This window comes from Odocoileus virginianus, chromosome 30, assembly GCF_023699985.2.
Source record: "Odocoileus virginianus isolate 20LAN1187 ecotype Illinois chromosome 30, Ovbor_1.2, whole genome shotgun sequence".
NCBI lineage: Eukaryota > Metazoa > Chordata > Mammalia > Artiodactyla > Cervidae > Odocoileus > Odocoileus virginianus.
Genome location: NC_069703.1, coordinates 21976527 through 22028170, shown reverse-complemented (window position 1 = coordinate 22028170; position 51644 = coordinate 21976527). Strand labels below are relative to the sequence as shown.

The 51644-nt window shown below is 47.0% G+C and overlaps 2 protein-coding genes across 3 annotated transcripts; both read right to left on the bottom strand.

Annotated features, from left to right (window-relative positions):
- Window positions 1-12463: 12463 nt before the first annotated feature.
- Window positions 12464-26192, bottom strand: CXCR2 (C-X-C motif chemokine receptor 2). 2 transcript variants are annotated; one of them, XM_020879369.2, is made up of 2 exons: window positions 20916-26192; window positions 12464-15157 (listed from the first exon to the last, which is right to left on the bottom strand). In XM_020879369.2, the coding sequence occupies exons 1-2, from the start codon at window positions 20916-20918 to the stop codon at window positions 14069-14071; spliced, it is 1092 nt and encodes a 363-aa protein (XP_020735028.1). In that variant the 5' UTR covers window positions 20919-26192; the 3' UTR covers window positions 12464-14068. The 2 variants fall into 2 exon arrangements, with proteins under 2 accessions (XP_020735028.1, XP_070314730.1); XM_070458629.1 differs by having other exon boundaries at window positions 12464-15048.
- A 3357-nt stretch (window positions 26193-29549) lies between these two features.
- On the bottom strand, window positions 29550-51341 carry RUFY4 (RUN and FYVE domain containing 4). Its single transcript, XM_070458628.1, has 12 exons — window positions 51248-51341; window positions 49096-49222; window positions 48883-48989; window positions 47169-47294; window positions 46749-46855; window positions 46325-46468; window positions 45530-45599; window positions 43693-44340; window positions 42856-42962; window positions 35560-35706; window positions 30595-30705; window positions 29550-30040 (listed from the first exon to the last, which is right to left on the bottom strand). Exons 2-12 carry the CDS (start codon window positions 49139-49141, stop codon window positions 29938-29940), a joined length of 1716 nt encoding a protein of 571 aa, XP_070314729.1. The 5' UTR covers window positions 49142-49222; window positions 51248-51341; the 3' UTR covers window positions 29550-29937.
- Window positions 51342-51644: the final 303 nt, after the last annotated feature.

Below are 51644 nucleotides of genomic sequence, written 5' to 3'. Positions count from 1 at the left end.
TCTTTTCCTGAAAGAGCTGGCCTTGCTCCAACTTTGAGAACACTGAAGGTGGAGGGAGACTAAGCAAGTAAGGTCTAAGGGCCAGAGAGTACAGGGTTCCTCTTTTTACCAGCATCCTTGTACACTCCGCACTCCTGTTAGCTGGGATCCTACTCTGTAGGCCCAGTGCCCATTCCCCAAGGTGTTGTAGAAAATGTGTGTTCATAAGTAAGAATCAGATAGCCAGTTAGCTGATTATGTATCAAACGCCTATTATGCACCCAACTTTGGGCTAGACCCTTAAAATAAGGGTAGGTACTACAGAAATGAAACTTAGGACACAAGGAAACTTGTGAATTGAGGATATGTGAAGAGTTCATGAAATTTCCTGTAGTGTCAAGGTGATCAGAACAAAAAGAATTATCTGGAGCTCCTAGAGAACCATAAACTTAATCTGAAAATTTGGGGAAAAAATGTTTCTAATTAAATAGAGAAAGAAAAGAAAAACTTAGTAGGTGTATGGCTTTGAATATTAATTTAAGCTTTCTGCTGGCACATAGGAGCTCAATAAATGTCTGGTCTTTTAGGGGTAAAAACAAACAAACAAAACAAAAAACCTTTCTGAATCTCAGTTTCCTCTTCCACAAAATGAGGTTGAATTTGGTAAGCTCCTTTTTTGTTTGAAGCGTAGATGTTCTTAATTGGAGAATCTATATGTTTAGTGAACTTGATATGAAACTTCCATCTTTGCTTAGAACATGAAGCTTAGTAATCAGGTGCTTCGTAGAAGACCATTTAGTGTGTGATTTCTGTGCAGCTGCTGCCCAGGACTGACATGAAAATTTCTAGAGAGACCTTCCTCCTTCCCCCTCTCTTTCCTCCTTCTTCCATCCACCCTCATTTCCCTCCAACACCTTCCTCCCTCAACTGTCAGCAGTTCATTCCTTTGGGGTAGGCAGGTCCTTTGGAAAAACAGCAAATACCCCTGGTGAGGGGACTACATTTCTTTCAGTCATTTAGGGTTTTTGAAATCATTCTCTTGAACAGAAGAATCTCTCTTTCTGCACCTTCAAGGTCATGAGCAAACCTGCACACTACAATCCAACACATCAGCTTAGCCTCTTACTAACATATGTGTCTGCTGGTAACTGCAGACCTAAGATGTGCCAGACCAGTGAAAAGCACTTTTTACGTGAGATTACTTCATTGAATGCTTACTAAGACCTTATGGTAGTAATTATTACTATCCTCATTTTATAGATGAGGAAAATAAGGTCCAAGGAGATTAAATACCTGGTTCAAGGAGATTAAGCATCTTGCCCACAGTAGCAGAGCAGCAGAGAAGCCATAAATCAGAGTTCGAATTAAGGAATCAATGCTTTCAGAGTCTTGGCTCTCAGTTCCTTTTTATACATGGAGAAGCCCCAGGGAGTGAGAGCCCCAGGCGGCTTTGAGTCAGGCTGAATCTTGGTCTGTTGCTGAACCTTTGCATGCACTATTCTCCTTTACTGTATGTCCTTCTCTGCATCTCCAGTTAGATAAGTTCTATTAATCTCTCAAAAGTTAGCTCAAGGTCTTTCTTGGAGGCGCAGTGGATAAGAAACTGCTTGCCAATGCAGGGGACAGGGGTTCCATCCCTGGTCCGGGAAGATCTCACATGCCACAGGGCAACGAAACCCATGTGCCAGAACTGCTGTACTGAGCCCTCAACTCTAGAGCCTGTGAGCTGCAACTGCTGAGTCCACGTGTCGCAACTACTGAAGCCCGCCCGCCTAGAGCCTGTGCACAAGAGAAGCCACCACAATGAGAAGCCCACACGCCACAACCAAGAGTAGCCCCTACTCATGGCAGCTAGAGAAAGCCCACGCACAGCAACAAAGTCAGTCATCAGTCAGTTCAGTCACTCAGTCGTGTCCGACTCTTTTCGACACCATGGACTGCAGCACGCCAGGCTTCTCTGTCCATCATCAACTCCCGGAGCTTGCTCAAACTCATGTCCATTGAGTCGGTGATGCCATCCAACCATCTCATCCTCTCTTGCCCCCTTCTCCTCCTGCCTTCAATCTTTCCCAGCATTAGGGTCTTTTCCAATGAGTCAGTTCTTCGCATCAGGTGGCCAAAGTATTGGAGTTTCAGCTTCAGTATCAGTCCTTCCAATGAATATTCATGACTGATTTCCTTTCGGATGACAAAGACTCAGCTCAACCAAAAAAAAAAAAAAGTTAGCTTAAGAATTAGAACTTCCAGAAAGCCTCCCCAGGCTGAGTTATGAGTCCCTCTCTACATGTTCACACAAGACCATTGCATGACTTATCTCTAATGCTTATCACATTTGGGTTGTTTAATTGATTACTGGTCTATCTCAAACTACATCATGAGGTTGCTAAATCTTTTCACTTCTCTCATTAGATTCGGAGGAAGAACTAGGTCTAAAATGAGGATAGATTCAGCTTTTAAATGAATGAATGGGACAGTCCATTATCCTTCATTTACCACCTGCCGGTAATTTGGTGGACTGGATTCAGGTGTAAGATGGGAAAAAGAAAATACCCCAGTTGGCTGATTCTGATGGCAGCATGTTTCTCACTGTTCATCGGAGTCCCATGAGTTACTTGCCCTCAGGAAACTGCGTAATTTAGGGTTAGCTTTCTGCAAGTTTACAGGGTTGTGACTTCCTAGATGTAAACTGCCTAACTTGACTGAGTAGCTGATGCAAATAAATGATGGCTAAAAGTGGAACCGATCAGATTTAGAACAGATTTGAAAAACATCACTACCTTTATACGACAGGCAAGTCAATGGTGCTGTGTATTTTATATAAATACCAGTTAGGAACTTATTTGGACTTTATATCAAAATTGTTGTACATAAAGTTCAGTCCAAATTACTACATCCACAAAGTGGAACAAAATTAAAGAGTTACATAAATATTAATAGCTAACTTGTTTTTTGGCCAAGCTGTGTGACTTGTGGGATCCTAGTTCCCTGACCAAGGATTGAACCCGTGCTCTCGGCAGTGAAACCGCTGAGTCCAAACCACTGGACAGCTAAGGAATTCCCTAATAGCTAACATTTATTGAAAGCTTACCATAGTCTATTACTGGGTTAAGTGCTTTATATGTATTGACTAGCTAATTTAATTACTAGACTATCCTATGAGGTTGCTTCTTATTAATTACTTTTTAGTCCATTTTACAGAGGAAAAAACTGAGGTACAGAGTTAAACTAGAATTGGAATGTACATTCAGGGATCTGACTCCAGGGCCTACACCCTCAACCACTCTGCTAAACCCCCTCAAGGTACGGTATGGTACCTTTCTTCCAATACTTATCTGTTAATGGTGGTTACTTAATTATGCCTTATTTCACCATGCTTTAGTAGAATTTTTCTTTTTTGTTTTTTAGAATTTTTCTTTTAAAATATCGTTTGTGTTTATTCTTTTAGGTAAAAAAACTCTCTGTGCCTTACAAAAATCATGTTTGGAAATAAATTTCCTGCTTTTCTTACTAACATCGGCATAATAAAAAAAAATTAACCTTTTGTAATCTGCTGGGTTAAAAAATGTATCCCAAAGATGAATTACTTACAGAGATTTGCTGTAAAAAACAGTACCTAGAGGGCTTCCCCAGTGGCTCAGAGGTAAAAAATCCGCCTGCATTGCAGGAGACATGGATTCAATCCCTGGGTCTGGAAGATCCCTGGGAGGAGGACACAGCAACCCACTCCAGCATTTTTGCCTGGAGAATCCCAGGGACAGAAAAACCTGCTGGGCTACAGTCCATGGGGTTGCAAAGAGTTGGACACGACTGGGCACATGGTGCCTATAATAAGCCATACGATATCATGCACTTAAATTTTTTTTTAAGAGGGTAGATCTCAAATGTGTTCTCATCACAAACAGCAACAACAAAACCTCTGAAAACATTCAAAAAAAGCAAGCCAAAGCAAAACAACAAAAAAGCAAAAGCACAAAGGGATGCAAGGAAACTTATGGAGGGGATGGATATGTTCAGTACCTTGATTATAAACACCTGCAGTTTTTTTTTTTTTTGAATATGTCAATTACACTTCAGCTAAATTGTTAAAAAAGTGAAAAAACAAAACAAGAAAAAAAACCTTCTCTGTGTGAGTGTAAGTCTTCTTGGCATTCAAATCTCTTGCAAGAAGCTTTAATCATGTTAATGTTTACCACTGAATAAGTTCCAAATGTTTACCTGCTTCACATGATAGATGGAAATAAGTGAATAAGTGACAGAGGAACTTTGAAACTGCCCTCTGAATCTTTCTGAAGAAAAAAAAAAAAAATTTCTTTCTCCCTGAATCTTTATCTACAGGTTTGGAAGTAAAAGTCATAGCACAGTCTTGAGTCCTGCCGTTCATCCTGTGGGAATTAGGTTTCCCAGCAACTTGTGGGGAGGACTTCCCTGGTGGCTCAGATGGTAAAGTGTCTGCCTACAATGCGGGAGACCCGGGTTTGATCCCTGGGTTGGGAAGATTCATTGAAGAAGGAAATGGCAACCCACTCCAGTATTCTGGCCTGGAGAATCCCATGGACGGAGGGGCCTGGTGGCCTACAGTCCACGGGGTCGCAAAGAGCCGGACATGACTGAGCAACTTCACTTTTCCCAGTATGGCAAAGAGGAGAATGAATGGGGACTTTGGAGATCAGGGCCGAGCACTGCCTCTGTCACTCACAGTTCAAGACCTTTGGCAAGTGTTCACCTATTCTGGGCAACAAGGAGCTCATCTGAAAAAAGGGGAGGTCAGTATAGAAGTGAATCTTCTAAGCTCCCTTCCATCCTGACAGTCTAGATTTAGGCAAAGCAGTTCAAGGCCACCACTGATAGATGGGCAGGTTTGACACTGCACAGCCCTAAAGGAGTGCCAATTGCAGAGAGTACAATGTGACTAACACACTTATTGCATGTATATCTTAAGTGGAATTAGTAGAATCTTCCCATAAACTGATGGATTTTGTACAACCTTGACCCTGTTCCCTGGGAATTGCTGACACTGAGACCCTGGAAGCATTTCAAAGCTCCCTGGGAGTCATGCTTTTCATTTTTGGCAGTTGAGCTGGATCCTTGGGCAAGGGAGTTAGGCAGGGGGCATGTGTGTGTGTGTGTGTGTGTGTGTGTGTGTGTGTGTGTGTGTGTATGTCTGTGCTCAGTCACTCAATCGTGTCTGACTCTTTGTGATCCCATGGACTATAATCTGCCAGGCTCCTTTCTCCATGGGATTTTCCAGGTAAGAATACTGGAGCGTGTTATATTTCCTTCTCCAAGGGATCTTTCCAACCCAGGGATTGAACTTGTGTCTCCTGCATTGCAGGCGGATTCTTTATCATTGAGTCACCTGGGAAGCAGGAGGTATCCAAGTGCCATAGCCAACTGCATACTCTAGAAGGAAATCTCTTAGCACCATGCTGGATCTCCAAGCCAGTCCTCTAGAAATGCTAGCTGGTGGGAATTATTGCTCTGGTGGGAATAGAAAACAAACATGGGGCAGGACACCTTGGGAGAATCAAGAGTTTGACTGAACTTCTGGGTAGCTTGGCACAGAGCCAGCTTTGCTAGGAAACCAACCCCATTGTTATGACCAAGGGGACGTGTCTGACATCACACTTTGCAAGGCTCTGTTGAGAAATCAGTGACGCATCTGTCTTTTCTGGGAAGATGCTCATGGTTATGAAGCTGCTGAAGGAGGGGCCTTAGGTTGGGGCAGTGATGTCTGCACCTCCCTGCACCCCCTCCCCACCCCTACATCTGTCCCACCTTGGGCTGATGAAATGGTCAGGAGGAGACTCCCTGCAAGGCCACCTTGATTTTGGCTAGAGGCCAGCTAAGCGGAGTTGTGGGGGTCTTAGAGACCAGAAGTGTACAAGGAGAGAGAGAGGAAGGAGAACACATATCTGGAAGGGAAAGAATCATCCTCACAGACAGTTTTCATTCCAACGGATTCATCCTCACAGACAGTTTTAATTCCAACAGGACATGTCTCATCTCCAGTTTGAGCAGATTTGCCCCATGGATTCTGGGTCAATGGGTTTTAAACTTGAATCTTTTTCTTAATAGCATGAATTTAATAAAATTTATTTTTTATTGAAGTAGTGATTATGTACAAGGTTGTGTTAATTTCTGCTATACAGCAAAGTGACTCAGCTACACACACATATCTTTTAAAATATTTTTTTCCATTAAGATTTATCACAGGATATTGAATATAGTACCTTGTGTCCAGTAGGAACTTGTGGTTTATCTGCTGTAAATGTAATAGTTTCCATCTACTAACCTCAAACTCCCAGTCCTTCCCTCCCCCACAGTCTCTCCTTTTTCGTAACCACAAGTCTGTGAGTTTTTTTGGTTTTGTAGATAGGTTTATTTTCACCCAACTTTTAGGTCCCACATATAAGTGATATCATATAGTATTTGTCTTTCTCTTTCTGACTTACTTCACTAGGTATGATAATCTCTAGGTGCATCGACATTGCTGAAAATGGCTTTACTTCATTCTTTTCCTATGTCTGAATAGTATTACACTGCATATATCACCACAACTTCTTTACCCACTCATCTGTTGATAGGTTGTTTCTGTGTCTCAGCTATTGTGAATAGCACTGTTATGAACATGGTAGCACCTGTATCTTTTTCAATTATAGTTTTGTGCCCAGGAGTGGGATTGCTGGATCATATGGTAACTCTATTTTTGGTTTTCTGAGGAACCTTCATACTGTTCTTCATAGTGGCGGCATCAATTTCCATTCTCATAGACATAAACTTGAGTCTTGATCAGACTTACCTTAGCTCCAGATTCCCAGGGACCCACCTTCACATTCCTTAGGCCTGGGACTGTCACCTTACCTTAACCATAAGCTGAATACCTTCTGTTTGTGCTTTCAGATCCACTCTCTGCCTTTTTCTACCACACTCTATGCCCTGGGATACTGACTTTAGTGGGTTCCCCATACTCTGATTTCTGAGCTTGTCTAACGGGAGCCCTGGTTGGAGATCTGTGGGCAAAACTACAAGTCAGGGCATTTATTCTCCTAGCTTTGTTTCTTGGATAATGGGATTGACTCTTGTCAGACAGGCCTTATCATACAGCTTTCCTTCTGGGCTCCTGCAATAGCTCCCCTACCTACTCCTTAGGCTTAGGGATAGTAAGAGCTCCCGGTAGTTGGCCTTGGGGTGCTGCATCATTGCTCATTACTTTCCCCAAATCCTTCCCCCACTTTTGTTAAAGCTCTTTGTATTGAGTTCTCACAAGTTTGATGAAACTCTATCTCTTTGCCCAGTCCACTATGCCATCAGGTTCCTGCCAGGATGTTGATCCAGTCTGGGCTTGTCCATAAAGCTGCATTTTAAGCAAAGAGCCCATTTTAAACATGGAGATGGAAATTAGAAATACTGCTCCACTGGACTATAATGCTCCTTAGTTCTTTTTTGGTCCCTTAGTGTTTAACTTATTTGAGATGATAACTTTATCTCAAATGAAATCATCAACTTAAGGTGATGTTTTTCAAAAAGCAGCTTTATCAGGAAATGAAGTTAAAAAAAAAAAAAGACTAATAGTGCTCAATGAGAAAATATAAAGGGACAGAAACAGGCACATCGACAAAGTTCAGCTTCTTTGTCCATAAGGAGGCCTATATCCGTGCTAGCCCATGGGTCTCATCCATAAACACCAAGCCTCCATTCCTTCGTCTCTGCAAAAACTCTGATCCAATTAAAGAAATTAGACAATGCAAAGCTGTATGAATTAATCATGAATACAACTAAAGAGAATAAAATTCTCTTTAACAAGAACTCCTTTGAACAGCTTGGTGTATTTCCTCCCAGATGTTTTTCTGAACACTTATAAAGCCATATAATTATAATGTTTTTACACAAATGGATAAACTGTTTACTACACATGCTGTTCTACTTTCCTTTTTCATTCAATATGGTTTTTTGAAGACCTTTCCATGTCCATTCATATACAACCAACACTTAGCATCACAGGGTATTGGTTCTAGGAACCCATCCCCTACTTTTGGGTACCAAAATTCATAGATGTTTGAGTTCTTATATGAAACTTAATTAAATAGCATTGTCTTTGCATATAATCTCTGTCCATACTTTTGTATACTTTAAATTATCTCCAGACTCCTTGTAATACTTAACACAATGTAAATGCTATGAAAATATTTGTTAATGCATGGGAAATTCATTTTTGGCTTTTTGGAATTTTCTGGAATATTTTTTTCAAATGTTTTCAATCCATGGTTGTTTGAATCCACAGATGCAGGACTTGTGAACGTGGAGGGCTGACTGTAACTACCTCATTATTTTTTAAGGTTTTTAAAAATAGTTTTATTGAAGTATAATTTGTTTAATATAAAATTCAGCTGCTTTAAGTACACAATATAATTATTTTTAGTAAATTAACAGAGTTATACAACTATTACCACAATCCAGACTTAGAATATTTCCATTGCCCCTAACAGAACCACAGTGCCTATTTGCAATCATGCCCTGCTCCCACTCCCAGCCCCAGGCAATCGCTCATCTGCTTTCTTCCTCTGTAGATTTACCTTTTCCAGACATTTTATGTCAATGGATTCGTACAATATGTGATTTTTTTGTTCTGGTTTCTACCACTTAACATCATGTTTGTGGCCTTATGTTTAAACAACTGCCATCAATACAGCCCATGGTATGGATGGACCTTCACAGTTGAACTAGTCACTTCCCCTCTGATAGACATTTAGGTTGTTTCTAAGCTTTGAATTTTATAAACAAAGCTGTAACAAATAGCTTGCATACTTTTGTCCACTTATGTGGGTATTTCTATAGGGTGCATTTCTGGAAGTGTCATTCCTGGATCACAGGGTATGTACACTGAAGTAGGTTTGATCAAATTACCTTCTCTAAAGGTTTCACCTCTTTACTCTCCTAGAAGTAGAGGATGATGATACTGTCTTCTACTCTGCTGAATCTGGACCCCAGAGCAATAGACACCTCCGCCCAACACCCTGTAGGGGCTTCTTGAAATGACTGGAGGTGTCCGCTTGTGGTTTTGATAACTTTCTTCATAGTCTTTTCTTTTATTTTAATGATTGAAAGTATTTTTATTGTGAACAGTTTGCAGAAAACTTATGTTTATAGTTTAAAGGATGAGAGTATAATGAACCCTAGGTGCCCAAGATCTAGGTAAAGAAAATTTGATCAGGACCCACAAATACCCCAGTGTGCTCCTCTCTGATGGACTGAAACTTGAAAAAGCATAATCCAACCCTTTGTGGTAACTATTCCTTTTTCTCTAGAGTTCTATTCATAGGTAACATATATTCATGCAAAAGATTTGAATGGAATCCACCTGCAATGTGGGAGACCTGGGTTTGATCTCTGAGGCTGGGAAGATCCCCTGGAGAAGGGAACACTAGTATTCTCACCTGGAGAATTCCATGGGCAGAGGAGCCTAGTGGGCTGCAGTCCATGGGGGTCACAAAGAGTCCAACATGATTGAGTGACTTTCACTTTTCACTTTCCTTTTAGTTCAGCTGGAACTACAATTTCCTTCCTTGAATCATTCCAAGTTAGTGTTGGCCAGAAGCTGCGTATTTCATGTGCTGGAAAGTCAGCGCTGCTGTGACATCACTGGCACTTATCTTCTGGCTGCTCTTGCTTTCGTGGTTGGCAGTGGGTCTGCAGCTCTGAGTGCTCCTGAGTGGAGTATGCTGACCTTTGTCACGCTGTTGTTATTCTGTCACTAAGTTGTGTCTGACTCTTTCTGACCCCATGACTGTAGCTTGCCAGATTCCTCTGTCTATGGGTTTCTTCAGGCAAGAATACTGGAGTGGGTTGCCATTTCCTTCTCCAGGGGATCTTCCTGGACTAGGGATCCAACCTGTGTCTCCTGCATTGGCAGGAGTTCTTTACCACTGAGTCACCTGGGAGGCGACCTTTGTGGTGCAGACACCAACAGACATCCAGCAGGCGGGCCATCCACAGCCAGAGCTTGCCACTCATCTTTCAGTCTGTCCTTGCTCCTCGCCCCTTTTCATGCATCTTTCCTTCTCACCTGCCTGTCCTGTCACTTTCACGTCCCAGCACCAGAAGCAAAGTCAACAGCTACTCTAGACTACTGAACCAGCTCCCAAGTGCTACAGTCAGATCCCTGTAACAAATCCCTTCTCCTTTTCAGAAATTGAGTTCTGCTGTTCTAAGTGAATCTTGTGTGACAGAGCATGTGTCTCAATAGAAGGTTTAGTTTGGCCTGTCTTTGAACTTCGTATTTGTCTATGATTACCTCTTAACTGTCCTGCTTGCCAGCACAGAATAGGGTAACCCCAGCTGAATCTGCTTTCACACCTGTGCCCCAAGCCTCAGGTGGCCCTTACCTCTATCACAGGGTGGAGATTCCAAAGCCCAGTGCCAACAGGAATGAGTCCAGGCACTGAAGTTGTAGACTGGCCCTGCGGCGTGACTCGAATGCTCTCAGAAGTTCAGTGTATTTATTTCCTGTTCCTTTGTAAGATGTTTTAAAATTCACCGTTAGAAAAGTGAAATATCTGAAAAAATGAAGTGAACTAGGAATGTTTTTATTCCAATTCCATTACTATTCAGCCATGAGATTTCGGTCAATATGCTTTGCTTGGGCTTCAGGTTCCTCGTTTATGTACTGAAAGATTCAGCCTCTCCATAGGGAGGGGCGTCTCTAGGTCTCCCCTGTCTTTGGTATTGTGTGATGGTGTGGTTTTCCATGTGGGCCTACACTTGATATGTTTCAACGTGATTTGCAAACTGGAGGTGCTTCTTTGTTTCACCCAAGAGAGGCTGGTGTCTGTCCTGATGTCATGAACGAGGGGATCCCATCTTGCAGAATCTGGGGCGGGATGGTGGTGGAGGAAGACATCATAAACATTGGGGACAGAGGAAAAAGACAGATGGTGTTAGTGTAAGTAGAGGAACATATATCTCTGGAAGCAAGAGGGCCAGCTTAGACTGAGCGGGCAGATCTAGGCAGAAAGCTACTGGGCCCTGACTCAAACCTGGAAACATCAGATGGAAGAAAGAAATCATCTGGCCTTGGATTTGCCCTGTGCTAGTGATGGCTTGGCGGGTTGATTATTTACGCCAAGAGAGTCTTTACTTGTGTGTGAGAGTGTGAGTAAAAGTCAGGGCTAAGTATTAACAGTTCACGTAAGTCCAACTCAGTTTCCACTTCATTGCTTCTGGGCTTATTTCATCCTCTTGTTTTCCTTGGAGAACCATGTTTCTTCCAGCCCTGGTTCCAGGAGGAAAGAGCAGAGTTCCTGGAACCAGGGTGGCCTCCTCCCACCAACAGTCATCGCAAGGAGCTGCCCACTTAGTCCGCCTTGTCTAGGACACCACTGGTTAGGACACCACTGGTTCCTCCAGTAACTCGGGGCTTTGGTAAAAACACATTCCCTTGCCTTTCCCTCTTGCTGAATCAGAAGCTATTCTGAAGGCTCAGCCAGAACAGCTAAGTTGTGCTTGATCCTGAGTTCAGCCCAGTACCTGGCAGAGTGAGCTTGGAACGGAGGGGTTATTGTTGGTGAATTAATCCTGCTTGCTGACTGTGAAAGGAAAAGCACGTTCCTGAGTTAGGAGTGGTGGTTACCTGTCCCTTGAGCACTTCAGCTCAGAGGTTTGTTTCTGCCTTGCTGGAGAGGCCTTGTGCCATAACCAAGGCCACTCTCTCCTCCGTTTAATGGTCAGAGAGTTGTTAACGTGAAAGGGATCGGAACCTGGTAAAAGTGTGGTTTAGTTCCCCTTGCTTCCTTACTGGTTTAGCAGGCTGCTTGGAGCCAGAGCCCCTCCCACCCAAGACCTTTCCGAGTCAAGCCGTGTGAATAGGGGCTTTGGCAGTGTGAGGCTCAGTCTGTTTTGATTGTTGCTTTACCCAAAGCTCTGGAACAGTAGGCTCTTAATACCGTTGAAGAAATGAGTTCAATTGTTTGTTTTGTCTGGGTGACACAGTCATTTTCCCATTCTGCATGAGTGTGGTGTTTTGTCAAACCTGAATGATGGGTGTGTACTTGTGTGTTTTGGGTGGGAGAGAGGAGAGGGTGAAGGGGGACTCAAAGTGGGAGTCGATGGCTAACCTCAGGAGAGCCCTCTGACTTTCGGCTACCCAATCCAGCTGATTTGGTAGACTTTCTAGGCAGTTCTAAGTCCCACCCTTGACACTCTTGACTACTGTTTCACCCAAGGAAACAAGACACACAAGAAGATCCCAGGATACGTTTCCTTCTGTAATATGTGTTCAGCAGCAGGAGGCTTGGGCTGGGTAAGAAGAAGGAGGAAGTACCAGCCTCCATCTTGATTTTAGACCTTCTCTCTATGTACCCCATAAACAGCAAAAGGATTTATTTATTATAAAGACCCTCATTGAGGACTTCTGCTTACCCTTGCCAGACCACTCTGTAGCACTTGGGATGCTTTTTGTTGCAAGTAATGAAATACCCAACTAAAAGTAATTTACACAAAATATACATTTAATTATCTCACTTGAGAAGTTATAGGTAGGTGGTTCCAGTGGCTCAAGTTTGCTTTGTAGAACTAGCTTTTTGTTTGTTTGTTTTTGATTGTGGCAAAATACACTAACATAAAATTTACCATTTTACCCTTTTTAAAATGTACAGCTTAGTGGCATTAAGTACATTCATGTTGTTTTTCAATTATCACCATTGTCCATCTCCAGAACCTTTACATCATCCCAAACTGAATCCTGGACCCATTAAAGAATAATTCCCCACATTTCCCTTTTCCCTAGCCTCTGGTATCTATGAAAGTCACTATTTTAGGTACTTCACATAACGGGAAACATAATATTTGTGTATGGCTTTGACATACAAAAGTTTTAAACTTCGATGCAGTCCAATTAAACTATTTTTTCTTTGGTTAATTGTGCTTTTGGCATCATATCCAAGAAATCATTGCCAAATTCAATGACATGAAGCTTTCCCTCTATGGTTTCTTCTAAGAGTTTTATAGTTGTGGCTCTCATTTGAGGTCTTCAATCCATTTTGAGTTAATTTTTGTGCATGATGTAAGGTAAAGGTCCATTTCCATTCCGTGCATGTGGATATCTAATTTTCTCAACACAGTTTGTTGAAGGACTATCCTTTTCCCATTGAATAGTCTTGGCATCCTTATTAAAAATCATTTGACTATTTATGATGGGTTTACTTTGGGCTCTTTATTATCAGGTTCTTTTTATTGTTTGACTCCATCAGCCTAGTGTGTTGGGTATAATTTTTGCCTCATTGTTACAAAGTGGCTGCGTCAACAGACCATATCCTACAACCATATTCAAAGTCAAGAACCAAGGATATGTCACTCTCTCTCTTTCTCAAATCAGGAACACTTTCCAGGTATCTCCCGGTCCCAGCAGACTTCCTCTTAGATAATGATGCACTGAAACCAGTTTGTACCAGATGGTGAAAGTTGATTATTACATTTTCTAGATTTTGTGAGCTCATTGCTAAATACCATCACCCTTGAAATTGGTTATGGTGGGAGCATTTATATACACCATGGCACATGGCAAATGCTACAAATCAAGATTTTTCCCCCCAGGAGAGTGGTTTACCAGCACACTATTGCTTTTAAGTTTTACAAATCAGAACAAGATGATATGGCCACTCCTCTCTTAAGAGAATCTTGGAAAGAGAGTGTCTGTCATTTGCAGCCTCTCTCAAGGGAAGGGAACTTTGCTGGCCAACAAGGAAAGGGAGAGCTAGGCAAGTAACCAATGGTGTTTTACATTAATGGTTCTCATTAACGGGAACTTTTTGTAATCACTGAAAAGAATATCTTCAAAGGATGTCTGCCAGAAGATAGAGCACTGTGGGCTCAGTGGTAGGATGCACCAAGCTCTATCAGTTGACATGGCAATTACAGCAAGAGGTGGGGCCCAGGACAGGCTGTCTAATCCATGTGATGGGGGCTAAGAGGGACGTGGCCTCAGCAACTTCCTACAGCCACAGTGGGGAGCTGCCTTGACACGGGACTGTGCCTGGCCAGAGGACATGGGGCTTGGGATGATGCTGAGGGGAAGCGAGGAGCCCGCTGAGGGGTCTCAGAGGGTAGTAGACGTGTTCCCTGAAGAAGAGCCAACAAAGGAAGGCCTGCCGTCCTTGGCCAAGAACTCCTTGCTGATCAGGCCATGGATGGCCATGATCTTGAGGAGTCCGTGGCGAAACTTCTGGCCAATGAAGACATAGATGAGAGGGTTGAGGCAGCTGTGCAGGAAGCCCAGGATCTCGGTGGCATCCAGGGCCCGGCCAATGTCGTTGCGGCGCTGACAGGTCTCAGGGATCACATGGAGCCTCATGAGGGTGTCCATGACCAGGACCAGGTTGTAGGGCAGCCAGCAGAGCAGGAAGACGAGCACAACTGCAAAGATGACCCGCATGGCCCGGTGCTTCTGCCCCATTTGGGCTGAAAAGAGCGTGCGCAGGGTGAGTCCGTAGCAGAACAGCATGACCAGCAGGGGCAGGAGGAAGCCAAAGGTCTGGGGCAGGACCCTCATCCACATTCGCCATTTTGTTGTATTGGCACCCAGGTCCTCGTAGCAGACTGCACTGGAATAGGGTGGGTGGATGGTCCTGCGGAAGATGAAGATGGGCAGAGCCAGGATCACAGACAGGGCCCAGATGCCTATACATATGAACTTGACCCAGTGGCGCTTCTGGGTCAGTGTGCGTGTGGCATGGACAATGGCCAGGTAGCGGTCCATGCTGATGCAGGCCAGCAGTAGAATACCACTGTAGAAGTTGACTTCCTTCAGAAGTGAGACCACCTTGCACAGGGGTGTGCCAAAGATCCAGCCCTTTGCCTTGGAGGCGGCCCAGATAGGCAAGGTCATGGCGAAGAGCAGGTCAGCCATGGCCAGGTTCAGCAGGTAGACATCAGTGACAGAGCGACCGACCCGGCTGTATAAGATGACCAGCATCACCAGGGAGTTTCCCAGGAGGCTTAGCAGGAAGACCAGGGCATAGATGACGACCACAGCATGCTTATTGATATCCAGAGATTCTGGTCGACATGGGGCAGAGTCTGGTAGAATAGAAGGCAGGTCAGTATTGTAACTGTAATTGCCAAAATCTTCATCGCTGTAATTATCCCAGTTAAATCCTTCCATATTTGAAGTATATTTTGTTTCAGCCTAAAGAAGAGAGATCAGGGTTACTGCACAGTAAAATCTCCCCAGATTCAAGCCCAACAGCTTGTACATTTCAGATGGAATTCTTTGTGTTAGCTTGTATATTACACGGAAGTAACTTTCACTTAGAGGAGTCACTAAAGTTCTAAGGTTTTGGAGACACATTTAGAAAGAATGATTTCACAAAAAGCATGTAGTTTCTTTCAGTGTCAGAGAGGTTCTCATCACTTTCCATGACATTGCCCAAACCAATGTTGAAACTTCCCCCTGTAATCCCTTCAGAACATGCTGTCTTGGATCCTTTGTGGTGAGCATTTGACTGTTGAAGCTGATTTTATTTTATTTTATTTTCCATTTATTTTTATTAGTTGGAGGCTAATTACTTTACAATATTGTAGTGGTTTTTGCCATACTTTGACATGAATCAGCCATGGATTTCCATGTATTCCCCATCCCAATCCCCTCTCTCACCTCCCTCTCCAACCCATCCCTCTGGGTCTTCCAAGTGCACCAGCCCTGAGCACTTGTCTCATGCATCCAACCTGGGCTGGTGGTCTGTTTCACCCTTGATAGTATACTTGTTTCAATGCTGTTCTCTCAGAACATCTCACCCTTGCCTTCTCCCACAGAGTCTAAAAGCCTATTCTGTACATCTATGTCTCTTTCTCTGTTTTGCATATAAGGTTATCGTTACCATCTTCCTAAATTCCATATATGTGCATTAGTATACTGTATTGGTCTTTATCTTTCTGGCTTACTTCACTTTGTATAATGGGCTCCAGTTTCATCCATCTCATTAGAACTGATTCAAATGAGTTCTTTTTAATGGCTGAGTACTATTCCATGGTGTATCTGTACCGCAGCTTGAAGCTGATTTTAATGTCAGAAACAGGAGGTACTACACATTTCTCAATCTGGGGAATTAAGCAGGCAATCTAAATGGGTTAGATCCCTAGAAAAAGATCAAAACTTGACTATAAAGCTAAGAGATGAATTCTTTTGTCCAACTTTCTGAAAGTTACTTTGGAAGAACTGCTCTGGTTGTTGGTGTGAATGTAAATTGGTATAGCCACTATGGAGAACAGTATGCAGGTTCCTTAAAAAGCTAAAAATGGAGCTACCATATGACCCTGAAATCCCACTCCTGGGCATGTATCTGGAGAAAAACATGATCTGAAAGGATACACGCACCCCAGCGTTCATTGTGGGACAGTTTATAATTGCTAAGACATGGAAGCAACCTAAATGTCCACCCACAGAGGAATGGATAAAGAAGTTGTGGTACATATATACAATGGAATATTACCTAAAGCCATTAAAAAGAATGAAATAATGCCATTTTCAAGAACATGAATGGACCTAGAGAGTGTCATACTGAGTGAAACAAGTCAGAGAAGGAAAAATATATGATATCCCTTATATGTGGAAACAATAATAAATGATACAAATGAACTTACTTACAAAACAGAAAAAGACTCACAGACTTAGAAAATGAACTTATGGTTGCTGGGGTGGCGGGGAAGGGATAGTTAGGGACTTTCAGAAGGTCATATACACACACTGCTATATTTAAAATGGATAACCAACAAGGACCTACTGTATAACACATGGAACTCTGCTCAATGTGGCAGCCTGGATGGGAGGGGAGTTTGGGGGAGAATGTATACACATGTATGTATGGCTGAGTTTCTTCTCTATTCACCTGAAACTATCAGACATTGTTAATCAGCTATTACCCCAACACAACGTAAAAAGTTTAAAGTTTGGAAGAAAATAAAATGAAGTGTTCTGGAAAAACAATCTGAGTGATAGCAGCATAGGCTTTCAGCATGCTCAAGCTAAAAGGAAATTGTACCACCCAGAGTTTTTCTTTTGATGTGGGAGGCTTCCTCTGGGAACACTGTGTAGTTTGAAAAAATATATTAAAAATCATAAGCAGGTGGATGACTGATTTTCCCACATGGGTGGAAATGTAATGGATTGTCTTTGGAGCTCTGAGCAGGCATATTCTGCCATGCAGAAGGTGAGCAGCGGAAGGTAGTATGTTCCCAGCATAAGGAGGAGGGCCAGCAGGAAGCAGAGAAGGCAGGTGGAGACACATGATCCTTGTTTGGGTGGCTTTCCAGCCCTGATGGAGATCCTTCCTGTGTTGCTCAGGGTGCCTTTGTCCAAACCTGACTCTCCAGCAACCCCCAACCCCACCGCAGACTATTCCTAGCTAACTTCTGTGGGCTCTGCCCTTGTTATGGGGGTAGCAGAAAACCTGCTGCTGGGGGAAGCTGCAGCCACTCTGAAATATTATCCCAGTTTTCCAAAAGGAAATAAACTAAAGTGACCAGCTACTGAATTAGCTTCCTTTTGAACCACAAACTGTATTACTATCATGTCATTTCTTTGTAACAAGATATGGCCATCCTGTGTCTCTATGCCAGTCTATAACCCACCTCAACATGGCACCCAGTGTTAAAGAGACAAACATAAAATAAGAAGGCTCAGGCACTACCTTATACTCACTAGCATGATCATAATAATAAAGTAAGGACTATAATGATGGTCATGGGATGTGGAGAAATTGGACCCTTTATATACTGCTGGTGGAAATATAAAATGGTACAGTTGCTTTGGAAAACAGCTGTTAAGAAAGCTAAACACAGAGTTACCATATGATCCAGCAATTCCACTCCTAGTATACTCAAGAGAATTGAAAGCATATATCCCCACAAAAACTTGTATGTGAATCTTCTCAGCAGCATGAGGCCAAAGAGTGGAAATAATTCAAATGTTGATCAACTGATAAATGGATATGCAAATGGTGGTATACACATACAAGGAATATTAATCAATCATAAAAAGTAATGAAGAACTGATACAGGCTACAACATGGGTGAACCTTGAAAACGTTATTCTAAGTGAAAACAGCTGAGACAAAAGACTTCATGAATTTATTCTCATGACTGCATGGCCGCTGCCTAGCATCATGAGAGAGTATCTTATTGTACATTGCATGCTTGGGAAAAGATCAAAATTCAAAATTCAAAGAACAGTTTCTAGCTAAGGTGTATCACTTTTGCAGTATTGCAAAGATGAAAAATTATTAGTTGAACCATTGTAAGCTGGGGACCGTCTGTATACAAAACCCTGCTGAATTGCATACTGTAAATGGGTGACTTTTATCACATGTCGATTATATCTCAATTATAACAGATGAATCAAAGGTGCATAGAAAAGAATGTGTATGTGTGTGTAACAGAGTCACTTTGCTGAACAGCAGAGATTGGCATGTATTATAAATCAATTATACTTCAATAAAAAAGAAAAAAGGTATATTGGGCTTCCCTGGTGGCTCAGTGATAAAGGATCTGCCTGCCAATGCAGGAGATGTGGGTTCAGTCCCTGGGTTGGGAAGATCTCCTGGAGAAGGAAATGGCAACCCACTCCAGTATTCTTGCCTGGGAAATCCCATGGACAGAGGAGTCTGGCGGGCTACAGTCCATGGGGGTCTCAAGAGTCGGACATGACTTAGCTAATAAACAACAACAACAACATAGGTGTAAAAGAAATACAAATATTAAATAGTAATATCATCCTCCTCCTCATCAACATGAAAGTCCTAGGAAGCTTTCCTCCTTAGCAGAAGAAACTGTTACTGTCAAGCATACACAGCAAAGAAAAAGGAAGAATGAGGTTAGGAGAAAGTAGAAAAACAATGCCTCTTTCCTCTAGAGTGAAAGAATTCTTAACTTTCACTTTCCTGAGATGGTATCCCTCTGCTAAGTGATTGGGGCCAGATAAATTGCCTTCTCAGAACACAGAGATCACAAATAGAGCAGATTAAGTCAGTTCATGAACCTAAAAGATGTGGTGATAAAGATGGAGCCCTGCCTGGCCAGGAGACAGGGACAGTAGTGAGAGAGGTGACTAGTACAGCTGGCTCAGCCAGTGTTGCTTGCAAAACCTGCGAGAAACCACTGACTCTGCCATCCCAAGGTCAAGACCAAGTTTTCTCAGAAGCCCAGAGTAATGAAATCACAAAGTGGGTCACTTCTGGGAGCTGATGATCAGAGATACTCTTCAGGGAACACATGACCTAAGAGAAGACCCACCTTTGAGAGTGGCGATGGATGCAGAGATGCAGATGTGCCCTTAGAGGGGAGAACCCAACATTTACAAGCAACAGCTGAGAGAAGGCAGAGGTGGGGCAGCCACAGAAACTGCCTCTCTCAGAAGCAGCATCAACAGCCAAGCATGTGTCACAGTCAAGTCCTCATTCCGGATAATCCAGTGTTCAACTATGCAGGAGATGGGCTGGAGGTGTATGGGCGAACTCCCATTCCTAGACACGAAAGCTCAGCCTCAGGGACCAGGGGGTGACCACGCAAGTCAGGACAGAAGGTAGAGAACTCAGAAATGGGAACCAGGCCAGGGCAATGACCTCCAGCCACAGGAGGCTGGGGGAGGGAAATGTTTTGTTGTTGTTTGTTTGTTTTTTAGTTTACTGGTCTCTGGTGAGGCTGTTTGACAGTTGGAGGGAGAAGCATATTTGAGATCTGATTTGTGCCTTGCAGGTACATGGTCTTGCTCGGTTGTTACAAACAGACAGGTACACAAGGCTCAGAAACCAGCTTTTGGTCACAGAGCCTCTCAGTGCTGCGGCCAGAATTGCAACTAGGTGTGAATGACTTCACATGCTATTTTCAGTCCACAGATCTGCTTCTTAAAAAAAAAAAAAAAATCACAACTCAACGTATCAAATACAGCTGTGGACTTCTCTGGGGGTCCAGTGGTTAAGAACCCACCAGCCAATGCAGGGAACACAGGTTCGATCCCTAGTCCAGGAAGACCCCACATGCCCTACAGCAACTAAGCCTATGCGCCACAACTACTGAAGCCCGTAAGCCTACAGCCCATGCTCTGCACCAAGAGCAGTCACCGCAATGAAAAGCTCCTGCAACTAGAGAACAGCCCCCACTCGCTACAACCCAGTGCAGCCAACAATGAAAATAAATAAATGAATTTGCAAAAAACCAGTTGTAAAATGATTTCTTGAGATATCCTGAGTTTAACCTGGCTATAGTTCCCTCCGATTGTTTGATGTTTCGTGCATTGCTTTCTTTGCTATTCCTTAGACCCAGGATGAAAAAAAAAAACCTTCACAGGAAATAATAAACCAAATGTCCTTGAATTGACTGGCTTCCTGCTGGTAGCCACCCAATTATGTCCTTGGTAACCAAACAGGACAGTCCCTCACTGAGTGAAACTGCCAGCCCGCTAGTGACTCCATGGAAAGCATGATTCTAATTTATTTCACAAAAGTTTTATACTTAGAAAAGCCCAAATACTTAACACAATCTTTTAAACAGCAGCAACACAATAATAATGCAACAAAGTCCAGGTTGTTTGAACACAATTCCAGTATTCTTTCTCTCTAGAAATAGAATCCACACATATTTGGGTTTAATATGGGGAAGGAGGGCCTCACTAGGACCTGGCTCAGACTCAATTCTAGCCAAGGCAGGGAGAGCTGGCTGGGAGCGGGAAGAGAAGAGGGTGGGCAGTGAGTTGCCCTAGGTGCTTGTTGGAGAGAGGGGTATGGAAGAGGAGCAGAGGCTCTCCCTTTCAGGACAGTGTGGTCTAAAGAGAGAATGGAGAGACTGAGAGGTGTGGGGATAGATGGAGAGGGCAAATGGAGCCTGGGTGTCAAGGGGGACAGAGAACAGAGAGGTGTCTGGAAGGTGGGAGGGGTGGGTGTTTCAAGACTTACCATGATTCTGGGCTTGTCACCTGTGGGACACCTCCAGGAAAGGCAGATGTGTCTGACTGAAGAAAGGGCGGCGGTGCTGAGAACACAGTGAGGAAGTAAGTGGTGGATTATATTGCTCAATTCTGGGGTGGAGCCCCTGAGGGTGCGGGATGCTTCTGATAGTTTGAATAATTAATTCCCAGGTCAGCTCTTTGACAACTAGTCGTCATTTTATAAACTGGCAGAGTTCATTTTGGGAAGGGGTTTCCTAGCCAATCTTTCCATTTCCCAGATGAGGAAACTGAGGCCCACCCAAAGGAAGTAGTTGGCCCGGCATGGCACAGATTTCTTGTCTTTGCCTTGAGCTCAGCAGCCCGGAACTCTTTCAGCTGCTCCGCCTGTTTCTCCCTGCATTCCAGCTGTGTCGAGCTTCCCGTGCTTCCCACCCAGCAGTTCTATGGCTCTTCAACCTTTTTCCCATCTCAAAGGGAACAGCTCTTTAAGGCCCCAGGAATGGAGCTTTAGCCTTTGGCACGTCTGGTGATTTTGTTCCCTGACCTCTCATCTCCACCCCACACACCCCCGGTGTTCTTAAATCCTCATAAATTCCTTCTCCACGCCACGCCCCTTTGAGAACTTCCACCCTCACATGGGTGCCCCATTCACCTCTTCTTGTCTTTCACCTCACTCCCCAATCATCCTCTCTGACCATGCTCCTGTCTTAGAGCATTGCTAGTTTTTCTTGGTTTGTCCACTTGGAATTGGGTCAGTAGTAGCTACTAACTTTGGAACCGAGACCGTCTCATTTGGAAAGAAAGACATTTGGTAAGGGTTAAAATCCCACCCAAGTTCAAACACATTTTTGAAAACAGATGACACCAAGCATATGTTTTGTCACATTTGCTATTGAAAACAATTGGAAGGATAAATTCAGGTGGAGCTGTGAACGTTAGTTCACCGCACCCTCCCAAGTCCTTACCCTTACAGTGATTGATACCCCAGGCCCTCTGGTACTTGTTATCCTGGCCTCTTGCCCCAGGCATCCCAGGGCCCATAGGGTACTCAGAGCCTGTGGAAAACTCATCTTAACTGCCTACCCCTAGGAAAGAACCTTTGAGTATTTCAACCGTTCAGCAAACATTCTCTGTCACCTTTAATTTACTATGCTGGAGAACCCAGAGACTCCTGGTCAGGCGATGGTAAACCCAGACAGAGACCCAGGACCTGTGGAGAGAGGCCGTGAGTGCAGCAGTGAAGAACTCTGCTAGGCTAGCTGCTCTGCACAAGCAACTTTTCCTTTCAGATTTTCAGTTTGCTCATCTGTAAAATGAGACTCATTTTAGGCTCAGTGGTAGACTCTGACTCACCAGGTTGAGCTGAGGTTGAAAGGAGGCATTCATTACCTGTAAAACACTTAAGACACATATAAAGCACAAGGCTAGCGTTTACTATTGGTATTATTATTACTGAAATAGTTGATCAGCTAAAAGCATGGGGTCTTTCCCAGTACATTGCCAAGCAAGAGAAGGCAGAGGGTCTGCTTTCCGGGCTGACTTCCAGGTAGATCTTAATCTGTTTTAATCCGAAATAACAGTTGTCACTTTAGCTCTAATGATGAGTGCCTGTGAGGGCCTAGCATCGAAGAAAAGTGCTTTTCAGAATCTGTATAATTTAATCTTCACAACAGCTGCGTGAGATGTGCATTTTCTGAATGAGGAAACCGAGACTGTGAAGTTAGGCAACTTACCTAGAGTGACGCAGATGAACTGAGTTTTAAGCAGTTTTTAAGACATTTTTTTTTAACCTGACCTCAAATCTGACATTCTGTCCACCGCAATGAGGGAGTGGAGCCCAGCCTTAGGTTTCTGAGCTCCTGTAAGCACCTCTCTGTTCCAGACAACTGGATGTAGAAAGGAGAGTCCAGGTCTGACATTTCCCAACCAGTCTACTTTCTTTTTTTTCTTTTTGCCATACTGTGAGATTGTGGAATTTTAGTTTCCTGACCAGGAATTGAACCCAGGCCCTCAGCAATGAGAGCCTGGAGTGCTAACCACTGAGCTGCCAGGGAATTCCCAAGCAGCCTACTTCTCAATTTTCATTAGACTGATTTCATTTCCACTGAGCCCACTGCAGGCCTACAGATGGTGGGGTGAATTCAGAACTGTTTTCCAGTCCTGGTTCTGCTGTTAATGATCAGGGTGAGCTTGGACAAGTCATTTCTCTCTGGGCCTCCATGTGGTCCCCTGGAAAACGAGGAGGTTAGTCACATATGGCTACTTAAAATTAAATTAATTAAAATAAATAAAAACTTTAGTTTTTCATTTCAAGTGTTCAGTGGCCACATGTGACTCAGTTCAATCGCTCAGTTGTGTCCGACTCTTTGCAACACCATGAACCGCAGCACGCCAGGCCTCCTTGTCTATCAACAACTCCCAGAGTCCACCCAAACCCACGTCCATTGAGTCGGTGATGCCATCCAACCATCTCATCCTCTGTCATCCCTTTTCCTCCTGCCCTTAATCTTTCCCAGCATCAGGGTCTTTTCAAGTGAGTCAGCTCTTTGCATCAGGTGCCCAAAGTATTGGAATTTCAGCTTCAACATCAGTCCTTCCAATGAACACCCAGGACTGATCTCCTTTAGGATGGACTGGTTGGATCTCCTTGCAGTCCAGGGGACTCCCAAGAATCTTCTCCAACACCACAGTTCAAAAGCATCAATTCTCCGGCGTTCAGCTTTCTTTATAGTCCAACTCTCACATCCATACATGACCACTGGAAAAACCATAATCTTGACTAGACGGATCTCTGTTGACAAAGTGATGTCTCTGCTTTTTGCTACTATATTGGATTGTGCAGATGTCCTGTAGGGCATTTCTATTACTATAGGAGGTTCATTTGTACTGAGCTGCCTTAGTGAAGACTTAAATATTTTGTTTCTGCAATTCATCACTTCAGTTCCCAGGGGACTCACAGGAAGAGACTGAAGTTTCCAAGTTCTTTCTATGAGAACATGTCCCTAGCTGCCCGAAGGCCAAACTGCTCACCCACCTGATGTCGCTACTGCTGCTGTTATTGGAATAGCCACCGAGGCCTCCATGGTGACCCAAGGCTTGGTAGCTGTCAGGGATGTTAGACAGGAGAAAGAAGCTTCTGTGTGGAAACTTCTGACCCAGGGCTGCTGAGGGGGAAGTTGAGGAGGCCTACCAGGGGAGGTGTCCCCAGAGAGGATCAACGAGGTCTGTCCTGGGACTCTGACTGCAGGTCAATGCTCTATCCGGCAATTCTGTAATAGCACTGGGACTTTTCACACCTTCCTGGCTAATGGTTTCTAGAGGAGTCTGAAGGTGGTGGTTTGCCTAGTCCATCCTTGTCTCATTTTCAAAATATGCCTTCTTCTTTACAAGGGAGATGCAAGCAACACCAGCGCCCAGCTGACACATGTGCTGAACTTATGTGTACACTTTCTTCCTTCCTTTTAGGGGCAGGATGAGAAGTATCCTTTCTTCTCCTTTTTTTTTTTTGAATTCCTGCACCTGCCCATGGGATCCACTGCCTCTCATAACCTTCAGGGTCTTGCCTCCTGTTCCCTCTGCCTCTCTTTCCTGGAACCACCTCTTTCCCTGAACTTGCATATGTCTTTCTCTCCCTTTCTGAGTTCTAGGACTCCTTCAGCTACTTCTCCCCTTGGGAGAAGTATTTGCCTCCATTTCAAAGGCAAACTTCTTGAAAACACAGCAAGCAGTTGTTGTATCCACTTCACCAACTTCTTGTTCACTGCTCAACCTACTGCAACCAGCTTCCTTCCCACTGTGCTGCGGAAACAGCTTTTGCCAAGGTTCCCAATAACCTAGAGTTGCTAAACCCAGTAAACCCTTCTCTTAGATAAAGCTGTTTTAATATTATAAAAATAAAATGGGCATATTGTTACAAATACAGGTGATGCAAGAGCATGTACAGTGAGATTGGATTCCTTTCCATCCCTCTGTTCACCTGTATCTTGTGTAAAGGTGTATCACCTGTATCTTTCTGGACTTTTCCCCAGGCATAGTTAAAATACTGTTAAACTAGTTATATTGTTTTTCACTTTAACAAAGTATCATGTTCCTATTTCACAACAGTCCGTATAGATCCATCTTATTCTTTTCAGTGATGACATCATGGTCCATGGCAAGGATGTAAAATGATTTATTTGGTAATTACCTTATAGACGAATGAAGCCCTCGTGACACAGTGGTAAAAAAAATCTGCCTGCAATGCAGGAGACCTGGGTTCGATCCCTGGGTCAGGAAGATCTCCTGGAGAAGGAAATGGAAACCCACTCCAGGATTCTTTCCTGGAGAATTCCATGGACAGAGGAGCCTGTCAGGGGTTGCAGAGTCAGATATGACTGAGCTACTAACACTTATAGGTGAATATTTAGGTTCATTATTATGAGCATCTTTGGATGTAGGTCTTTGGGAATTTGTATGTTTCAGTAGCTTAAGTACAATTTTGCTGGGTCATAACTGTGCATGTTTAAATGTTCATAAATCCTGCTCATCGTTCTTCAAAAGACTATTCCAGTGTGCTCTCCTATTATCATGCACTCTCCTATTACCTAGTAACAGTTCCTATTAAGGACCTTTTACCCTATCCACTCATACTGTCTCATAATTGTCAATTATGGTAAAATATTTTCTCCCAACCTGCTGTATGCTTTTAAACTTTATTTATGGTGAAATGGATACTGTTCAAGTCTTATCTGATCTCTGCAACATTTCACCCCACCGACTCCATTCTTCTTTTATTTCTCTGAGAAACTCTTTTGGTCTCATTTGTTGCTTTGTTTCTTGATTCATCCTCAAACATGGATGTTCCTTGGACTCTGCCTTGGTCCCCGTCTCTCCCTGCTCTCCCTAAACCAGCCCACTTGCCTCCTTGGTTTCAGCCCCTATCCAGCCTGGGTCAGTGTCTCCCACACCTATAGTTCTCAGCTTCTCTGCTAAGCTTCTCTCTAAGCTCAAATTCTTACATGCAACCACTTCCTGAAATCTACCCTGAGGTCCCACAGATGCTGCTAACTCAACATGTAGAAAACTGGTCTCTGGAGAAGGAAATGGCAACCCACTCCAGTATTCTTGCCTGAGAAATCTCATGGACAGAGGAGCCTTGTGGGCTATGCAGTCCATGGCATCGCATAGTCGGACACAACTTAGCAACTGAACAATACCACACAAGCAGGCACATTGTAATTTAGGGAAATAGTTTTTGATGGAAATATGGCATAAAATGGAGAGTGAAGTGACCTAGCAATATGGAATACAGTTTTGGAAGAAATTAACAGGTGTGTATAGAATAATAGTTGCAAATATTCAAACAATAAAGTCTGTGGCCAAAGGAAAAAATAAACAACTGGTCTCATGAATTCCCTGACATGGGTGCCCCTGCTCCTTAACGTGGGAAAGGCATGCCCCTCAGGCTCACCTTGCTCCTCCTCTCTACCAAGGCCATCTCTCTAACATCCTTCTGTATTATCTCCTCCTCAAGGTCTTCATTGATGATGTTAGGCCCCACTTTATTCTCTCGCCTAAGCTACTGAATTCATTGTGGGATGCCTCTGAATTTCAGAGCAAATTTGTCTGAGTTAGGATCCCAGCAATGTCAGTGGCTGTAGACCTTGGGCAAGTTATTGTGTCTTACTGGCCTCAGTTTCATCATCTGTGAAATGGGGATAATTAGAGCACTCACCACATAGGGTTTTCATGTGAATTAAATGAGTCTATATTTACAACAGTTAGAATGGTGCTTGGCACTGTTGGTTCCTGCTGCTGCTGCTACCACCATGACCAAATCACTAGTTTCCTAAATGTTCTCTGCCTTAAGTCTTCCCCCTTCAATCCATCCTCCACTCTCTCTCAGAGCCATTTGCCTCAAATGTGAGTTTGATCACCTTCTTTCCCTCTTACAACCTTTCAAGGACCCCCATTGCCCTCAGTCAGTTTCAAATTCCTGATCTGGGCCTCTGGTGCCCCTGCCTCTGATGCTTCTCCTGCCTTATTTCTAGCCATGTCCTCTGGAATACTTAACTCTGGCCACAGGGAACAACTCGCAGTTCCCCCACTACGGCTGCTCTGGTTCCTCTTGGGCTTTGGCACACAGTTCCTGTTCCCTCTTCCCCACCTTCCTGGGCCGGCCAGCCTTCTCTCCTTTCCAGTTCAGCCCTGATGTCACCTCCACGCTCTGCCACCCCTCTCTGCGCTTCTCTGCATCCCCGGGCTTACCTCTATGATGGCATCAATTTCAGGGATTTATAATCATCAGTTTGACTGCTTCCTCCTCCATGCTGCGAGGTTCTTGAAAGAAGGATTTATATGTATATGAAATTTTGTCTCCCCAAAGCTATCCCACACAGTTTGGCACATCTAGGTGCTTGATATCATTTTGTTGAGCACCGAATAAACTGACAGAGCGCGAAAACTGATGTATGTTGGTGCATTCGAGTGATATCTGATTTAAAGAAATAATTATGTCACCCAAATTTCCCAAGGCACCCCCAGCCTGTGAGCACAAATGAAGTCACATCAACAGCGATAACCCAGATTGCACTGGCTCAGACCTGTGTGTTCCTGCAGGGCTTGTTCCCAGGAGACTGCTCCCCAGGAATATGGGGGAATCTGTTGGAGGCATCCCCTAGGTATGCCTCTGGTGCTACTGGGCTAGACCTGTGCCCTGGGCTCTTTTCTGGTGGACTGGTGCCCTCACAATGCCATGCCCTGGGATGGACTATGGTGACCCTTGCGGAATCTTTGGCTGGAGGGTCCCCGGGGTCTAACAAGCTTCCCAACATCTTTGTGGAGCTTCTGTGTTCTCTCTTGGACTTGGTGGGGACTCTTTGGGGGGCAGTGTTGAGCTAGAGGCTGGTCTTCAGCATTGCCCTTCCATCTCTCCCAAATAAGGGAAGGCAATCAAGCTCCCCCATACCTGGCCCCTGATTTCCTCCTGAGTTCTCTTCCCAGAGCATCTTGCCTCCTCTTAGAACATAGGCTTCTGCTGGGTTCCCTCTCCCCCACCAGTTCATCAGGTAGGTCTGAGCTCCTCCCTAGAGGTCCTACTAGAATATGATGTCTTCTGCTATAATAAGAACTGGCCGTAATAAAAGTATCTGAGCAAGTCTAGCCTCCAGGAAGGGACCACTGTCCTTTAGGGCAGGGCTGATCCTATTGCCCTGTTTGCTCCTGTAGCCCCAGCTCTGCCCCTCACTCCCTCCATTCCCTGCCCGCCCGCCCCCCCTCCATGCCAACCTCGCTGGTGCCCCTGTTAAGGAGAAGTTCTCACCAGCTCTCCAGGGCAGGAACTGCTGTTGCAAAATTCTTCCTCCCTGAGATGGTAATGGGATGCAATCTGGGCGGCCCTGAGCCCGAGAGGCGGTCCGCAGGCTCTGGTCAGAGCCACAGGGTTGCTCAACCACCGCAGAGGCTTTGGCAGTCTGCTTGAGGCAGAGGGGCCAGGAGTAGCACGCCTCTTTGAGATTGTCAAGTCTGCCCTACAGCCCAAGTAGGGCAGCTAATCACCTAGCCACAGAACGGGGTCCACACCTCTTCTGAAACAGCGTTCTCAGGACTACCATAACTGGATGACCGCTGTGTGTAGGCCTAGTCGCTCAGTCATGTCAGACTCTTTGCGACCTCGTGGACTGTAGCCCACCAGGCTCCTCTGTCCATTGGGTTCTCTAGGCAAAAAGGCTGAGTGTGTTGCCATCCCCTTCTCCAGGGGATCTTCCTGACCCAGGGGTCGAAGCTGGGTCTCCTGCATTGCAGATGGGTTCTTTACTGTTTGAGGCACCAGGGAACTCCTACTGAGTAACCATAATTCGGGTAAGACTTCTTGAGCAGGCAAGGGACACAATCTCATACCATGGAGCTACAAGTGTCCTCATCAACTGTCTTTAGTATTGAAGTCTAGCTGCAGAAGCACTGCAGAGAGAGTCACCTAGACTCAGCCCTTCTTCTGAAATGCTCAGAACTTGGACCCACCAAGTCACCGCAGTGGTTGGAAGGAAAGGGCAGAGAGCCTCAAGCCTCCCCTCAAGCCCACCAAACCAGATGCCCTGGGGAGTAACTGGTACTCCTGCACCCTGTCGGTGAGAAGGTATGACATATTAATATAATCTCTTTGGGAAGTAACTCTGCCATTTCTTAAAACTTAAACATATACTTACCATACCTTGTCATTTCATGCCTAGGTATTTACCCAAGAGGAGTAAAGGTATATCTCTACACAACTATATGTACACATGTGATGAGAAGAAACTTACTTGTAATAACCTTAAATTGGAAACAACCCAAGTATCAACAACAGCTGAATGTGTAAACCAATTCAGTATATCCATGCAGTGGAATTACTACTCAACAGTATTTTATGATAAAATAATTATGCCAAGTGAAAGAAGGCAGATAATAAAAAGTGCATACTGTATGATTCTTTTTGTACAAAATTCTAGAAAGTGCAAACTAGTCTCTGATGACAGAAAGCAAGTAAATAGTTGCCTGGGGATGGAGAGAGGTTGGGGGTAGAGATGACAAAGGGTACAAGGAAACTGGGGCTGAGGATGATGTGTCTGTTATTTTGAATACAGTGATGGCTTCAGGGTGTATATGAAAGTCAGAACGCATCAGATTTTATGTAAAGTGTATTATATGTTTATAGTACCTGAAGAAAGCTATTAGAAATAAAATACAACATAGACCCCCAAAGCAGACTCCAGACAGGAAGCTCCCCCGTGTCGTGAAGGGTGGGCTGACTAAGGAATGAGGGTGGAGGGGAAACACCTGGACCACCGAAAAGCCTGACAGCTCTGCCAAAGTCACCCAGCTCATCAGTGGGAGATGCAGGGTTAGAACCTCTTTCCTGACTGCCACCCCGGCTCCTTCCACCTTCCACACCACGGTCTGTCCACTCAAGCACTGTCTGCCTTAGACGGCAGGACTGATCAGACCAGAGGGCTGGCAAGGGCCAAGGGGAGGAGTCAGGTGGGATGGAGCAGCCAGTCCCGGATGGGTCTCGATCAGAGAACCTGGGCGTCTCTCCTCTGGGAGCAGGGTGGGCAGTGGCGCTCTCTCTTCTTGTAGTCCACAGAGCAGGCATGGCAAACCAGGCCTCCGCAGAGCCTGGGGAGCAGATGCAGAAGCGTGGGTGCACATGCGTGCATACGTGGGGTGGGTCATGAAGTTCGCGCATCTTTGTGTCTGTCTCTGCATTTCTCATCTTCTGGCTGAATGGCCCTGGGTCTACCTCAGGAGGCCTTCTCTTTCCTAAAAGGTGTCCTGATGCCCCACCCTTCCCGGGTCCTCCAGGTGGCAGGTTCTCCTGATGGCCCACTGTCCTTTCTCTTGCTGTCTGCCCTCTCACCATGTTCCCAGGGCAAGGTGAGGACAGCAGCTTCCTTTGGACAAGAACTCTCTTCCCAGATGAGATTAGCTGGTCGATTAAGCAGTCAGCTCCTGGAAGGGTCACCCTGTCCCGTCTTGCTCAAGTCCATCCCTTTCTACAGTTCTTGCTCATGTCTCTGCTAAGTATTGGGTAAAATGAGTGGCCAGCTTCAAGAGGCCTTTCACCAAATGCCTAGTTCCTGTGTCTTTCCCTTCTCTGGAGTGGGCACGGGGCTGTGGGCTGGTGGAAACTGGGCTGTCCCAGAGGAAGGATTCTGTACCCCACCCATTACCTGCATGGGTACCGCCGAGACAACCGGCCAAAGATCTTGCTGCAGACGACACAGCATCCAGGGGCCACAGAAGAGAGATGCTGGACTTTCTGCCACAGGATATCCTTCTCCCTGATGGGCAAGTAGAGGTGGGGACACACACAGACAGAGAGAGGAAGAAGATGATAGAGGAAGAGAGAAAGATGGAGATGCACAGATGGAGAAATAGAAACAGGCACACAGAGACAAGAGGGAGAGACAGAGAAAAACAGAGGAAGTCACACAGAGATAGACACAGAGAGACAGAAGGAGATGCGGAACGGCGGAGCAGAAAGACAGAGACCCAGAAATGAAGAGGGAGACAGGGAGGGAAAGAGATACAGGCACTCAGAGAGAGAGAGAGAGAGAAAGGAAGTCAGGGAGTTGGAGATGGAGACAGACACACAGAGGAGACAGGGAGATCGTTGTGGAGGGAGAGAGAAAGAACAGGGGAAAATGCAGAGACAGGACAGAGCCACAGAGACAGAGACATACGGAGCAAGACGGAGAGACCAAGAAAGAGGCGTAGTGAGGGAGAAACGCAGACAAGTGAAGGGACAGTGAGACACACACACCGGAGAGATCCGTGAGTCTCCAGTTTTTCTGGGGAGGTGGGCGATGACACTCAGGCTGCCTTCACCCAACATAATCTTGACCCATTATTTAAGAATCTGTTCATATCCCGCCTCCTCCAAGAAATGCTCCCTGATCCCGAAAGGCCTCAGGGGGCACACAGGCATGATTTAAACACTGAACAGTCCAGAAGGAATTATATCAAAAAGAAATAGATATACCTCCTTCCCATTCTCAGTGGCAAACCACTTCTTACATCTTTTAGGTTTTTTCCCTTGATATTACTTCCATATTTAAGTAATGCACTCATACTCCTCCACCTTGATTTATCAAGAGAGAGTATCTTTCATAGAGCTCCTTGATATCACAGGATACAGCCTATTTATTACCATCCTTACTAACTCCTCCTTCCTCTCAATGCAGTTATATCCCCATTTTTGGTTCCTTTTTTGGTTACTACTGGAATTTTATAGAATATACCCAAAGATTTATTTCTCTCTCATTAACTGTTGTTGTCTATTAACTATAGACAGCATCATACAACTGCCATTCTGTAACAAGATGGTGTCAGCATCCCTTCTCTTCAGCGCTCCTCCTTCTCCACCTCCTAATTTGTCATCTACTCTTGCAACATCCAATATGGTAGCCATTAGCCATATGTGGATATTTAGGTATATGTTTAACTTTTTGTCTTATTATTATTTTTATTGAATGAAAGATTCTTTAAATTCTACAGTACTTTACAATTTTCAAAAGTTTCACATACACGATAATGCCATAATAACTTCCTTTAAAACAGTCCCCTACCCCTATATTGCCCCTCCCTCCTCTCTTTTTCTCACTGGAAACCACTAGTTTGTTCTCTATATCTGTGTCTGCTTCTTTTTGTTTTATTCACTGGTTTGTTGTATTTTTTAGATTCCACATATAAGTGATAAAGTTAAATAAACTTAAAATTTCAGTTTCTCAGTTGCACCAGTCACTTTTGAGGTACTCAGTTGCTACCAGAGACTCAGTTCAGTTCAGTTCAGCTCAGTTCAGTTGCTCAGTCGTGTCCAACTCTTTGTGACCCCATGGACTGCAGCATGCCAGGCCTCCCTGTCCATCGCCAACTCCCGGAATTTACTAAAACTCATGTCCATTGAGTCAGTGATGCCATCCAACCATCTCATCCTCTGTCATCCCCTTCTCCTCCTAGCCTCCTAGTAGCTACCATATTGGACATGGCAAATGCAAAACATTTCCATCTTCACAGGAATTCCTGTTGGATCCTATTATATACTTGACACTGTTTAGGTAGTAACAGTTAGGTTTGTTCTATAATTATAACTGTTTTCTGTGCTTTACCTTTAGATTGATTCTAATATTGAAAATAATCAATGAACAGTATTTACATTACTAGACAATATATAAATACATTGCGTCACCTGGAGCTATGTTCTGTGATATTTCCTTTCTTGGAAATTTTTATTTTTCTGGAACTTTCTAATGACTTTTCTTTGCTCCTTGCATGACTTGCATTTAACATAGCCTCATCTGCACCCACCCCCTTCTTCATCATCTCAGATATTCTACTGAAGCTTTTTCTCTCCTGAGAACTCCCTCCTGGGCACTCCATACTTCTGTTGTAGTCTGAACTGACTACTTCCTGGGCTTGCTGTTCACTTGTCATCATGGGAATTCCCTTTCCATTCCTCATGGGCTAGAGCTACTATTCCTGAGTTCCACATCTTCTCCTTTCTTGGCTTACTTCCTTGTTTCTCTGGAGCACATCCTTAATTAACTTCCGAAGAAAGTCTGTGTGGGATGTGAATTTTATGCAACCTATCTATCTGAAAAATGTCTTTCCTCCACCACCTCCCCACTTGCTTCATAGTTTGGCTGGATGTAGAATTCAAGGGCAAAAGCCAGTTTTTCTGAGAACTTGAAAGCATTACACCATTGCATCTTAACCATTGAAACCTATGTCTCTGAACCCTTAGAATTTGTTGAGTTCTATTTCTTTTATAAGTGGACCTGTCTTTTAGGATATTCTCCTTATCTTTGTTTTAATGAAATATCACAATGATGTATCTAAACGTGGTTTACCCTGCGCCTTTCCTTTATTGTGCTGGTTACTCAGTGAAATCTCTAAATCTGAAAAACAACTCCCATAAGAACTGGAAACGTATCTCGTATTTTTATTGGATAATCACCTCCTTTTTATTCTCTCCTTTTTTGGAACTCCTGTCAGTTGGAGAAGTTATTAGAACTCCTGGATTGATTCTCTGTGTTTCTATTTCTCTCATGTCTTCATTTATCTGTGCTTTCATTATACATTCTGAGAGACTGCCTCATCTTTTCCAATCTGAGTGAATTCAAACATTTCAGTAATCATATTTTTAATTTCCAAGAATGTTTCTCATCTTTTGATGGTTGCTTTTCATAGCATCATGGAAGATGGATCTTTTTTGTTTGTTTATCTTTGTCACTCCCCTCTGTTTTCTAGGCTCTCCTCACATGTCTGGGAATCCTCGGTTGTCATTTCATGTTTAATAAAGAGGTGATAAAAGCCGTTAGAGCTCCAAGGCGTAGATGAGGATGGCTGCCTAGTAGCCTCACTTTAGGGCAGATTGGGCAGGGTGCTACCTGCCACATCAACTTTTAATTATTTGCCTGATGATAGACCCCTCACTCTTAGATGTTCTGTAGTTGGGGAGGCAGGCAGAAGGTACTGTACATTGTACACTCCACAGCTGTATAGAGCAGGATGTACACTGCTCTTTCTAATGACTTTATCAGTGAATTTTCCCAGTTTCTGCCCCACATCCCTTCTGCCATCTGTGTTCTTGGTGTCTCTGGGCCCTGGAGTACTAACTTGGGCTAAATTCAGTATCCGCTTCTCCATCTATTTTCTGGCTTCTGGAAATTAGCTATTATCTCTCATTCGTGGTTGGCTCCTCCAACTTTCTCTCCGTTTTATTCCTTTACAATCATTCTAGTGAGATCTCAGGAGAGAGGCTGGATAATGTGTGGTCACCTGATGTGAAGAACTGACTCATTTGAAAAGACCCTGATGCTGGGAAAAGATTGAAGGCGGGAGAAGAAGGGGATGACAGAGGATGAGATGGTTAGATGGCATCACTGACTCAATGGACAGGAGTTTGAGTAAACTCCGGGAGTTGGTGATGGACAGGGAGGCCTGGTGTGCTGCAGTCCATGGGGTTTCAGAGTCGGACATGACTGAGCGACTGAACTAAGTAACTAACATGTGGCCAGTCTACCATCTTGACACAGAAGTCAACCTTCTTGCTCCACCCTCCTTTTTTTTTTTTGTGGCTTAGGGCCATGTCTTCCATAATGCTTCTGGGAGGGACATTGTACAGTGTGGCTTGTGACCTTGTGATTAATTTCTTTAGCACGAGGAAAAACATTTGTCTCTCTTGGTGAACTGCTATTGCTCCTTTGAATGGATGGTGAAACTTTCTGCATTTCTCTTTTTCATCCTGCTACCAAGATGTTCAGAGTTAAGTTTTAAACCTGATACTTCAGGAGTATCTTTTTCATCTTTCAGGAAACCTTCTATTTTTCTTTAACAATATACATATATATATGTCTCCCTCCGTCTATATGTCTTATTGTTAGCCACCTTAAATTCTTTTGTGAGATAAATAGCTAATTTTTTATTAGCTTCTTCCCAGTTGACAGCTCCTCAGGGGAGATTATTCCTTAAATTCTTCTTTCTTTCCTGGCTGATCTCTCCCTTGTCTCACCTTTAATCACTTGGATTTTGTGCAAGAGGATTTATTTCTAGGTGATCCCTCAGTAGCCTTCCAGTTCTAAGGGAACCTGAGTCCAACAGTCTCTTTTTTTTCTGAATGAAATGAGAGAACACTGTGTATCTGGGAACTATCTCCTCACTGGACCAAAGGGTAGAAAGCAGGTTTTACGCATTTCTTCCTACCCTTCAGCGAGTTTAGTGGTTTGGGATGAATCCTGGTGAGCTCAGCCTCTGGAACTCAGGACAGCTGATCCAGGACAGGCCACAGGCCCAGTGGTCTGAGGAAGTCCAGCAGGCAGGCAGGTATAAGACACGAGATTACCTCCCAGCTAACCTCTGGGCTCCTTTCCCTTTTCCTAACCTTGGTTGGTGCGTGTGTTTGTGGGGGTTGGAGGGGGGCTTGCCTTAGAGGCAGAGGACTCTATGCAAATTTGTATGCTGTGTGTCCTTGGTGGCCAAGTCAACCTCTCTGATCCTCAGTTTTCTCATGTGTGACATGGGGATAACAGCAGAGGTGGCTGAAAGAAGAAAATGAGTTGGTATACACAAAGGTCCAGGGGGCATGCCTGACACCATGCCCTCTCCTGCACCCCACCCCTGGGTCCCGCCCTTACTGAATCAGCTCCAGCACCCGACTCTTCATGGCTTGGACCAGGTCCCGCTGCCCGCCAAGCTCCTTCTCGTACACGGCGTCCTTCCTCTCAGCCTCCCGTTGCTTCTGCTCCAGCTCCGCCTGCAGCAGGGCCCTCTCCTCCTGACACCTGGGCACAGAGGAGGGCTGAGTTCTGGGGGGACGGTGCAGCATGTGTGCCTGAGCCGGGCTGAGTGACAGGAGCCCCACTCAGGAAGCTGCTGGTGCCCCTGCAGCTGAAGTGCACACACACACCTTACAATCACAGTACTGCACACACACACCACATATAACACACAACCACAACACACACAGGCACACACACTACACTAGACACTGCACACACAACATAGCACACACACACTACACACTATACACACATGCCACATAACACCCCACATACCATACAATCACAACACAGCATACACACGCCACATACAACACACATTTGCAACACATACAGGGACACGCGCCGCACTAGACATCACATGCACTACACACACTCAGAACACAGCACACATACACTGCACACTACATACACCCCACACACCATACATTCACAACACAGTATGCATATACCACATATAACACACAATTGCAACACATATAGGCACACACACCACACTAGACACTACACACACATACACTGAACACACAACATAGCACACACACACTACACACTATACACACATGCCATATAATACCCCACACCCCTCATACCACACATTCACGGCACAGCACACCCACACCACATAGAACAGAAATTCACAACATATACAGGCACACACACCACACTAGATGCCACACACACGTACACCACACACAGTCACTACACAGCAGACACACTACACACACCCCACACACCATACATTCATAACACAGCACACACACAGCACATATAACACACAATCGCAGTGCATACAGGCACACACACCACACTAGACACCACACACATACACTGAACACACAACATAGTGGGCACACACTACACACTGTATACACACACCACATAACACACCACACACCATACATTCACAATGGCGCACACACACACTACATATAACACACATTCACAACACATATAGGTACACACCCTACACTAGATACCACACACACATACACCCCATACACAACATCCCACACACCTCACCTTCACAACACAGCACACACACCACATACAACACACATTCACAACACATACAGGCGTGCACACACCACACTAGATGCCGTACACACATACCACCAACACTCATAACACAGCACACACACACTACACACATACCACACACATCACATATGCCTATGCCACACCCCCACTAGACATACACACTCACAATATAACACATCACACACACACAACTCACACATAACACACACCACACACATGCACATAACATGTACACCACACACACCACACATGCACATACTTCACACGTACTCACAACACATCACACACCAATAACTCCTACGACACACCACATACACTCACCACCCAACACACACATCACACCAAACAAAACACTGTGTGACCTGACACCTACAGACTGACTCATCAATCAATTAGAGCAATGAAAACAGGGTCTAGCCTTGCATGTACCTTTAGAAAGAACAAGCCAGTATTTTCAATTGTTTTCCTTCTCTCTCTTTAACATTTTCATTTTAAAGTATAATTTTCTGGAAAGGCATGCTCATAATCCTGGCTGATCTCTGGGGGGAAGTGGGTGTCTGGGAACACAGGCTGAATGGGCAGCGCCAGCTGAAAACAGCTGTGGTGTTTGAGGAAAGCTGTAAGTGATGTAGGATTTGAAGTGACTTTTTGGCTTTAAAATATTTTGAAAAATTGCATTACATTGTCTTTTCAGCTAAAAAAAATCATATTAAACGTATGGCTTTCTTAAATTTCTGTTTCAGTTTGGGCTTGGAAACTCCTCAGTTCTGTTCTTGCCTTTTCCTTTTGTCTTAGTGGCTTCCTAGAAGTTTCTAAGAAATCTAATGGACTAGAAATAAAAAGGTCCTAGCTCCAGGCCCTCACCTCTTACTCCATTGTTCAGACAGGTGGGTGTTGTAATGGTGGTGTCTGTTCTGTGACCTCTGGATGTGTGTGTGTGTGTGTATGTTTGTGTGTGTATACCCACGCCCCTAGGGGAAGAGGCTTGACAATGAATTGAATTATTAATTTAAGAATTTCTGCCATAGCATGCTGCAGGGAGGAAAACTGGGTGGGCCATGACATCAGATGAACAACAGCTAGCCACCAAAATTCAGAAAGGCCAGTCCCTGCAGCCGTAGGGAAGAGTGACTTAACAAACATTTGAGCCCTCAGCCTCTTCGTTTCTTAGTATTAGGATGTCATATTCCTAAGCTAAGCTACTTGCCCAGTGATCCCAGGGCCTCTGGTGTGGGCAGCGCAGGCCCTAATGTGACCACTGCAGTTAGTCAGTGTCTTTGCGGTTAGAGGGAAGATTTATTAAGCACCTGTTATTAAGTCACTTCAGTTGTGTCTGACTCTTTGTGACCCTATAGACTGTAGCCCGCCAGGCTCCTCTGACCATGGGATTCTCCAGGCAAGAAATTAAGCACCTACTGTGTGCCAGTGACTTTGTTAGGTGCTGGAAATTATAGCAATGCCTAAGGTTCTTGGTAGAGCTTATAGCACATTTGGGGCAGTGGTCAAAATGAGTGATGGACCAATAAGATAATTAAGTGTGTGACAACGACAAAGGAGGGGCAGAGACACAGAGCTGAGGGAGCACTCAGGAGGTCTTAGACAGGGTGACCTTTAAGCAGATCTGAAAGACAAGGAAGCAGCCTTGCAGAGCCAGCGAAAGGGACATGCCAAGTTCTGCAAGTTGGGAAGAACTTGGCTTGTTTGAGGAAATGAAAGAAGGACACGCGAAACTATTGGGTTGGCCAAAAAGTTTGTTTAGTTTTTTTATAAGCTTTAAGGGAAAACCTGTATGAGCTTTTTGGCCAATGCTATACAGGGGTTGAGGTGGGGTGGGGAGGCAGAAGGCGAGGCGGGAGGTAGGCAGCAGTCCTCAGTGCTCCAGGAGGAGTGGACTTTGATCTCAGTGCCATGGAAACTACTGAAGCATTTTAAGTATTTAAGGGCTTCCCTCCATAGCTCAGTCTGTAAAGAATCTGCCTGCAATGCAGGAGAATCGAGTTCCAGTCCTGGGTCGGGAAGATCCCCCGGAGAAGGAAATGGCAACCCACTCCAGTATTCTTGCCTGGAAAATCCTATGGACAGAGGAGCCTGGCAGGCTACAGTCCGTGGAGTCTCAAGAGCCGAACATGACTTACAGACTAAACCACCACCACCACCACAGACACTCCTAGGGCAAGAGGTGTGGTCTCTTAACACGGAGGGAATTAAAGTCTATTGAGAATCTACTATGTGCCTGGCACTGAGCTTGGTGCTTTATGGCCTTGTTTCATTGAACTTTCACAAATTTATGTGACAGGTGATATGATCATCACTTTATAGGAAAGAAAACAGACCTTTAGAGGGGGAGTAACACTTGCCCAAGGTCACATAACTTGATAAGTGGAGGGAGCAGAAATCTGAGAGCAGGCCTGCCCAGCTCTAATCTCTTGCCTCCCCACACTTGCATGCATGCAGGACCCTGGCCACCAGTGGTTTGTGGTACCAGGGTTGAGTGGACAGCAGGTAGGAGAGTGGGATGGATCCTTACGGTCCTGCAGCAGCCTCTGGGGAGCTCAGTGCTGCCACCCAAGACGAGGGGAAGAAGGGATGTTTACCTAGTTCCCCATCTGAATACCTTCCACTCGTACCTGTCTTAATACCATCTGCTTTGAGGTTAACCCAGGGGGCAGATCTGCTTGGAAAGAAGATCTCACAGAGCATCTGAGCTGGCAGAGAGTCAACCATCTCCTTTTGCAGATCAGGGACCTAAGGCTGAAGAGGGACCCAGGGCCACACAGTCAGAAAGCCAGGAAGCGGGTATGGAAAGGCCCAGGTATAATTTTATAGCCCTGGGTTGGTCTGCTCTGGGGCCTGCTGCATCTCCCCTGAGGGTCTAGCCTGGGGCTCTGCACCCTGCCCATCCTGAGTCCATTCTCCCCATCAGAGCCATCCTTCAGAAACCCAAGTCAGACCCTGAGACCCTTCTGTTCACGACCCTGCTTCTAGAGCACGTGGAGGTCTCTGCTCCAGCCACATGCCTGCTTGTCCCCAAGCTCACACCTCCTGGGCCTTTGCCTCTGCCAGTTCTCCTGCTTGCAGGACTCCTCTCGAGATACCTGCCTGGTCCAGCTTTGCCTGTGGTTGGAATTTCTGCTCAAATGTCACCTCCTCAGAGAGCGCTTCCCTGACTCCAATTCTAGATGACTCTCCTCTCTCTCTCTGGCCCCCGCAGGGCCCCTGACTATCTAAAACTGTATTTCTATTTGTTGATCTGTCGTCTGTCTCTGCAGGCCTCTGAGAATAGATGTGCCTGTCCTGTTCCCTGCTGTGCCCTCCCCGCCCGTGGCCACAACGGAGGCAGAGCGAACATTGTTCACTCTCTGCCTGGGCCCCATAGCCCTTCTCACTGGTGGGGACACACTGTCACCAGCTCTAAGCCCATGGCTCCTTTCCCAGGGGTGCGGGGTCTAAGTTCCTGGCTCCCAGGAGGCAGAGGGGCACATTTTTGTCCCAGCCTCAGAAGCTTCTGTTACTCACCACCTGCATTCCAGTGACTCTCCAGTGGGTCCTCCAGCCCAGCCTCTCTCCTCCACTCCACTCAACCACCCGTCCAAAGCTCCACTTGGGGTCTATCAGGGGTCTCGAGCTTGGCAGGCTCCAAACCCAATGCCTGAGCTGTTCCTGCCAGCCGGCTCCTCCACACAGTGACTCTAGCTTTCCAGTTAGTCAGGCCAAAGGCCTGGAGTCAGTCTCAACTTCCATCTTTCTCGCCCCACATCCAGTGCCTTGGGAAGCCTGACTTCAGAATCCAGCTGCTCCCTGCACCCCCATCGCCCCTAGTACATCCCAGCTCCCCTTCCTCATCAGTCTCCCCACTTCCAGCTTGGATCCCCTGTAGACTACCTCCATGGAGCCGGGGGCATGAGTCCTTGAAAGCACAGGCCAGCCTGGAACAGGCACACCCGTGCAGACAGAGGGCAGATTAGTGGTTGCCCAGGGCTAGAAGGTGGAGAAGGGGGTTGGGCAGTGTCTGCTAATAAGTTCCAGGTTTCTCTTTGGGGTGATGAAAATATTCTAAAATTGATTGTGGATGCACAACTTTGTGAACACACTAAAAACCCCTGAATTGTTTTTTAAATGCAGAGAAGTGTATTTTTAATAAGCAGAGATACATCATGTCCCTCCTCTGACCAGGAGACTCAGTTGTTCAAAGTCATGCCAAAGCCAAGGTCCTCTGATGACACGCTAGGGTTTCCCATTACCCACCTGACCTTTTCCTGCATCCTGTCTCCCTTTCCTGCCACTGGGGCTATAGTGGCACTCCTGATGCCATGCCCATTCCCACCACAGGGCCTTTGCTCCTGCCGTTCCCTCTGCCTGGAACATTCTTCTATCACATATACAAATGGCTCCTTCTCACTTCCTTCAGGTCTTAACTCAAACTTCGCCTTTCCAGGGAGGCCTCCCCTGGTGAGGCCACCTCATTTAAAGTATCACCCCTGTCACTTCCTATTCCTCTCTCCTGCTTTAATTTTTTTCTTCTTAGAACTCACCACAATCTGACATCCTGTGTATTTTATTTGCTTGTGTTTATTAATTGCTTCTCCCACTGGTGTGTAAGCTCCACAAGGGCAAGCATTTTGCGTTTTATCCTTGAAAGTATCTTCTCTCTCTCTGTCTGTCTCTCTCTTTTCCTGTTTGCCTCTCATTTTCCAGTTCCCTGTCGTACAATCTTTCTTTCACCCTCTTGACCGTCATAATCATAACTATCATAGCACACAGAACGGGCCTGGCACAGAGTGGGCATGTGGAGTGTTTGTGGAATGACTGGGTGATGAATGGGATAACAGGGGCAGAACAGGGTCTGTGAGACAAGGGCTTGCCCAGCCTCAGGGAGCAACTGGGGCTGGGTGGTCTTTCCAGAACCTCCCAGCTTCTCCCTGCAGCCTGTCTTGGTCCTCAGAGATGGCCTTGGGTGGGCAAGGTCCCTGCACTCACTTAGGGTCTGAATCATGGGATACTTGGCTGAAAAAAAACACAGGACTCAGCTGAGCATCTGGTGGTAGGAGTCCCTGGGGGCCTTTCGGGGTTGGCTCCTGGGTCCCAGGCCTCTATGTGCCTGTTAAGCAGTCAGTAGATGGTTCTGTGATTCAGTCTGAATCACAGCTATGCAGGATCCCCTGGGTTAGGGCAGGTGTCAGCCACTGGGAGGGGCAAGGCCGGCGGGCAAACCGAGGGACACAGACACCAAGGGAGAGACACATGGTGAGGCTGAGTCAGACCAAGGATGAACTTCGCGAGGTGTCATAATTCAAAAACAGTGACCGAGAGTGTAAGAAAACGAAAGGCTGAGGGGGAAAGCAGAGACAAGTGTCCACTTGGGACCCCTGAGGTGGATGTGATGATGGGAAGATGAATGTGCTGGTTGCTGAGAGAGGGAGAGATGGGGTGGGGGACTGGTACACAGGCATAGGGGATGCCGGCTGAGGAGTGGCCTTTAGCCCCCTGGGTCTGGAGTCAGCTGCAGGGTCTGGATCTCGGCTCCTCCACTGACTAGTTGATGTTGGGTGAGTTGTGTAGCATCTTGGAGCCATAGCCTCCTCATCTATAAAATGGGGGTTCTTGAAGGACTGATCTCCTGAGGTTGTTAGGAGCAAGCACCTGGAAGAATGCCAGGGATTTATGTCCTCCGTGATGATACTTATGATGATGATGATCAAGAGGGTGAAAGAGAGATTGTACAACAGGGAAAAGGAAAAGGAGAGGCAAACAGAGGGAAAGAGGGAGACAGAGACAGAGTGGGGCAGGAATGTGGTGGAGGGGGGCTCTTCGTGGATGGAAAAGAGAGAGGAGAACCCAGAAGAGGCAGCAGAAAGTGGCAAAGGGGAGGGGAGGGAGGGACACATAGAGCTCTCCTGGGGCTACTTAGGGAGGCCAGAGAGGGAGGGTGCTGGCAAGGGGTAGCAGGAATAGTGTTCTGTATACCTCGGCACCCCAAAGTTGTGCCCTCACAAGGCCTGGTACACGGGAAGTGCTCAGAAGATGCTTGCTGGCGTGACCATGAATGCGAGCCTCCCGCCCCTTGGCCTCCCGACTCCCACACCCGGTTGTGATGTTGGTTGCCTAGGTTACCTGCTGAGCTGCTCCTGCAGTGCCTTCAGCTCCCCTTCCTGCTCCTTCAGCAGCTGCTCCTGGTGCTGGGCTTGCTCCTGGGTTTTCTGCAGCCCATGTCTGAGGCTCTGAGGGCGGGGACAGGGTGAAAGGAAATGGAAGCTGAAGGAGGAGGGCAGAGACCCCAGCCCAGGACTTGACCTGGCAAACACCCCCATGAGACCCCAGGTCATGTGAAACAGCCCTTGGGGGGAGCGCAGGACTGGGGACAGCCCTGGGAGCTGTGGTGCCTGGTTGTGCCCCTGGGTGAGCCTGGAGCCATGATTTCTTCCTTCACTAAAATATCCAAGTCACTGATGGCAAGCATCTGGAAGCCTCTGCCTAGGGAGGATGTTGGAGGAAGGCTTGAAAATAATTTGGGTGACCTCGAAGAGAAGCAGCCACAGGAGCAATGAGGTGGGTGGGGCCTGCAATAGCAGAACTTAGATATTGGGAAGAAATCTGCCAGTAAAGAGGGTTATGGATCTTGAGGACAAGCAACTGCCCTGAAGAACTTTTGGGAAGGGATTGCAAACTCAGATGCCTACAGGGGCTGGGCAGGTAGCAAGGATGAACAATGTGGGCCTGGTGTGAGGCAATAGGGAGAGGTGGGGATTGTGATAAATTGAAGAATGCATGTTCTTCATGTGATGAACCAAAGAACTTCAGATGGAATCCTCAAATCATAATGGTTCTGTGTTGACCAATACAAATTAGTCTATGGGCCGGAAGGGGCCCAGGGCCACCCTTGAAGACACCCGCCTATGGGCCAGGTTAGAGCAGGGAGCAGAGACAAGTACGGAGCTCAAATGTTCTCACCTTGATGACATCCTGCAAGGCCATCTCTGCTTGTTCCTCCCTCCTGATCACACTGGTCACTCCTGTCTGCTCTTGAGGCTTCTCTGCGGTGGAGTCTTCCTTGGTTCCCAGGCCCCGAAGGACCCAGAGCTGCCCTGGGATACTAGGCACCTTCCCATCCTGCTTGCCGCATGACACTACACCCCCTGTTGTCCCTTTGGGGCTGGAGGCCAGCAGTCTATGGATATGACTCCCCTCTGCTTCACCTTCATGAGTCCCCTCTGCTGTCCTCTGGCCCTCCACATCCAGCAAAGCTCCCTTGCCCTCAGCCTCTGACCCTATCACCTCCTTCAGGGTATCTCTGGCCCCCTCCCCCTGTCCCTGGATGGTGGGTGTTGAGTCCTCCAGGCAGATCCCTGTCCTTGGAGCTCCTTTCTCCTGGTCTTGCTTAAACTCCTCCCCCTGTAGTTCCCACATGCTCGGGGGGGACCCAAGGCTCCTGGGATCTTCCTTCTTCTTTTCCAAAAAGTGGGGATGATGCCTGTGTTGCTGGGACCTGGGAAGTCCAGCCAACCCATCTTCCCTGGGTGCATCTCGCAGACAGCTGGCTTGGCTTGTGTGTGGCTCCTCTAGGTGGACTTCTGTGAAGTTCCCATATGTGGCTGATATCTGCAGAGAAGCCCCAAACCCATCATCACTCTCAGCACCAGCTCAACATCCTGGTGCATGGGAGAAGTCACAGCCCTAATCTAGTGTGTTTGCTAAATATATGAATTCCTGAGTCCTCCCACTAGAAGTCTGATTCAGGAGATCTGGGGTAGGGTCTAGGAATCTCAGTGTTGACAACCTCAGGTGACCCGAGGCCTGGGCTTTCATCTCACCAGGGAGCAATAGTGCTTCTCAACGCCCTTTCCTTCCTCGCCTCCAGTCTGCATCTTCCTCCCTCCTTTATCTTCATCTTCTGCATCTATCTGATTTCCCCTAAGTCCTTCCCACCACTCTCCTCTGATCTCCCCCCTCCCCCCGAACTTGCCTTCTCTGTGTTTCCTTTTTCTGATCTGTAAAATGGGAATAATAATATCTCCTTACAGGGTTGTGGTGAAAGCTTAAATAGACCAACAGCCCCTAAGAGCCACCTCTGTCAAGAAGCCTTCTCAGCATGCCCCTGTTCCTAGGTGTGTCTGGTCACTACATTTAATGTGTGTTGCAATGTGTTCCTTTAGGGTCTGTCTCCCTGAAGAGATCTGGAACTCCTTAAGGTCCGAGATGGAGCTATATATAGTATCTGCACCCTGGTCCTGGAAGCTGGCGGGATGGTGGTGCAAAGCGAGCCGATGGAAGGATGAGAACCACAAGCTACTGCCTAGTGGGTGTGTAGCAGGAGCCTTGCCCTGCACTGCACCTGGGCTGATGCATCGTCACAACCTCCGCCCCCACCCCGTGAGACAGGACAAGTTTTGTGCCAAGGACTATAGCTAGTAAGGGATGGAGCTGGGATATGAAGCAGGCAATCTGGCTCTTTAGTTACTCTCTGAATTGAACTGACATGTTTGCAAACCATCCAGCAGAGGTGGTTTCCCTGGGCTGTTTCCTATAAGCTTCCAGTCACCCTCCCCAGGCATCCCTCCTCCCTGGGGCCCTCAATGGTGCATGCAGGTGCTGCCTGTGGTTCCTCTCTCTCTCTGGTAGATATCCTCACCACCTGAGGAATATAAGCCTATGCTACTGTGGCTCGTGAGCTCCACATGTTGGCCACTCCGTCTTTGTCTAGCTGGGTCAGGGCTCAGTTACTTTTCAACCTGGGGGTCCCAACAGAGATAAAGAAGAGGCAACTAGAGTGAAGGTTGGGAAGAGGCACCTCCTTCGGGGAATCTTTGGTCTTTCTGGGTCTTCTTCCCCGGGTCCGGCTGGAATTGGAGCAGTGGGACCTGAAAGTGAAAGTGGCAGGGAGACGCTAGGTCTCTCTCCAGCAGTGGCCTTGGTCTTTGGATGCAGGATACCCCACCTTTCCAGCCATCCATTCATCCCACCTACCCTCCCATGTTCCTGCCTTTCCACCCTGATGCATGCATTCCTTCTGTCCATCTACCCATGCATCCCATCTTCTATCCATCCTTCCATTCCATCCCAACATCCATTTATCCTTCCCAACAACCCACCACCGCCACCAAGTTGCTTCAGTTATGTCCGACTCTGTGCAACCCCACAGACGGCAGCCCACCAGGCACCCCCGTCCCTGGGATTCTCCAGGCAAGAGCACTGGAGTGGGCTGCCATTTCCTTCTCCAATGCATGAAAGTGAAAAGTGAAAGTGAAGTCGCTCAGTCGTGTCCTACTCCTAGCAACCCCATGGACTGCAGCCCACCAGGCTCCTCCGTCCATGGGATTTTCCAGGCAAGAATACTGGAGTGGGTTGCCATTGCCTTCTCCACCCCAACAATCCAAAAACTCTTTCATGCAGCATCATGGGACATCCTAAGATGACACTTGGAAGACAGAAGTCTAGGGAGGTGGAGAAGAGGGAGTTCAGGGAGCAATAAAGGAGGGAGGAAAAGATGGGGCTAGGGACTGAAGGCTTAGGGTTAGTTTGGGTGGGTGGTGGTACTGGGAGCAGGCATTGAAAAGAAGCTCCCCTCCATGCTGACCCCACTCACTCTGAGAACATGGGCCAGGCCCCATCCAAGTCTGGCCGCTGCAGGTCCAAGTCGAAGGTCATCCCGTTGAGAGCATAGAGGGAGTCCAGGATGTCTTCCCGGAGTTCAGGGCACACCAGAGGGCTCCGGGGGCCATACCATTCCCTGCATTAACAATGACCCACGCTCTTGGCCTTTGGTTCTGGTGCTATTGCTACCCCCGACCACAGAGAATCCACTTCCACTATACCCCATATCAGGATGGTTCTGCAGAACAGGGTTATGGGCCTTGGGGACCAGGAGGCCCAAGCATCACGATGCTACCTGGACTGGGACTCTAACCTCCCCCTCTGCCCTTTCTTCCTTCACTTTCCCTTTACAACCCTTCCTCTATTTGTCCTTGATATCAAATCATCCTTTTTGGGGTAAAGAGGCTCTTACCCACCTGGTAAGCTCTGGGTTCAGGAGGCAGAGCTGCAGGGACTCGGCCAGTTGTCCGTGGGCAAGGCAGAAGCGGATGAAGGCCCGGCCCTTCCCCAGTGGAGTCTTCAACTGAGAGTGCATAGCGGACAAGTGGGCAGATAGAGGTGTTAGGACAGAGGGAGAAAAGATGGAATGACTGAATGGTTAATGAGAAAGGGTGTCCTGGGACTCAAGGCTGTGGGAGGAAAGGGTACTGAGGGCAGGGCTGATGACAGGTGGGGACCAGCTGAGGGCTGCTATGGTCAGTGTAGTGGGATGGGTGAGAAGGGGGACCTCGGGCAGGCCTGTGTCCCCTCCAGCCCCCCAGCCATCTTTGTCAAGGGCTTAGGGGCAGGACCCTACCATGCCGGGGCTAGCCTCCCTGCCACCTGGCCCTGGATACCTTGTCCTGTGAGTGGACGAAGCGGACTGGCTCCGTGTCCCCCCGCTGCTGCCACAGGGCTGCACAGAGGAAGTCCCAGTAGTCTTTCCGAGGCCTCAGGAAGCTCTTCTGCTCTTTCTGGTCAAACTGGGAGCAAGAAGAGGGAAAGGAAAGTATGAAAATGCTTCCTGCCAGAACCCACTCTGCCATCCAGCACGCTGAGTGGGCATGTGGTGGCAGGGAAGGGGTTCGTGCAGACAGAGCCAGCTTAGGGTCCTGGTCTGCCCTAGCTGGCTGTGTGATCAGGAGCAAGCTGCTCGATCTTTCAGAGCCTTTGGTGTTCTCATTCATTCATTCATCGCAGAATGAATGGGGATATAGCAATGAACAAAGTAAATAAGTAAAACAGATAGTGCATTAGATTGCACTGACTGGTAAGGAGAAAAAATAAAGCAGAGAAAGGGAATGGAAAGTGTGTGGTGTGTGCATACATATGTGAGATGTGTGTGGTGTGTGTGAGTGTGTGATGTGTGTGTGTGGTGTGTGTTAAAAATGTAGATTAGGGTGGCTCAAGAAAGCTTCACTGAGGAGGTTTTATTCAAGTCCAGACCTGAAGGAAAATGTGCCATTCAAATTTCTGGGTGAGGAGCATTCTAGGCAGAGGGAACGGCAGATGCAGAGGCCCTGAGGCAGGTGCTTTCCTGCTGTGCTTTAGGAAGAGGCTGGTGTGACTGGGGTGCAGCACCTGAGGGGCAGACTGGCAGGAGACCACATAGGCACACAACATACACCACACACAAACAAACCTTACACGTACACGCACACTCACACCACACGCATCTACACGCACATAGAGAAGTAGGAAGGGGAGGTGTGTGGGAGGTTGGGGATGGACTGGTCATCAAGCACCATAGTGAAGAAAAATTAAACAAGAAAGAAAGTGAAAGTTGCTCAGTCGTGTCCATCTCTTTGCAACCCTATGGACTGTAGCCCGCCAGGCTCCCCTGTCCGTGGAATTCTCCAGACAAGAATACTGGCCTGGGTTGCCATCCCCTTCTCTAGGAGCTCTTTCTGATCCAGGGATAGAACCTAGGTTTCCTGCACTGTAGGCAGATTCTTTACCATTTGAGCCATCCAGGGAGGCCCAAATTAAACAAGGTGGGCATATAAAAGGTTCAGCTGGACACATAGTAGGTGCTCAATAAAAGCTAGTGTTACTGATGATTGAGGCTGTAACCAGCAGCGAGGATGGCCAGCCCAGGGACATCCATGCCTCTGAAACCTTTGTCTTTAGGGTGGGAGGCTGCCTCCAGCCCAGCCCAATCTTACCCTAGCCTTGCTCTGGTTCACTTTCCTCCAAGAGTGAGGTGAAATGTCTGGAGGATTTGCCGATTGACAGAGAGGAGGCCCCAGTGGCTCAGTAGTAAAGCATCTGCCTGCAATGCAAGAGACTTGGGTTTGATCCCTGGGTCAGGAAGATCCCCTGGAGTAGGAAATGGTAACCCACTCTGGTATTCTTGCCCAGAGAATCCCATCGACAGAGGAGCCTGGTGGGCTGCAGTCCCTGGGGTCGCAAAGAGTTGGACACAACTGAGTGTGCACGTACAGTCACAGAGACGAGGTAGTGTGTGGTCCCAAAGAGTGGCAGGGGCTCTTCCTTCAGCGCCTGGGAAACCATTCGGTTACTGGTTATTGGGACCTGGAGAGATGGGAGAGACGGGAGGGGAGGACCTACCTGCAGCAGAAGCTCCAGGCAGCCGCAGAGTCTGTGTAGCTCAGCACTGGCGTCTGTCACCGGCTGCCGCCCAGCCCCGTAGCCCTGGAGGATGGCGGAGACAGCAGCTGTGGGGAGGACGGTGGGACGTCAGACCTCAGAGAGGACTGGGGCTCCCGAGACCCCTCACCTCTCCCCAAGTGCCATCCCAGAGCTCTCTCTGGACACACTCACCCTTCAGGTCCCTGGTCATCTTGAGGACAGCCCCTTCTTCCGCCATGAGTATCTGAAGGACGTGATTCCTATGGTCTAGAATACTGGCCTGGGAAAGAGCCTCCGGTTGCAGCTGCCCAGCGCTCTCCTCATACAAAGGAAAAATCAGAGCCTAAAGAACAATGTGACATCTCTGGGGTCATATGGCGAGTCCACCGGTAGGAGAAAAGCCCAGCTCCTTCTTGCGAGGCAGGGTGGGAGGAGGATGGTGGGGTTCCCCCACTTCCCAGGGAGCCATTCCTGGGAGGCAAGTACTGTGCCCTTGCCTGTTACCTTGTCTCATTTGGTCCCCACAGTAACCCTGGGAGGTTATTAACTCCGTTTTATACGAGGAGAGGCGGGGCTCAGAGAGGGTGTTCTATCCAAAGTCACCAAACTCTAAGGGATGAAGCTAGAATTTGAACTCAGGTCCCTGCCCGCAGGGCCCATGCTCTCAACCCTGCCTGGCCATGAGCAGTCCTGTTAGGGCTCATGTGTGCAAGCCATGTGGTTGCTGGGCCGAGCCCCATTCCCCACAGGGGGCCTTGCCCTAATAGTCATCATCCTTGGGACACACATTCATTCTCTCCTGGGCCCCAGCTGAGTGGAAAATGTGTGTTCTTGGAGGAAAAGGAGGCAGGAGGCAGAGGCAAGGCAAGCCCCCAGAGAGAGGCCCAGGCTAGAATGCTGGGGTGTGGGGTGTGAGGAGCAGGGTTTTAATCCTGCTGCCCTCTCCCCAGGGAATCTCAGCCTGTTTGCCCCACACACAGTGGGTCTTGGGGCTCAGAGAGGAGTAATGTGGCCCCTAGGGCCCGTGGGCTTCTTCTCTGAGCTGGAAGTAAAGACAAACACAGGGTGGGAAAGCCAGGTGTCCTGCCTCCGACGCTGTGGTGGCTGGAATTTGGGGGTGAGTGGGAGTGAAGGAGCACTGGGACGCACAAGAGGGGAAGCGAAAAGGAAACGGAAGAGAGAGCGAGGGAGGCTGGGGGGATGGCATTCAGGGAGCATGGTGCTGAGAGTCAAGAGTCCTGCTCCTCCAACCTGGCCCTGTTGTGAGCTCACTGTGTGACCTGGGGCACATCCTTCACCTTTCGTGGGCCTAGATGTCCCCACCTGTAGACCAAGGGGTTGGATGGAGGGTCTCTGTAGCTCCTTTTAGCCCAGATGACCTCTGAAATCCACAAACACCTAGCTGGACTACCTCCCCTTCCTCACCTCTATTCAGGATTCCTCTGCCCTTGCTCCTGGTGTCACTCCCTTTCTCCGGCCACCCCAGAGACCCAGGGATCTCCTTGCTACTCACCTCGAAAGACCTGGCTCTTTGGGGCATGGAAAGCTGGGGGACTGCAGCCTCAGCCTGTCATCTGTGACTGAGCGCTCTGTACAGCCGCTCCCAGGAAGTGACTGCTGCCTGGGAAGTGACTCACCCCAGTCTAGCACCCTGGACGAAGGGGAAATCTTGCTCAGAGCAGGAGGAACGGAAGACTGTACACAGGGCAGAAGTGGTAAAGGCAGGGTCAAGGGCACCGGGGCAGGTAGTGAGACAGGAGACAGTTCCTCTTAGGCAGACCGGGGTAGATTCACTCATTGGCTGAAGAGGGATGGGGACCCAGAGGTAGAGGCAACTGCTGCTTTGCAAGTGCTTTGCGAGTTCTTTCCGCTTCTCATCAAGGTCACTTGCTCTTGTCTTTCTTCCTTATCGCCACCAGGTGGCACAAAGGGGCCATGATACCGCCCCCAGGAGCACCGCAGGTCTTCACTGACACTTGGTTGGAGTGTGATACAAGTGGGGAGAGGAGAACAAGGGTCCCACCACGTGTCTCCCTTCTCCACCGTGACTGCTGATCACCAGTGCCATCTCCGCAGTCTTGGGAATCACCCTAGAAAGGTCGAGAATGAAAGCACTGGCGAAAGGCTGTATCCAGAATGGCCTGGGTGGATTGCTCAGGTGGGCTGGGACTCTCCCACCCTGACTATGGCTCTGCCTCCTTGAGGCTGGGTTTTTTCCCCCCGTGGGGCCCCCAGGAGCTAGTATTGAGGGCAGGGTACAGAGCAGCAGGCCCTTGCGAGGACAACCCACTTTACCCACCCCCGCCCCAGGAGCCGCGCGGAAGCCCTAGCGCGCACGCGGTACCTAAGGTTGGCTCTGTCCTTCGGTGGGGACTTCCTGCCCGTCTCTTCTTCTCTGGGACTCGGTCTCCCGCGTGCAGAGGCTGCGTCCCCCCTCTCCGTCCCCCGTGTCCCCATCTCTCCCTCATTATCTCCCCTTATCTGCTTCTTGCCTCTTCCGTCGCGCCCGCCGGCGCTGTCTCTCTCCCGGCGGGTCCGCAGCCCAGGGTCCTGAGACCCCCGCGCGCCCCTCCTCGCGCCACCGCGCCCTCGGGTCTCCCTCCTCACTGGCTGCGTCCGGGCGCCCGTGTCACCGCCCCTCGCCCGGCCCCGCGCTTCTCGCTTCCTGGCACTGCGGGCCAAGGAGGCTCCGGGCGGGGACGGGCTGGGGGCATCGCTGGTCCCCTCCCGACGCCGCCGGC

Excerpts from the sequence above, each read along its gene's own strand:
- RUFY4 (XM_070458628.1), bottom strand. The coding sequence starts at position 49,141 with ATGGCGGAAGAAGGGGCTGTCCTCAAGATGACCAGGGACCTGAAGG. Across the intron at positions 42,963-43,692 it reads CCTTGCAGGATGTCATCAAG|AGCCTCAGACATGGGCTGCA; the intron begins GTGAGAACATTT and ends CCCCGCCCTCAG. Across the intron at positions 30,706-35,559 it reads CGGGTGCTGGAGCTGATTCA|GGAGAAGGATATCCTGTGGC; the intron begins GTAAGGGCGGGA and ends CTTGCCCATCAG.